The sequence below is a fragment of the Lampetra planeri genome, chromosome 30, assembly GCF_965212315.1.
Source record: "Lampetra planeri chromosome 30, kcLamPlan1.2.h2, whole genome shotgun sequence".
NCBI lineage: Eukaryota > Metazoa > Chordata > Hyperoartia > Petromyzontiformes > Petromyzontidae > Lampetra > Lampetra planeri.
Window position 1 is genome coordinate 12,723,184 of NC_136136.1, and position 72,089 is coordinate 12,795,272.

Below are 72,089 nucleotides of genomic sequence, written 5' to 3' on the forward strand. Positions count from 1 at the left end.
GCCGAAGCGTTGGCCGAGTCAGTGCATTTACTCTCCCCAATGCGCTTGCGCGCTTGTGGGTAGCGCTGCTACAAAGTCAGCTGCCTGCCACATCCAAATTAATATGTAGCTGCTGCAGCGCTTGTGTGTACGTCCAGCCATTAATATCTCTCGTGTACCCGAGGTTCCGGGCAAACGATTTCCACTACGGTATCCCTTGCCCGGTGAACACATACTTTACTGTTGTTCGGGGTGGGGCGCCTCTCTCCCTTGGAGGTGGAAGAAGTCGTATCACCTCTGACACCAATCTGTGGGGGCTGGCGTCCACCCCATCGTCCTTGCCGGGCAGGAGGGGCGCGACGTCCGCCTCTTCCACTCCCTCTTCCACTCCCTCCTCTACCACGCCGATCGGCCCCCGCCGGGCCCCCACCGACCGGGTGATCGGCCCCCCGGCGTTAGCATCCCCTCTGAGGGACTAGGCCTCGGCAAGGTAAGGTAAAAGTTAAAAGGTAAAAACAACGAGCCTACCTTTACCCTACCTTTTACCCTATCACAATACAATCACTCTACCCTTACCTTTTACCCTTTTGCAGGTAAGGTAAAAGGTAAAAGGTAAAAAGCAATGACCCTACCTTTACCCTACCTTTTACCCTTACCCCATACAAATTACCCGATTACAGGGTAATTACTGGGGTACTACACATGACAAAGGTTTATAATGGTAAATTCTGGGTAGAGCGCTTTATTCATATAGAATACTCTCGATGATTGTTGTTGTTGTCGTTGTTGTCGTTGTTGTTGTCGTTGTTGTCGTTATTGTTGTTGTCGTCGTTGTCGTATCCTCAAATCTTGTAACTCAATTTTAACCCACTTCCCAATGTGGTATCGACTGCAAACTTGGTATACTTATGTCACACTGATGAAAATACTATATTCTATCATAAAAAACATGTATATTTTTAAACCATCTTTTTTATATGTTATGTTTCGGCTTGGGTATAATTGTCCACGGTCAACTGACGTTGGCTGTAATTGGCCATGGTCCCTTACTTCATGGCAAGCTTCGGGGCCACTTCCTGGAGTCTTGGAGTTCTTACATTACTCGCACATTTCATAAAAGCATGTTTTTAAAAAAGTTTTTTTCAAATATTACTTATTAAATGGAGGCCACGGATTGCGCCACGGAGCTTTTAGCGGTAAACAAGGTACCGTATTTACCGGGTAATACTTCGCGCTTCCTTTACCCTACCGGGTAATTCTTCCGAGCTACCTTTACCCTACCTTTTACCTTACCCCTTGGCATGTCGACACCTTTACCTTTACCCTTTTACCCGGTAAAAAGGGTAAATTACCTTACCTTGCCGAGGCCTATGAGAGACATAGCTAAATCGCTGGCTCACCGCCGCACGGGGTTATTCCACACACGCACACACACCAACGCTAATTTTACAGTGGCGAGCACGCGCGCGCCCCTGCCGGCGATCAGATTCTAATATGCGCCTGCACTAAGACTGACGCGAAATGGCTGCACGAATACGCGCGCGCCGGCGGGTGGTTTATACGCTACCCCGCACCCGCACTAAGACTTGGTCTAAAGCAGCTGCGCGAACACGCGCGCTCCTGCGGGGGATTATATTCTAACACCCGCACGCCCCCACAGCTAACGCTACAGCAGCTGCGTGAGCGCGCACGCTCCTGTGGGTGATCCTATTCTAAACCGCGCACACACCACAGCTAACGCTACAGCAGCTGCGCGAACGCGCACGCACCTGCAGGCGATTATCTCAACGAGCGCTCGTGCTGCAGCTCTGCCCTCACTCTCGCCACGCGTCTGCCCACGCAGCCGCTCCACACATAAATCACTCACACCACACCAAGGCTCTGTGCTAACATTTATTCACGGCGCAAACCCTGCATGGCCCGGAGGGATATTCTGCGAGCAGTGCCTAGCCTACTGCTACCCAAGTCCCGAAACACTCACATGCCCTATCACGTACCTCGCAGCTGTACTCACGGCGTCGCACGGACGCTGTGAGAGTCGGAGGGAGGATGATGAAAAAACTTGCCTATCAGTCTCGTAGCAGCACTCGCTGGCATCCCATGGATGCTGTGAGCGGCTCGAGGAGGCAGGACGGCCGGGGGGGGGGTCACGGCGACCAAACTGTTGGAGGATCAGAAAACTGACTTGAACCATGTCGGGCTCATACTCTTAGGTTTTTCGGTAAAGTCACGTAGGTAAAAAAATATAAAAAATAGAAATAATATAAATAAAATAAGAAGTCACGACGTTTCGGAGGCAACACAAGTCTCCGTCATCAGGTGGGACCGTTACAGATAAATTTACTGTCTCAAGTGAGGAAAAATCCAAGAGACAAGCTCTTAAATACAAGTTAAGGGGGAGGGGGGGGGGCTTATCTGAATGTGGTAGCCAGGGAATGGAATGGTGGGGGGGGGGCTAAAAGAGAACAATGGTGCACATCGACTTGGGGTTGTGGCCGGTGTTAGCTGATAATCAAAATAAAAAGAAGAAAGCAGTACTGTTAAACGCTGGGGATGTCAACACTCGGTAAAGTAGAATAGTACCTGTCAAATAAGATGGTACAAATGTGTAGTTAAATCTGTTTTAGATGGTTAATAACATATTTCCAATGATTACTCAGTTTGTACCCATCATCACGGTTGAAGTTATGTCTGTGTTTGTATATCTGGATGGCTTCGTGTACAAACCTTTGATGGTAGCCAGAAGGTTTGCAGAGCACCTTGGTCTCGGATAAGACAATATCATGAGAGCCCACAGCGTTGTAGCAATGATCGGCAACGGCGGAAGACTCAATTTTGCCGTGTTTCAGATCTGACTTGTGCTCGCGGACACGATCGGAGACATGACGTTTCGTTTCCCCAATGTAACAATCACCACAGATGCAACTCATTTTATTGACTCCAGGGTATTGTAAGTCAGGAATGACATCTTTTACAGATGGGATTAGATCACGGATTTTATGTACTGTACTGAATCGGACTTGGATCTTATGTTTGTTTAGAATTTTGGAGAACTTTTTGGTCACGCCTGCTATATATGGCAACGTGATAGTTTTGATCAGAGTTTCAAGTGGTTGTTTCTGTATGGTGGGAGAAACAGCTTGGCGGATAGTGCGGTCAGAGTATCCGTTCATCGTTTCGGGCTACCCTTTTCATGCCCCTTGATAAAAAAAAAAACATCTGGGGTTACGTTATCCTGCGTAGCCAATCGTGAGCCTACCTGTGATTTTCAAACGTTTTTCTGCCCTTACACGTTACGTTTTTTTCCGGCCCATTGTCTCTGCACCCATACTCATTAATCCCTGACTCAGCCGGTTTAATCTGGGAGAGTGTCCGGCTGGCGTATACACACCCGGTCAGTGTGTACTTGGTCGGTGGCGCGGGGATCCCCCCGCGCTCATCGTCTACCCTGCTCGCTTAATATTTCTCCCCAGCCCTCTCCCCGATGTCGTGCGTGACTCATTGCGTTGTGCCAGGCGATCCCCCGCCGGGACACTACGTGTGCGTGTGCTCGGGGGTGGGGGGGAATCGCGGCGCTTGCGGAGTCGCTCCGCGGTCGAGGCACCACAATAGTACTCAGACAGCAACAGCTATGGTTCTAATTGATCTGCTAGCAAGAGACTAGAAGATCCATTCCATCATGCTGTTTGTAGATCTCTTGGCAGCGTGTGACATGGTGGAATATGGAGTGCTAATGACGTGCCTACGACTCATCTGTGGATTGTCCGAGTTTACCTGATTGTGCTGAACTAACCCTTTTATTTAAAAAAAACACAAACAGGTTAATTACATCATCGAAACTTTTAATAAAAGCGGGCTTGGGCAGGACACGCCGTTAGAAGGGATGATGAGCAAGATTAATAAGAAGTGGCGGCGAGAAGATGGAGTGATTAAATCAGTTTAGGTACTGGAAGAATTGTTACATTTCAAGATCGTCAGGTGGCAACGGCTTTTAGATGCCTTCATTCAGCAGTACGAAACGGTTTAGTGCCAGTAGGGGGGTAACACCACAGGCAAACGATTCAGAACGACTGCCCTTACCCAACGTCATAGAAAAAAATTCTAGTTTTAATACTCGTATGGGTATCAGTGATATATTTTTTACTACTCACCTGTTAGAGGGCGCTGTAGTTCAGTGCTTGATTCACAACTGGAGAAATTAGATGAACAAGTGCTACTTTGTTGAAAGTCACACATCCAGTAAAAGCACGATATAACGCGGGCGTATGGGGGCACGAATAACACCCGCATTATAATGGTAAACGCATGTCTCCATGTTCGTGTGAGCTAGTGAAACGTGGGCCCCTCTAATGGAACTGTGCTGGTTAGAAACATTCAGGCTGGCCTGCCTACGATCCATCCTGGGTTTAACCAGGCTGGATTGTGTGAGCTCACAAATCCTTGAAAGACCTCGACCTGGACACATTCCCATCAGTGAGCTTCTTCGGCAGGTAAGGCTGCATTGGCTGGGTCATGTAGCCTGCATTTCCAGCCATGGCATGCCCAAGCAGCCTCTATTTTGGCCGCATACAGGGGGATAAACGGGCATGACACGGGCTGTAAAAGAGATGGACTGATGCAATATAGGAGGATGTGGAGCTTCGTGGACTGTTACCAGCGGTGTAAATATCGGCCTCTAATGAAGGAGGCTCGTGAAGGGCGCTGCTGGGCAATTGGAGGCAGTCGCCCTCCAGCAACAAAGGAGTGCAGAGGAATGATGCTCAAAACGATAAGAGTGCTGGACGGCTAAAATGCAGAACGTTGGCACAGTAGGGGACACTGCTAGTGCATCTGCAAGTCATCTCAGTCAGTCAATCCATGGCTCCTGGGTCTGTCCCGTTGCCTCCTGTCAATGAGCCTTTGACACTTCACGTGGCCTCAAAGTGCACCTGGCCTGGCATAGGTGCCGTGAAGTTAACGCCACTAGTGGCGAATGGCAGGTGTTGTTGTTGTTGTGTCTCCGTATCTGTGTAGGACTTGAAATCACGCGCCACGCGTTATGTTGCTAGGCAAGCGAGCAGAGTACAGTGGGAGCATCTGAGGACACGGTTGTTGTGGAATTAAGGGGGGGGGGGGTCGTTAAGAGACACGACAGGTGTTAGGGGTGACGGAGGACGCAGGCCGGTGATTGGTCAGGAGGGTGAGTGGTTAATGACCGACGCCGGCCTGGCGGCAATAACATGGTCACGTGAGGCTGGGGGCCTGGGGGCGAGTAGCAAAGCGGGGGATGAGATAATTGATTGGGACTGATTGGTGCGGGGATATAGGGCACAGCGTAACGGAGAGACGGGAGTCTTGTTTGGGATTGGAGCTGGAGTGGTTGGTGCCCGGGAGAGAGACGGAGCAGCAGTGAGCAGGGATAGGTACGATAAGGATAGAGAGAACAGTGTACGGTAGAGTGGATAGAGAGAACAGTGTACGGTTAGCAGTGGAGAGAGAGAACACAGTGTACGGTAGCAGTGGATAGAGAGAACACCGTGTACGGTAGTAGTGGATAGAGGATACAGTGTACGGTAGAAACGGGGAGACATGGAGTGTTGTTAATGGCGAGTTGTGCATCGGAGCGAACGGAGAGACACGGAACGATGATGAGGTGTGAACTCTACGCGTGAATAAACGAGACGAGAAAGACAACGAGAGTACGAGTCCTACATCTGTATGAATTTGTCTCCGTATTTGCCCAACTGCGTGTCACCAAAGGAGTTGAGAGCGCTTGGGGTGGGGACTGATGTCTGGCTCTCTGCCGATCTGCAACCTGACCAATGGAGAGAGGACAGCTGAGGGTAGGGGGGCTGGATCAGACACTCAACACCTGGGACTTGGCCACGGCACACCGGCTGCGATACACTGATGTATATAATCAACAAAAGCAAATACGACATTCCCTCATTATTCACGAGGGATACATTCCAGAGATGCTCATGAATAGCACATTTCTAAGATATTCTCCTACGAAAACCTTTTTTATGAATTGCCTGAAATTCCAAAATAAGCTATTGATTACATAAAAATAGAATAACACATCTCTTTATCTCATCACTTTCTTTCTCTCTCGATGCAGTCATGTAGAGTTCCAGATGCGATTCACGGATCGCAAGTTCGTGAATAACGAGGGAATCAGTAAATTTGTCTTTTCATTCATTAGCACGGTTGGCTATGTATGGTGTCAAAGAAGTTCAACATACATCCACATTTTTTTTCACAGGTGATATAACTTGAACCGTAGTATATACGATTCGAATGCGACTGGCCTGTCATGGAAATGTGGAATTTCCACCACTAGTTCAGGCCCTCCAATTAATATGTTCAACTTCTTTTTCACCGTATGTAGCCAACTGTGCTAATCGGAGGTGGGGATGATGAGCATCATCCCACACTCACTGAAGCAGGAAGACAGACTTTTAATATTCATTCAAATGCAATTTAACTTTTGAATCTTTATTTACTCTTAAAATAACCACAAGTGACATGGTATCAATGCACGGGACTGACAAAACTGATTGAGCTACTGAGAATGTCAGCTTACATTTTGGCATCTCTGGTACCACCTAAACTCTTGCCATCACACCACTGCCATTTGGAATGGATATAAAACACCACTAGATGGCAGAATAATATTGTTAAGTTTTATTTCAATGTTATTTCACTTGAGCAGTCAATGCAGGCAAAGTCTGTATTGGTAATATTATGCAACATAATGTCTATTTATTTTTAATTTGTACTGCCTTTAAATTGTTGTGCATCACCTCTAGGTGAGCTGGTTGGTTGCTGCAAGGTCACTGAGAAGTGAGCACTACCCTCTCCATGCTTGTAGTGCCATCGACTGGCTGAAAGTTTATCTGCCTCTGGTAATGCTAAAATTACCTAGGCTCTGGCAGCTATGGGTGTCCTTGCCCAACCGTAGGGTATTCTGTATTTAGCAGTTTTACTACAAGAGGAGTTCCACAGCTCTGGTGCTGGGAGCTTAAGTGCAGCGCACATCCGATATTTGAGGGGCGCTGGGTCGATGCCGTCAAGATTCTGTTCAATGTGGGCGAGTGGCGCTGTGAAGCAACTGCGTTCCATCCTGCAGTCGCAGCAAGGCTCTTGCTGCCTCCTCCCGGAGCTGTGCCGACGAACTCAGCTGCATCCACTCCTCATTCTGAAAAAAAAAGTGGTACAGTCACAGACACGAGCAATATTATTCTGTTAACACCACCTGTAAAGAGCTGGCTTTCCATCACGAGTGAACGTGTTATTTACACAAGCCAATCGGCGTATGCACATTCAATGCAAATTTCTTTGTAAAACACGTGGTAAAAAATCTCCTGCAGAAACTACACAGACTGTTGGGGCAAATGTTAGAGTAGCAAGCATTTATTATGCAGGCCATCAAGGCACATGAAAGAGTGGTGTGGCTAGGACCACTCCTAGCCGCCTTTGTCTCCCCAGTGTGGATGTTTACATGCCACACTACTCATTTAGGGCCGAATTGACCATGGGGATATTACTCACCACTGGTGTTATCCGTGGAGGGAAATCGAACGCACGCTGCCAGATTTGAAGCTCGATGCATGAACCACTAGGCCACCGCTCCCCCCATGTGTTAAGAATATGGCCATAACATCACACGTATCAATCACCACTCTCCTCTCTCAGCCGGCAAAGTGAACTGTGCACAAGCACAGCACAGGAAAAGGAACACGGGTACAAAGCTGCACAAGGTCCCATGCTCAACCGTGGCAGGGACAGGAGTTCTCACCAGCTTCTTGTGCTGGATGTGAAAGGCATTGACCTCGTGCAAAAGGGACACGTTCCCCTCCAGATCGGCCAGGAGACGGCTCACAAGACTCAGGAGCTCCACTGCTTGCCTAATACCACCAGAGCACGCCAATAGCAATTGTCATTAGAATCATGGCTGCCCTGCCAATCCTGTCAAGAATGCTGCAATCCCAATATTGTTAGAACAATTGGTTTATGTCAGCAGTTAATTGTTTGTACACACAGTGGAACTGCTTTAACAACTGATCTTGTAAACATAAGTAAAGGTTCTTTGGTTCTTTTCGGTTAAGTCACGTCTAAAAATAAAATAATAAATCAAAATAAAACAACACATTACGACGTTTCGATTGCAACACAAGCAATCATCATCATGCATAAAAGAAATAGCAACAAAAATCTAACTAGAAAACTATAGACCGACATACAAGCAGACAGACATCACAACGGCACACAGAGAGAGGACACAAATCGGCACAAAGAGATGGTCGTTTCTGTGACGGTCCCTTAAATATAGAGAGGAGGGGGAGGGGACGGGGGGAGGGATAGGGCGGGGAGATCAATGGGTGCACGCCAACGTACTCCTATTGTAAGTGAGATGATAGACGCGGTAAGTAAAGGTACAACATTGATTTTAGAAACAATGATCATGTTAAATAATCATATTAAAATAACAAGATCTGGATTCTTGAGCGTTGTGCATCGCGATGTTCATAGAATGCTTGTTAACATTCGTCTTGGCCAATCAACACGCTCCCTACAACTATTCTTTGGGTCTTTCGGTAAAGTCACGTAGACAGGTTCAAAGAAAATAACAAAAACTACGACGTTTCGATCGCAACACAAGCTTGGATGACGACCGCTTGTGTTGCGATCGAAACATCATAGTTTTTGTTATTATATTTGAACCTATATATGTGACTTTACCAAAAGACCCAGTCACAAAAGCTTTAAGTCAAGATTTCCCTACAACTAACTCCACACCCCCTCTCCCACCAAAGCCATGTACGGAGCTATAGTGTTTGGTGGGCAATACAACCTTATGACTGCACCGAAGGCTATACTAGTGTGAATATATTTTACAGTATACTAAGTAAAAAATATTTAAATACTGTACAGTATAAATACTATTTTCAATAGAAATAGTTTTTGTTTCCAATATGAATCATAAGTTATGTGTTTACAGTATGAAATGGTAAGTTATAAAGGCTGTGAACGTATACTCCTAGTACTGTTAGAAGTTATTTAATATTCGAAGCTCCAGAAACGCATTTACTTTGTATATCGAGGTATTACTGTATCTTCCCTTCTGCATTCATGACTTTCGAACACAGCTATCACAAAATTATAATTCTGTGACATTGTTATCGTGGGCTGCAGGGGGTCCTCAGTCCAAAACAAGTTGAGAACCACTGCTGGTGAGCCTGTAATAAAGAATGACATTCAAACAACATCTATATATATATAAAAAAGGGAAATTTGTGAACATGTGTGTCTGTTCGAAATGTTTAGCATACTTCCCAACATGCAACAACCCTGAAATTTGGCATGTGGGTAGCTTCCAGACTGTACACAATGGAAAAAGTATAAAAATTACTTTTGTATTTGGGGGGGGGGGGGGCGCAATAATGGATATATTTTGCACAGCAAGTGAGCGGTGACGTCACCCGCATGCGGCAGTGTCACGCAGTGTGCCTACTGACGTCACGCATCCCCCCCCCACCCTCCGCGTAGGCCGTGTATTAATCCAAGACGAGAATCCTCTCGGGCGAAGCCGGGTAGTAAAGCTAGTACAACATATAATTGTCAAGCTAACATTCTCAACAGCCACATCCTCAAGCTGGCTCTTTTCCTCATTCCTGTGTGGACGTCGTGTGCTGCCCTCTCCCCATAAAACCATAGGCATCCTCACTCCAAACTCGTGGCCACCCCTCTTCTGTTGCACTCCCCGTGCAATCTCTGCCCAGGCACCTGTGGTAGTTTGCGTCCAAAGCGACGCTTGCCGTGGTGGTGGGCTCCAGCAGCCGCTGTGTTAGGGCACGCCGCTCTTTGAGCACCCCCTCCAGTTCCCCGTTGATTCGCTGCAGCTTCTTTGTCTTTTGCACTGCAATTGCACACGTTCACAAACAATGCTCTCTGCCTGCTGCTTCCGAAGAGCCATCATGCCTCTTTGCATCAGCTTACCATGCACAGAGTACTTGTTGAAAATGGGTAATTAGAATGTTGTTTTCCCCATTCTTTAAGTTAAATATATTTCAACAAATGTCCCACTTAACCATACAGTTTTATCAGCAACAACATATTCAGCAACAATGGGAATAGGGAACAAAACCTTTGCCATTGCAGCACCAACGTTTTGGAACATTGTTTCCTCCCTTAACATCATACATCTTAAATTTCGATTTAAAGCGTTCGTGACTGCAGGGATTCATCTTCTTGGTTCTTTCGGTAAAGTCACGTAGAAGGGAAATAATAAAATAATAAAAATATAACATAATAAAATAAGTTTAACACGTAGGCTTTCGCGACCAATATTATTCATAATCAACGTTTTTGGGTTTAGATCGCGTTATTTATAAATGTGTCGTAACCCTCCACCACCCGACACGGCCAATCAGTAAAAAAGTGTCACGTTGACAAAAGACAAATAGTTCACTGCTTTAGCCCACCGGTGTGTTGAAGCGTGAAACCACAACATTTACAATTTGAGTACGACGTTTCGCTGGTAATTGCGGTTTTTAAATTTTATTCAGTATCTCGGCGGTGACAACAAACCGAAAAACAAACCGAATCCCGAGGGGGCGCCCCCTCACTCGTGCCCTAAAGGTCCCGCTCAGTCACCGACCCATCCTCTGGGCCGGGATCACCCGTGCCACAGCATCGGAGGGGAAGCCTCCCCTTCCAGCCACGCACACCTTCACCCCCCGGATGCCGGCGAGGACCTCCCACCCCCCCCTGCCCTAGCCCACCCTGGGCAGCGGCCACTTCCATCGTTCCCTTGCGGCCTCGCGCCCCATTTTCCCTTGGTCCATCTCTACCACCCTTTCCAACAGTCTCCTCGCAGCATAGCATGTCTCCAACGGGGACGTCAGGGACCCCTCCAGCCCCTTCTTTCGCGCTTTCCACAGCGCCTCTTTCGTCGCTCCTATTACAGCCCACACCCGGTCCCTGTCCTCCCTCCCCACCCCCCGCAGCTCTCCCCACATGACGTCCCGTGCCGTCACCCTTGATAGAGCGAAACGGGCCAGCAACGGCTTACTCCTCCTCCAGACTTCCTGGGCGAAAGGGCACGCCACCATCACATGCGCCGCAGTTTCATCCGCGTTGCAGCCCCTCGGGCACTTGGGGGTATGCGCCATTTGGCGGCTGTACAAGAAACCCCGCGTCTCCAACCTGTCTCGGACAGCCAGCCATGACAGGTCCCGCTGCTCCTTCGTGAGCACTGCCGACGCCACATTCCTCCAAATCTTCCCGTGCGTCTCCCTCCTCGCACCGGCCACCTCGTCACAGGCCTCCTCCTTCTCCGCCGCAGCCCGCACCTCCCTGGGGGCCCACCGACCCCCCCACCGGCTCAGGCCGTGCTGCCCGACGTAGCTCCCCACCACGTCGCTAACCCAGCCCCCCGGCCAGTCCAAAGGGGTGCTCCTTCCTGCCTCAGTCATCCCGAGCCCCCGCAACCGCCACGTCAGTCGGTACCTCATATACCACGCTGCCTTGCCCCGCGGCTCCGCAGAGAAGAACAGCCGCAGCGCATTGCAGACAAAGGTCGATTGCAGGGTATACCCCACATTTGGGGCACCCCTCCCCCCATTCTGGACCTGCAGACACACCACGGCCCTCCTCACCCTCTCCATCCCTCCCCCCCAGATAAACCTGAAAATCGCCGTGGTCAAGGCCTTAGCCTCCCTCCCACCTGGCGGGAACACCTGCGCCAAGTAGTTTAGGGGTGGTAATATTTCTGTTTTAACCACCATAATTCTACCGGCCATCGTGAGCCGCCTCCCAGCCCACTTACCTAGGCAGCCCTTTGCCTTCCTCACCCCCTTCTCCCAGTTACCTTCCCCCATCCTATCCCCACAGAAAAACACCCCCAGTATCTTTATCCCCTCTGTTTGTAGACTCAGCTCCGGCGGCCGACCCTCGAAAAGCCTCGGGTCTCCAAAAACCATGAGCTGACTTTTCCCCACACTGACCTTCAATCCGGAGGCCGCGCAGAACCTCCCCATCCCCTCCATTGCCCTCCATACCGATACCACGTCCCTGCATAGCACGGCCACGTCGTCCATGTACAGGGTCACCTTTCCCTGCTCCTTGCTCCCCGGTATTACCACCCCCCCAATCCTCTGGTCATTCCTTATCATCTGCGCCAGCGGCTCCATGCACATGACAAATAGCACTGGGGACATCGGGCATCCCTGCCGCACCCCCGATCCCACTGGGATGATCCCGGAGCATTCCCCATTTATCAGGAGCCTGGCCCTGAGCCCCCCATAGAGTCGCTTCACCCACTCCACCAGGGGCCCGCACACCCCCATCCTCTCCATCACTGCCAGCATGAATTCATGAGAGAGGCGGTCGAAGGCCTTGTCCAGGTCCAGACTTAGGATCCCCAACGGACACCCCCTCTCTCTCTCGCCTTCAATCGCCTCCCTCAAGACCACCAAAGTGTCCGCGATCCTCCTCCCCGGGACCGCACACGTCTGGTCCGGCCCCACCACCTCACCCACCACCTTCCCCAGTCGCCCTGCCACCACCCTTGCCACGATCTTATAGTCCGCGTTCAGGAGGGTTATTGGCCTCCAACTTCCCAGGTCCCTACGCTCCCCCTTCCCTTTATAAATCAGTGTCACCAGGCCCTCCTGCATGTCGTCCGGTACCTGCCCCTCCTCCAACGTTTCCCTACAAATTTGCACAACATCCTCCTTCAGGAGTTCCCAGAATTTTATGTAAAAGTCCGCCGGGATCCCGTCCGGGCCTGGGGTCCTGTTCTTGTTCAGCCCCTTCACCGCCCCTTCCACTTCCTCCCATTGAATCCTCTCCCCTAGCGCCTCCGGGTTCTCAACCCTCTTCGCCAATGCTCCCAGCAGCTCCTCCCGCCGCCCCCCATCTATCCCTTTCCCTTTATACAACTCCCCATAAAAGTCCTCCGCTACACTAATCATCCCTTCCGTCGTCACCTGTCTACCCCTAGTAGGACTAACCAGCTCCCTCATTTCATTGTCTCCCTCCCTACCCGCCTTAAGGAAAAAACGTGTACACTGCTCCCTATCCTCTGTTGCCCTGACCCTCGCCCTATACACTAATTGCCTAGCCCTCTTTTCCAGGACTGAGGCTACCCTCCCCTTCATCTCCGCTATCCTTTCTCCCACCGGGAACCCTAGCCCTAGCAGCCCATACAGCCTTTCTAACCTAGCGTTCCATTGTCTCAAATCCCTACACACCCCCCCTTTCTTCTACTGTAACACTGAAAGAACGTTCTGATCCTACACTTTACATGCCCCCACCACTCCACCCTCGTGGGGAAGCACACCTGCAGCGTCCTCCAGCTGGCATACGCTCGCTTGAAATCCTCCACCAACTCCTGCTCCGCCAGCAAGCCCACATTCATCTTCCACACGCCCTTCCCCCTCTTCACCCCCCCCGGGATCACAAGCTCCGCCACCACCATTCTGTGATCCGAGAGGGGAAAAGGTTCCACCCCCGCGCTGCCCACATTTACCTTGTCGGAAACGAAGATAAAGTCAATGCGTGACTGTGCTCCCCCACTCTTGTCCGCCCACGTGAACTCTGGCCGCGTGCCGTGCATCCTCCTGAACGTATCCACCATCCCAAAGGTCCCCATCAGCTCCCTCAGTTCCCTGGAAGAGGAATCTAACTTCCTCCTCCCCTTCACCGACACCAGGTCCGCCAGGCCTAACGATCAAACGTTCCCCCCCTTCCCCCCACCTCCACCCCGACTCTCCCGAGTCCGGCGCGGATCCTGAAGGGCTCGTGTCTTCCTGGGGACTAGCTCCTATCAGGACTCTGTCCCGCTTCCTTTTCCTCCCCCCCACTTCCTCCCATGCTTCATCCGCCCCTTCCTCCACCCGCTGCCCCACCTCGCCCTCCTCTCCTGTCACCTCCGACCAGTTCCCCAGCGGCGTTCCCGAGTCCTCCATGCTGTCTCCCCTTCCCTCCTCCGCCCCCTCCAGTGGTGGTGGTGCTCCCTCCCCCGCCGATCCCCCTCCCTCCCCCTCCCTGCCGTCTCCCCTTCCCTCCTCCGCCCCCTCCAGTGGTGGTGGTGCTCCCTCCTCCGCCGATCCCCCTCCCTCACCTTCCTCGGGGGGCCGCGGTTCCTCCACCTCCCCTTTCCCTTCCCCTTCTCGCTCCCGGCCCGCTTCCCGTCCGGCAGCCTCCGTCGCCTCCTCCACCTGGCCACTCCGCCATGCCCGCGCCCTGTTAGCGTAGGATTCTGGGCAGGTCCTGTACAAATGCCCTCTGCTGCCGCACAGGTTGCAAAGGGCTGGCTCCCCGCACTCCTCCACCGTGTGGTCCAGCGCCCTGCACCTGTAGCAAACGCGCGCCACGCATGCTGCTGCCAGGTGCCCCCCCTCCCCCACACCTCCTGCACAGCTTGGGCTGTCCCGCGTACACCACATAGCCCGTTTCCGCCGATGTTCAGAGCACTCGGGACATGCTTCAGTGCCCCCCCCTCCGTCTTCAGACGCACCCTCCACTGCCTGGCCCCCGTCCATATCCCCGCCGCATCCAGCACCCTCTTGCAGCCCGACAGGACCACACAGTGCTGCCGCAGCCACACCTCCACGTCCTGATCATGCAACGCTTCATTATAAAGGAACACGGTCACGACCTTCGTCTCCAGGTCCGATAGCAACCGCGTCCTCATAGACGCCAGCGGCTTCTCCCCCGCCTTCTCCTCGAAACGGGCAAGGAATTTTTGCAGCAGGATGTTGGTGGTGAAGCTCACGTCGAATGCCCTCCCCCCCGGCAGGGCAATCAGGCAGTACAAGTCCTCCACCTCCACCTGCAGCATTCCCAGCACAACCGACCTCACAGAGGTCGTCCTGTCCAGGGTGACCCCCTCTTCCACATCTTCCTTAAACTCGACCCGCACGCAATTGTGCCTCTTGGCCTGCAACGGGGTCAGGCCCGCCCCAGCTCCACCGCGCCACCTCCCCGCTCCCCCGCCGGGCCTCCCCGCACCCACCGGGCCAACCCCCGCCGTCTTCTCTCTCCACTGCCCCCCTCCCGGCCCCTGGGCTGCGGGCGCCTCTCCTGCCCCTTCCTCCCCCTTCCGATCGGGGGTACTCCCACCCCCTCCTCCCGGCGCTCCCCCTCGTTCTCCTCCCCGCTCCTCCCTCCCCGCGCTCCCCAACCCCTCCACCCCCCCCACTCTCTTCCCTTGTTGCGCCTCACCCGACGTCACCCTCGCACCAGACGGGCCCGCCCCGCTCCTACGGTCTCTCGCAGCGCCCCGGGTGTCTTCCTCAGGCTGTGCCGTGCGCCGCGACTCCGTCTCCATCTCCATGTGCTCGCTGCAGCTGGGTCACTCCTCCCACAGCGCCCGCGGCTCCCCCACCCTCCGGCAGCAAGGCCACCCCAGACCACCCGGTCTGGGGCCCTCGCACACCCCGGGGTGGCTGGAGAACCCACGGGACACCGACGAGCCGCAGCAGTGTATCAGGGAGAACCGGTTCAGGAACGCGTTTCGCTGGTAATTGCGTTCAGCGTCATCGGGCAATTCGCCAGAATGGTGAGGCTCTGCTGTGTCTCCCGTTCTTATATAGAGCAGCAGCAGAGTGACGTCATCATTAACTCATTAACTCATCTGGTGCAAAGATTTGAGGGGGGGGGGGGTTATTGTAATGATATACTAGATTGGTAATCAGGCTATTGTTACGATGCGAGTTGTAGATTAGTAATCATTTGGAATGTGTTTTATTGTGATTATGCTACATTAGTAATCAGTTAGTGTTTGTTTCCCTTATAAGGAATTGTAATGCATCTTATTTAATAATACGCTTTCAGGCTGCACTAAGCCTGTAGCTGTCTGAGCGATTATAGTTATTTCTGTTTCTCTCAATTTCAATGGATTCTCTAATTAGTCTTTGCCAGTAGTAACTAGTTTTACACAACACTTCAACGTTGTCAAAATCAATTGAGTGTCCCTGTTGGCATGCATGTTCTGCCACTGCCGACAGTTGTGTTTGCGATAGTTTAATATTTCTCTGGTGTTCTTTTAGTCGTACACTAACGTTACGCCCTGTCTGTCCAATATAGCATCTGCCACATACACAATTAATCCGATATACACCTTCTGTTGATAATTTAGGTAATTCGTCTTTAGTGCACGTTACTAGTTGCTGAATTTTGTGTACTGTACCAAATCTTACTGTAATGTTTTGCTTTTGCAAAACACGGGCTAATTTGTCAGTTACTCCTGAGATAAATGGTATTTTTAATGTTTTAATAATCTGATCGCTTTCAGCAGTGTTGCTTTGCGATCGTGATTTGGCATTTAGTGCTCTGTTAATTTGAGCATTATTGTAGCCATTCTGTCTTAGTGCTTCTTTAACATGTTTAATCTCTATCACTAGACTTTCACCATCTGACACTGTTTTAGCCCGATGTATGAGCGTCTTGATAAGAGAGGATTTCTGAGCTGGGTGATGATGCGAATCTGCATTCAGATAGGCATCAGTGTGCGTTTGCTTTCTGTAAACGCTGTGTGTTATTTTACCATTTAGGCCATGCCCAAGTAAAATATCCAGGAACGGGAGTGTGTTATTCACCTCCATTTCCATGGTGAACTGAATGGCCGGGTTTTGTGCATTGAGATGATTTAGAAAATCGTTAAGTGTATCTTTACCATGTGGCCAGACAACCAAAGTGTCATCCACATATCTAAACCAAAAGGATGGTTTTAATGTGCTCGAGGCAAGTGCTCTGGTTTCAAAGTTTTCCATGTACAAATTTGCTATAGCAGGAGATAAAGGAGAGCCCATTGCTGCTCCCTCCCTTTGTTTAAAGAATTCGCCTCTCCATAAGAAGTAAGTGTTATTTAAACAATGGTCAGCGAGTTTCGGAATATCTTTTGGTAAACCTGTATTCTTTACCAGTGTATCAAGTAATTTAAGCGACTCGCTCACTGGAACCTTAGTGAATAGCGAAATCACATCAAAACTCACCAAAATATCGATACTATAACACAACAATCGGCTGATAATGTGTTTAATCTAACACATGCTAACCAAATTAACAAATTTTCTAGACTTTACAATAAACAAATCCCTATTTAAAACGAACAATTTAAAAACAAAACCGTAATGAACTTGACTAACACTGATTTAACCACTGACATGATTTCTGTCCTTTCTAAAGTCCTTAACTTTGATGCGATTTCGCTATTCACTAAGGTTCCAGTGAGCGAGTCGCTTAAATTACTTGATACACTGGTAAAGAATACAGGTTTACCAAAAGATATTCCGAAACTCGCTGACCATTGTTTAAATAACACTTACTTCTTATGGAGAGGCGAATTCTTTAAACAAAGGGAGGGAGCAGCAATGGGCTCTCCTTTATCTCCTGCTATAGCAAATTTGTACATGGAAAACTTTGAAACCAGAGCACTTGCCTCGAGCACATTAAAACCATCCTTTTGGTTTAGATATGTGGATGACACTTTGGTTGTCTGGCCACATGGTAAAGATACACTTAACGATTTTCTAAATCATCTCAATGCACAAAACCCGGCCATTCAGTTCACCATGGAAATGGAGGTGAATAACACACTCCCGTTCCTGGATATTTTACTTGGGCATGGCCTAAATGGTAAAATAACACACAGCGTTTACAGAAAGCAAACGCACACTGATGCCTATCTGAATGCAGATTCGCATCATCACCCAGCTCAGAAATCCTCTCTTATAAAGACGCTCATACATCGGGCTAAAACAGTGTCAGATGGTGAAAGTCTAGTGAGAGAGATTAAACATGTTAAAGAAGCACTAAGACAGAATGGCTACAATAATGCTCAAATTAACAGAGCACTAAATGCCAAATCACGATCGCAAAGCAACACTGCTGAAAGCGATCAGATTATTAAAACAATAAAAATACCATTTATCTCAGGAGTAACTGACAAATTAGCCCGTGTTTTGCAAAAGCAAAACATTACAGTAAGATTTGGTACAGTACACAAAATTCAGCAACTAGTAACGTGCACTAAAGACAAATTACCTAAATTATCAACAGAAGGTGTATATCGGATTAATTGTGTATGTGGCAGATGCTATATTGGACAGACATGGCGTAACGTTAGTGTAAGACTAAAAGAACACCAGAGAAATATTAAACTATCGCAAACACAACTGTTGGCAGTGGCAGAACATGCATGCCAACAGGGAGACTCAATTGATTTTGACAATGTTGAAGTGTTGTGTTAAACTAGTTACTACTGGCAAAGACTAATTAGAGAATCCATTGAAATTGAGAGAAACAGAAATAACTTTAATCGCTCAGACAGCTACAGGCTTAGTGCGGCCTGGAAACGTATTATTAAATAAGATGCATTACAATTCCTTATAAGGGAAACAAACACTAACTGATTACTAATGTAGCATAATCACAATAAAACACATTCCAAATGATTACTAATCTACAACTCGCATTCTAACAATAGCCTGATTACCAATCTAGTATATCATTACAATAACCCCCCCCCCCCTCAAATCTTTGCACCAGATGAGTTAATGAGTTAATGATGACGTCACCCTGCTGCTGCTCTATATAAGAACGGGAGACACAGCAGAGCCTCACCATTCTGGCGAATTGCCCGATGATGCTGGATGCAATTACCAACGAAACGTCGTACTCAAATTGTAAATGTTGTGGTTTCACGCTTCAACACACCGGTGGGCTAAAGCAGTGAAATATTTGTCTTTTGTCAACGTGACACTTTTTTACTGATTGGCCGTGTCGGGTGGTGGAGGGTTACGCCACATTTATAAATAACGCGATCTAAACCCAAAAACGTTGATTATGAATAATAAAATAATTCTCACGACATTTCGGCCACAACGCAAGCAGCCGTCCTCAGGTGAAGACCAGGTCTGTCGGGGAGACAGCGTCTGAATGAAACACCACCACGCTTGGAGCGTATATTTAAGCTGGGTTGGAAGAGGGGAGAGCGCCTTGACAAAATAATTTGCATATCAAGAGGAATTTAGCATATTTATGGGAAATGCAGATATGCGATTAGTACTACTTGTGAAATGCGTAGGTGGGCGGGGGGTTTCAAAGTCATATTATGCCTGTGCATTATGCAGCATTAGCAGCATCAAAGGGAGGGGATAAGGGTAGCATTAATAAATGGAAGCAAAGTTAATAGTATGTAGCTGCAGTAACTAAACAACCACGTAAAAAACTAAAGTATAAACTACATAGTATCATCAGTATACTAAATATACTCACCAATAAGCTGAGCTACTAACAGTAAGTAATACATTACAATTCTATGTCGCAAAAAATATAATATGCTTCCAGCTAAACTTTTTTCCCCTACATCACTCGGGTCTACCCCGTACAATATGCTGCCATAGACAAACCCAACATTAAATTATATACTGTATTACTATACACCACCCTATACCTTAGAATAATACATAGTGTAATATTACACTATGTATTATTCTATCCACCCTACTGTAAATCACACTGCTTTATATTCACTATACAATTACGATACTATATATTGCCTTATACATTGTATTAAACATTACAATTTTATACTGGTCTTCACCTGAGGACGGCTGCTTGCGTTGTGGCCGAAACGTCGTGAGAATTATTTTATAATGTTTTATTTTTATTATTTCCCTTCTACGTGACTTTACCGAAAGCACCAAGAAGATCATACATGATAATTGATAATTGTTTTTTTACCCTTCTATCTGGCAACAAAACTGACACCTTTTTACAAGGAGTCATGTTTGCATAGACCGCAATACCTGCAGTCATAATACAAACAAAATAACATAACTCTGATAATGTGCACTGTCCTTGAAGTTGATTGGTCCACACCCAAGACAGCTTTCCTTAGAGCCTGGTCTCACATGGGTTGGACCAGATGACGCCAAAAGGCGCACAACTCAAAGACAATGCACCATCAGAGTATGAGAGCTCGGGGCAAGCATCTACACTATGGGAACCTCATTTGCCAGTAAAAATATGATAATTGGTTTTTTACCCTTCTATCTGGCAACAAAACTGACACCTTTTTACAAGGAGTCATGTTTGCATAGACCGCAATACCTGCAGTCATAATACAAACAAAATAACATAACTCTGATAATGTGCACTGTCCTTGTATTATGACTGCAGGTATTGCGGTCTATGCAAACATGACTCCTTGTAAAAAGGTGTCAGTTTTGTTGCCAGATAGAAGGGTAAAAAACCAATTATCATATTTTTACTGGCAAATGAGGTTCCCATAGTGTAGATGCTTGCCCCGAGCTCTCATACTCTGATGGTGCATTGTCTTTGAGTTGTGCGCCTTTTGGCGTCATCTGGTCCAACCCATGTGAGACTAGGCTCTAAGGAAAGCTGTCTCGGGTGTGGACCAATCAACTTCAAGGACAGTGCACATTATCAGAGTTATGTTATTTTGTTTGTATTATGACTGCAGGTATTGCGGTCTTTGCAAACATGACTCCTTGTAAAAAGGTGTCAGTTTTGTTGCCAGATAGAAGGGTAAAAAAACAATTATCATATTTTTACTGGCAAATGAGGTTCCCATAGTGAAGATCATACATCTTCCTTAAAAAAAATCACTTGAAGCATAATAACACGTAGGCTTTCGCGACCAATATCATCCATAATAGAGTTTTTTTGGGTTAGATCGCGTAAATATATAACATATAAGTGAACTAAGTCACACTTCTAAATCACTAATGTCCTTACACGTGTAGCGAGTCCAACTGAGTCACAGACGTTATCTTGAACATAACACAACCTACGCTCGGGTCTCGAATACCCATCTAACCATGCTACGGCTGGCTCCGCCCTTAGCCCCGCCCACCTTCCAGGCTCCTCGAGTGCCTTCTCGAATGTTCCCGAGAGCTCTCCGGGACCACGTGACCGCTCCTCGGCCTCCAGTGGCCCCCCTCCAGTATCGTCCGGTCACGTGACAACAGGTCAGCCAGAGTATCATGCCCCAGAGTAACCCTGGCTGGCTGACGCTCGCTATCGCTCCCTCACTGGGAGCCGGCACCGCACACTGCTTGCGGTGCCCCCGTGCTAACCAGCGCTCACCCAACAACCGCTAGTGTTGGTACTGCAGCCTGCAACCCGGGCTGCCCGCAATGACATTACCGGCCGTGACTTCGCAAGTCCTGGCACCACACAGTGACAGGTACAGTCACTACACACGTAAAATATAGTAAGTGTCTCTACAGATCACTGGAATATAATCGACACAATTACACAGCAATCAGCTGATAATGCATTTAACAAAACTAACACTACCCAAATTAACAAATTTGCTAGACTGGCTAACAAACAACTCTCAATTAAAAATGAACATTTTATAAACAAAACAGTTATCAACATGACTAACGTTGAATTATCCAGCGATATGGTTTCAGTCCTGTCTAAAGGTCTTAACTTTTCTATTGCCCATTGTACAATCCTTGTCGATCATTGCTTAAGTGGAATCAGCAGTTAGACATCTCCCTATAATTAAGCTGAGATGACTAGGCATGAGGTTGCCAAAATGATTGAGAACAGCAAATTGCCAAAAGCAAATATTAACTTCAGTGAAGCAAAAGCCTTAAGAGAATTGAGAGAAAATAAAGATATTCAAATTCTTGCTGCTGATAAGGGCCGATCAACTGTTGTGATGCCCCGTGAGGACTATGATAATAAAATAAAAAATGTACTCGATGAACAAACCAACACCATGGAACATAAAACAACGGCAATCATTGCCAAGTCATAAATTCCCAAGGAAGAGCAATACCTAATCAAACCAAGGGCATCAAAACCACCAAGACTTTATGGGCTACCAAAAATTCACAAACCTGATGTCCCATTAAGACCCATAGAATACAATAAGCTCTGCCACGTACAAATTAGCACAATATGTAACGAAACAAATACAGCCCTATATCGGTAGGACCTCTTCGTTCATCAAAAACTCTAAACATCTCATAAATATAATCAAAGATATTAAGCTTAACCCTAATGATATTCTCGTAAGTTTTGATGTGACTTCTCTGTTCACGAGGGTTCCGGTCAACGAGCCAATTAAATTACTCGATACTCTGGTAACGAACAAAGGTTTAGCCAAAGATATCCCAAGACTAGCTGAACACTGTCTAAAGAACATTTCTCGTGGCAATGTGACTTCTATAAACAAAAGGAGCAGCAATGGGCTCTCCTTTGTCTCCTGTGATCGCTAATTTGTACATGGAAGATTTCGAAACAAAAGCAATATCTTCAAGCACACTAAAACCATCTGCTTGGTTTAGATATGTGGATGACACATTAGTGGTCTAGCCACATGGCAAAGATACACTGAACGCATTTCTAAATCATCTCAACTCGCAAAACCCATCCATCCAGTTCACCATGGAAGTGGAAGATGACATAACTCTAACATTTCTGGATATTCTGCTCGGACGGGATCGAAATGGTTGAAAAATGGCTCAAGAAACGCATGATTGTGACAACACCAAGGCAGCACTGATGAGCCAGAGTTGCTCCTTGCTCAAGATCTTCTTCTCTAATTGACTCCCTCCCTCTTCACGTTTCTATGATATGATTAATACAATCTTGATTTGAAGCTTTCGTGACTACAGGAATCCATACTCTCTGGTTCTTTCAGTAAAGTCACATAGATAGTAAAAATAATAATAGAACACGACGTTTCGGTCGCAACACAAGCGTCCGTCATCAGGTGAGAAAGAATGATATGCTGTTGTGGCTTTATGTAGGCATGGCAGAGGGGAGGAGGAGGGGAGGGGGTTTTGTTAAGTAAAATTAGCATGTCAATGAGATTTAAATCTTGAGTCTTGACTTATAGCTTTCGTGGCTGCAGGAGTTCACGGGGGGAGGGGGGAGTGTTTGTGGCGTGCAGGGATGGAGGGGGGGGCTGGAAAAATTACCATGTCAATGAGCTTGAATTAGTGAATGAAAACAGCAGGGGTGGGTGAGTGAAAATCACAGCAGTTAAAACTTGACGTGGTTTATCATGTCCTTCCAATGATTGAGATTTCGTGGTTGCAGGAGTTCACAAAGCGGATTTGAAACACGGTAGAACCAACACCTCGGCGGTGGCGGATCATTGTTTCAACGCTGTGGGCACACATGACATTGTTTTTTTCCGAAACCAAGGTGCTCTGCAAACTCTCGGGCTACCATCAGAGATTTGTTCATGAAGCCATCCAGATATACAAACACAGACAAAACTTTAATGGAGAAGATGGATTCAGATTGAGCAATCATTAGAAGGACGTGATAAACCACGTCAAGTTTTAACTGCTGTGATTTTCACTCACCCACCCGTGCTGTTTTCTAAAAAATACGCGTTTACTAATTCAAGACTCAAGATTTAAATCTCATTCACATGTAGAGGTGTTACGGAGGGCAAACAAACACACTGGGCGTGGTTATGCCCGTACGCCAAGAGGTGCTTACATCCACGTCCGCACCGTTTAGCCTGGGGGGCTAACACGGCGCTGGGATCTTCCACGGCCCCACCCCTCAGTGGGGGAGTTGCTATATAAGGCGGTGAGCCGGAGGGCTCGGGGTTCAGTGTTCAGCCTTAACTAGCGAAGCAAGAAGACCGGCTAGATAGGCCCTGGGTCTCCCCTGGATCGCTGTCCTTCTCAGGACCGACCAGGGCAAGCCAGTGGCGTGGCCCCAAGAGCCCAGAGCCAATGCTCTTGTAAGAGCCGGTCTGGGGACTCAGGGTGCCGTAATCCCAGCTTAACCAGAGCTGGTTTAGCTAGCCTCCCCTAGCAGTGTAGTGGAGGACCTAGGAGTAGGCTAGCCGTGACATAGATTGTGTGATCTCCCTGTTAGACGGGTGAAGGGGCCGATACCCCTTCGAGTGTTGTACATCTCGGCCTGTTATGTACATTGTGGTTAATAAATAAGTGTGCCTCCAACTACGTCGTCCAAGTCTCCTGGAACCTGCTACAACTGGCGTCAGAAGTGGTCTTCTAAGGATGGATACAAGACGGACGGCTCGTACCAGGGAACCGGGGGAGGAGGAAACCTCGGCCGACTCAAGAGCCCGAGATTGTGGAGGGCGAATCCGAGCAACCGGGGCCGAGTCCACCCACACCGCAACGGCAGGACGGGTGGGGACCGTCGGCTGACGGACTACGGCTGGCTCACTCCCGCCTGGCGGAGCTACTCTACACGGCAGCCGCCACGTTGGAGGAAATCACTTGCCTGGGGGCTGGAGAAGCTGCACGGGGCGACGATGGACGACACGTGACGCCGGTTCCCGCCATTTCTACGGGCCTGGAAGTTGGATTTGCCGCCATCAGTACAGTGGGTGCTGAGGGCGGGGCCGGGCTACGTCAGGTGACCGACATTCGCCAACCAGAAGCCGCCACGTCGTCAATAGCGGCCGGCGCATCACCAGAAGAGCGACCGCCAATGGCACCCGCCCTTCCCGCAGAAACTGTGCGGAGTGGCGGGAACGACGGGGCGCGATCTACGGCTGCGGACGCCGCGTTACAGCAGCGATAACCACCCCTCACAGAGTTTGTGGGGGAAGACGGTGACTGGGGAGCCTTCCGAAGACGCTTCCTCGCTCACCAAGAAATAGCACAATGGACGGATGACGAAGCACTACGCGCGCTACCGGCGATGCTCGACAGTGACGCCCTCGCTACCCTCACCTCGGCACCAAGAGCGAAGCGTGCCACACTGCAAATGGCACTTCAACTCCTGTCTGCAGTCTATGGACCACCTTTTGACTGCAGGCAGCTGTTCTACGATCGCCAGCGGGGCGCCAAGGAATCGCCTCTGGCATACCGCACAGCTCTCCTGGCCCTGGCGAAGGCGGCTTTCCCTCGGATGGACGAGGAAGGGGTGGACGCCATGGTGGCAGAGAATATACTGCTGTTGGCGGACGATTTGTACATTGTTGTCTTGGCGCAAGACGACACGGAGATGTGTTCCCTGCGGGCCGCGCGGCACATCCACGCTAACTTGCTGTCCCAGCGTCGCAAGGCCAGCAAGGCGGCGGCCAGGCATACCGTGGCTGCAACCACCCTCCCATCGGAAGAGGTCTGCGCTGTGGATCGCCCGATGGAGTGGAGATCCGGGGGACGACCAGCTCGGGACGGACCGAGCCGCCAGGATCAGCCCAAGCCGTCTGGGGCGCTCACGCGCTGCTACAACTGTGGCCTCCGGGGCCATGTGGCTTCGGGATGCCGGGCTTCTCGACAGCGCGGTGCGACGCCTCGGCTGAACGTCGCACCTTTACCCAAGCTTCACCAGCAAACTCCGGCGAGTCGTGGCACCCCACATGTTTGGCCTACGCACACACCTGTGACACACTCACGCACTGCAACGAACGGGGGTCAAAAATTGCCTGTCGTCGCGCCGAAACGTGCCACGCTGGGGAGTGCGTTCCAACCGGGCCAGTGGTCCGAATTGGCCCATCGCGTTGTTGCCGCGTCGTCGGGGTCGTCAGTCGTTGTGGGGCATATTGATGGGGTTGAGGTGCGGGTCTTAGTTGATATAGGAGCATCGGCAACTATTGTGTCCGATTTAATTCATAACATTCTCCCCGTTCAAAGCCGTCCTTTGCTCCCCGTTGATGTTCCATGCTACGCTGCTAACGGGGGCTCGCTGGGAATTATCGGACAGATCCGCGCGCAAATTTGTATTGGGGACATCAAATTATCCGGCCCGATATTGGTCTCCTCCTCGCTGGCGGTTCCGTGCCTGTTGGGGACGGATTTCTTGGCCAAAATGCCGATTCATATCTTGGTCGACCAGGGTTGCATCGATCTCCCGTCGGGCTGACGTATGATGTTTTTGTCCTCCCCCGCTACTGTCCGTACGGCATTTGCGACGGTACAGGCGCTGGTTGCGAGGACGGTACGCGTACCGCCGGGAGCTCAGATGCTCGTGCCTCTTAGGCTGCGGCGACCATTTGCTAAGGGCGTTGGGGATCGGGGGGTTCTGTTGGGACCATCTAGGGCCGGGGTCAACGGACCCGATTTGATAGCGGACCAGACGATTGTGAAAGGGGACGGGGACCCCTTAATCGCCGTCCTCAATGTGGGATCGCGAACGGCTGTGGTTCCTCAAGGGACCGTGCTTGCGCACGCGTCGCCGGTACCCTGTGAGGAACCGGTCATTGGTCAGGTGAGCGCCGCTCCTCCGTCGCGACCGCATTCGGACCGTGATGAGGGGTGGCTGGATGCGCTTTGTGAGGGATCATCGGACCTGTCCGACTCACAGCGTGAGAGGCTTCGAATCCTCCTGCGCGAGTTTTCCGACGTTTTTAGTCAAAACAAATACGATATTGGTTGTACTAAACTGCTGCGACACCATATTGACACGGGTGACAGCGCGCCAATCCGCCAAAATCCTTTTCGGTTGAGTCCCGCCGAAAAGGATCATGTCAAATCGGCCGTAGACGACATGCTAGCTGCGGATATTATATCCCCTTCTACCAGCCCTTGGGGTACGCCGATCGTCTTAGTTAAAAAACACGATGGCTCATTGCGGTTGTGTCGATTTTCGTCGGCTGAACAAGATTTCTGTAGCCGACGCATACCCGCTTCCTCGGATGGATGAATCGCTTGATGCCCTGGCGGGGGGCGCGGTTCTTCTCCACATTGGATTTATTGTCCGGGTTCTGGCAGCTCCCTCTGGATGATGAATCTAAACCGAACTGCTTTCCGTACGCGGCACGGCCCTTTCCAATTTAACCACTTGCCGATGGGGCTCCATTCAGCGCCGACAACTTTTCAGCGATTAATGGAATTGGTCCTGGCTGGGTTGCAATGGGATTCATGTTTGATTTACTTAGACGATGTCATCGTCTTTAGTAAAACATTCGATGAACACCTCCAGAGGTTGCGTGCCGTTTTTCTCAAAATGCGGGCTGCTAATTTGAAATTCAAGCCCCAGAAGTGTCATTTGCTCCGCGAATCGGTGCGGTATTTGGGTCACATTGTCGGACGCTCAGGTATTGCCACAGATCCCGCCAAAACGCAATGTGTCAGCTCCTGGCCGACTCCCACCTCGGTGGGGGAGGTCAGGAGTTTCATTGGATTCGTGTCATATTACCGACGGTTTGTCGCTAATTTCGCTACAATTGCGAAACCCTTACATGCCTTGACATCAAAGGGGGTCAAGTTTCATTGGGGTCAGGAGGAGGAGGCTGCTTTTCGCTCCCTCCGGGACGCCCTAGTGGGGGCTCCGCCATTGAGTTATCCTGACTTTACAAAACCCTTCTTGCTCGATACAGACGCAAGCAACACAGGCATTGGGGGCGTGCTTTCGCAGGTTGTTGGGGGCGTAGAGCATGTGGTTGCGTACGGCAGTCGGGTGTTGTCTCCGGCAGAACAAAGGTACTGTGTTACCCTTCGGGAACTATTGGCAATCGTTTACTTCATTCAGCAATATCGCCCATATCTGTACGGTCAACATTTCACCGTCCGCACAGATCATGCGGCGCTGCAGTACGCCTTGCGGGTTCAACAGCCATCGGGACAATTGTCTCGATGGTTGGAGATTCTCCAAGATTTCGATTTTGAAACTACTTATCGTAAGGGCGTTCGCCACACGAACGCAGACGCTCTGTCGCGTTTTCCGCCCATCTCCGAGTGCGCTTGCCTCCTGGGTTCGGGGCGTTGCAGACCTCCGAATGTGATCTCTGATTCGGTCCTTGCGGCCGCCGCTGATGCGCCTTCGATTGCGGGTCCTATTGAGCAAGAATGGAGGGATTATTTGCTGGGGTTGTCTGTTGCGGAGTGGGGGCGCCTCCAAATGGAGGACACCTCCCGCCTCGCTTTGCGCCGTCGCATCGGGGGAGTTGGTCGGGGGGCGGAAAATGTCGACTCGTGGGGGTTATTTCAGGGTCTTTTGATGCATTGGGACGGGAGATCCCGCCGCCACCAGCTGGTGGTGCCTTCCGCATTGAGGGGTAGAGTGGTGTGGGCTGCGCATGAGCGACTCCTTCACCTGGGGACTCACAAAACCCTTGCCATGCTCCAGCTGGATTTTTCTTGGCCGGGCATGGCAAGGGACGTGGATGATCTTTTAGGGTCGTGTACTCAGTGCGCGCAACGGAAGCCACCATCGCGGGGGTCCAACCCACCATTGCAGTCTATCAAAGTTTTCCGGGTTAACGAGCTCGTTGCGCTTGATATTCTGGGCCCATTCCCCGCTACACCTAGGGAAAATAGATACCTATTGACCGGGGTAGAATATTTTACGCGATGGCCTATGGCCTGGCCCCTCGCCAACCAGTCGGCAGCAGCCATCGCGGAGGCCTTTGTCCAGGGCTACGTCCTCGACAAAGGTGCTCCGGAGCGGCTGCTGACCGACCAGGGTAAAACATTTTCGGGTAAACTTCTACACGAGGTATGCGAGCTCCTGGAAACGAAAAAAATTCGTACCTCCCCATATCATTCGCAATCTGACGGGATGGTGGAGCGTCTGCATCGGACTATCACGTCCATGCTGTCCCAACAGGTCTCTGAATCCCAGACCGATTGGGACCTTCATATTCCGGGGGTTTTGGCGGCATACAGAATGGCTCCTCATGCGGCGACCGGATTTTCGCCCTTCTTCCTAATGTACGGCCGCGAGGCTAACCCACCTGTCGCGACTCAGCTGCAGATCTCCACGCCGCATGCTAAATCAAGATTGACCGACCATGTCAAATTCAACATCGCTAAATTGACAGAGGCGCGGGAGGCGGCCATCCAGAATTCAGAACTCCGCCAAAGGGCGAATGAGAGGCTCAGGCTGGGTCGGGCACATGTGCTCTAGTGGAAACCGGGTGACAAGGCGTGGTTGCACTGTCCCCAAATACCACTGGCGACCTCGTCTAAGCTGGTGCGGCCGTGGCGGCGGCCCGTGGAAGTGGTGCAGGTCTTGCGGCCACAATGTGTGCGTATCCAATGGGGGAAGCGTCGGTGGTTTGTGCACCCCTCCAGGTTGAAAGCGTTCGTTGCGCCCCATGTTCCTACCACACACACGCGTGGCCAAACATGTGAGGGGTCCACCGACTCCCGGAGTCCGACTTCGCTGCTTTCGCCTAACTTGCCACCGACTGTTCCACCTCCAGGTGCACCAGGATTGACGTGCTCACGACCGCCAACCCCTCCCGGGCGGGTCGGGGGTCGCTCAGCAGCGAAGCCAGACACTCTCGCACCCGGACTGTTGACACCCGCCACTGGGCCAAACGGGGTTGCCCCTTGTGACGGCCCCGCTGCAAGAATGCGCGCCAAAACGCGCAGACTTTTGTGAGATCGGCCGCTTGTGCGGCCCTTGCAGGGGTCGCGGGGTAGGGGGGGGGGGTCCTGGAAATTGTATATATGTTGGTTTTTTTTTACGGGATGGGGTATTTATTCGGGGGGGGGGGGGGGTGCGTCAGGTTATTTTTCTCTTTCTTGTTGTTGTTGATTGTTGTTGTTCTTGTTAATTACGCGAGGCACACACAGATTTGGGGGGATGCATCTTTATTGTGATTTTGTTACAGTCAGGGGGGGGGGGTGATGTAGAGGTGTTACAGAGGGCAAACACACTGGGCGTGGTTATGCCCGTACGCCAAGAGGTGCTTACATCCACGTCCGCACCGTTTAGCCTGGGGGGCTAACACGGCGCTGGGATCCCCCACGGCCCCACCCCTCAGTGGGGGAGTTGCTATATAAGGTGGTGAGCCGGAGGGCTCGGGGTTCAGTGTTCAGCCTTAACCAGCGAAGCAAGAAGACCGGCTAGATAGGCCCTGGGACTCCCCTGGATCGCTGTCCTTCTCAGGACCGACCAGGGCAAGCCAGTGGCGTGGCCCCAAGAGCCCAGAGCCGATGCTCTTGTATGAGCCGGTCTGGGGACTCAGGGTGCCGTAATCCCAGCTTAACCAGAGCTGGGTTAGCTAGCCTCCCCTAGCCCTGTAGTGGAGGACCTAGGAGTAGGCTAGCCGTGACATAGATTGTGTGATCTCCCTGTTAGACGGGTGAAGGGGCCGATACCCCTTCGAGTGTTGTACATCTCGGCCTGTTATGTACATTGTGGTTAATAAATAAGTGTGCCTCCAACTACGTCGTCCAAGTCTCCTGGAACCTACTACACACATACTAATTTCTCCAGCCCCCACCCGTCCCTGCACGCCACAAACCCTCCCCCCTCTGGGTAATGACGGCTCTAGCGAGGCATGGCGTGCGATGTATTTACATCGCGGACACCCCGTATATGTGGGTGTAGTACCAGCCCTAGAGGGGCTCGGTGAGCCCTGATAAAGAACGCTGAGTGACACCATGCTCGGCGTGCAGTGCTGTCCCATATAGGAGGGGGGTGTGAGAGTGCCGGCCATGAATGGGGTTAATGTAGGCCATGGCACTCTGGTTGACCCTAGAAGGCACGTGACGGTAAGATCTACACAGGGGCCCCAAGTGGGGGCTAGGGGTGGTCACATGTCGGAGCGATATCCTGCTAGAGGATTCTAGAAGGTGATCATGGCCAAGGGCGGAGCCAGCCACGACCAGGGAACATATAAACCGGGTCCCCAGAGGGACTGGGGTTCAGCATTGCTGTGTTATCCTGAAGATCTACGTTCTAAGTTCGACGTCCGAGAAGAGTTACCAACACGTGGACCTGGACCCAAGCCAGGGTCCTGTCCGTTGTAGCTACTCCTAGTGTAATTAGTGTAGTTAGCGTGGTGGTCCACCACCATAGGTTGTTATCTGGTAAAGGGGCAGTTACCCCTTTGTGTTGGTATCAATAAATGTGTTGCCTCCTAGGAGTACGTCTGGCTCTTATTTTGCCACCCGCTTCTTTATTATCTTTGTAATTTTCATGCACGGCGCCTTGAGACATTTTGAATTTCACCTGAAAAGATTCAATTATTATTAGTCCACAAGTGTCATCTACCAAAGTTCCAGCTCACATGTACACAAGGTCTTATGGCCAATGGTGCACGGTTCCTCTGGAAATATAATTGCAGGCATCCCTCGCGTAACGCGCGCCCCCCCCCCCCCCCCCTTTAGCGCGAATTCGCAAGTTCCACAATTCATCTTCGAGGGACATACTTCACACTGACGCTATGCGTTTCAAGATAAAACAAAAAATTTAAATATTTTTCTCAAAAATGTGTTCAATGATCAAAATTCAAAATAAACAATAATTCTGATTGCGTCACCGCGCCATGGCAGCGCTCAGTGTCACGGGCTGGGTGTGGCCATCGTAGATCTGCTGCCTTTGTTTGCATCATACATGATGCCGCAAGCAACCCACGTAAGCATTCAAGAAGCCTTGAAGTTACTGCATATTAAGTAATCTTTATAAGTAGTAATCTTTAGCATCTTATTATTTGTTATTAAACTCCTTATTAAGTCTAGATTTGTAATATCGATATTAAGCATTACATTTATACGGATTTTGTAAATCTATGGCTAAAATAATGAAATTAAACGACTTAATTTATCATTGCTAGCACACCCCCCCCCCCCCTTACAACATGTACGTCTGTGGGAAAATAAGCTTAAAACAGCGTGATTCGACTTACGCGCTGTCTTTCAGAAACGCATGTCACGCGTCATGCGAGGGACGACTGTGCTACATGTGTTTACCTAGGAGAGCCTCACTGAGTCTTGATATTCGTTTGAAAGAGGGTTCTGCCATGAGTGGGTGATGTTGCAATGTGTAATCCAAACTGGCTAATTTTCAGGTATTTCTTCTGCATGGAGATGTTTTGGCCAGATATATTTGATGGGGCTTTTTTCTCTCTGGGAGGAAACCCATGCGGTATAGGTGAAAAACATCCAAGCTCCACATACTCACATGGTGCCAATCGGGAATCGAACCCAATACGTTCTTGCTATAAGGCACAATCATTACCACTGTGCCACCTTGCAGCATGGAAGTCACTTACAGAGCAGGGACTGGTGGCTCACATCAGCTGTGTCCAGCACCAACTCCAGCTTCTGTCTCTCCAGCTTCGTCTGCGTTGCAACAGCACGACTTACATATCACTTGAATGATGAATAATATACATATATTACTATGTTAATGGCCAAAGCAAATTATCTCACAATACAGGATGTCATTGGTTTAACTGCTTAAAATAAGGAATATTTATTGGCCTACAAGTCATCCGGAATGCTTCCATTATGTATGTCTGAAAAAAATGAACCGGTTAACAATTTCAACTCTTTAATATAGTTTATGAACAAGTATAACCCGTAAAAACAAAGTTTTTCACTATAAATCCTTTATATGCGTGGCGGCTAGAGTCCTCTCGTCCTCTGGCTTGAGATGGCTGCCACCTATGGGTCAGATGATTGCATGGCACCATTAAGCAATTGGTAATTAAATATAATATTTATGTCCTAAAAAGTGTAAACTTTTTGAAAAAAATTTTCACGAACATTAATTGTCACGCACAACGAGTCTGTGTGGAAAATGTCAGCTCGATTGGATCACGGGAAGTGGGTTAAAAAACGACCAAAAGATTTTCATGGTCGTAAGCAAGCAAGCAAGCGCGCAAGTGAACTTAATATAAAGGATTTAAAAATAAAACACTCCAGAAAGTTTTCCATGGAATACGATATCACTTACAATCGTGTGGATTACTATATTACTCTGTTTGAATGTCCATTTATTACTTTGAGGATATAAATTGAAAATAACATTGAGTTCAGAGTGGTGTGTTTATAAATCAGTGTTACCAACAAGTTGTGGAAAATAAAAGAACATTAATGGATGCCCTGGTATGGGCAGAAGCCATCAAAGAATAATTTAGCACCACAAAATTATATCACCAGTTACTCACTCCTCCAGTCCTACCTTGTTGACCTCAGTCTGCAGTGCTGCAATTTCATTTTGAAGTTTTATTTGGTGGACAACAGCAGATTTCTTTTCCACTTGTTTCCTGTTGTCTTCCATCTCCTCCTAAAACGTGAGCAGGGTAGTAACATTTACCATCTGACCTCAACAGATTCAGTCAGTCTATTTATTAAAATGCAACTTATATTATAAAATCATGGGTCTGCATACATGAATAGTGCAGGGTGTTTCAAAATAGGAAAAGGGTGCTGTGTTTAAACTAAATATACAAATCAGGGGTGGGTTCAAATGCACACAGGTGTAAAATGAAGTTAAGAGAGAATGCGATTATCCGTATGCTGACTTTAGATTTAAACTGGGAAGATGAACATACCGTGGAAATGTACAAGGGGAGGCAGTTGCAAGGTGTGTGGGAAACAGTGGTGAAGGAGTGACCCGCCCACTGAGTGGAGGATGAAACACTAAAGGGAGGCTTGTGATTGCCAGGTGACTATATTTACAAGAGCATGATGCTGCTCACCAGTGTAGTGAGCAATATTTTACTGCAAGATGTTCTCATCCTCAAAAAGTATGAGAACAAGTGTTATAGCTCAAATATCTATTAGTTATGCGCATGTCAGGATTGTGGCTGCATAGCGACTTTGAGGATCATCCACGAGCTATGCTGATACATGCTGATGAGTGCAGAAATATTGTGATAAATCTTGACTAAAAGCTTTCGTGACTGCAGGAATTCATATTTGGGTCTTTCAGTAAAGCCACGTAGAAAAAAATAAATCACGTTTCGATCAACACAAGCAATCGTCATCATATTTTTTCTTGCCTCAGCAGCTCTCCTGCTATATTTTTTAACCTGATGACGATTGCTTGTGTTGCAATCGAAACGTCTAGATTTTTTTCTATTTGTGTCTTTACCGAAAAACCCAAAGAATAATATTGTGATAATTGTGAATGATGCGACTATGGTGGCATTAATGTTATTGTGGGGTAAAGTCTTACTTGGGTTATCATCCCATCAGCGACGGCTCTCGAAAGAAATAACGCCACACTAGAAGGACACTCCGCCTCCCAAGGGTTCCGCTCATTGCCCTGAAGATTTTTATCAACCATAGTCACGTAGATTCAGCAACTAGAATTCAAAAACAGAAAAAGCAGCATGTTGGACACTGGATAAGATGTAACACTGTACCTTGATCACCCTGACTTCACACCATATAATCATCATCACCAGCTAGGGTACCAACTGCTCGATGAGGCCAATCCCATTGCCCACGTGAAGCCCCCATAAGAGAGAACAGCACTACCCACATGGACATGCATCAACCGAATCAGCTGACATAAACATGCGGATGCACATAGGTGAATGAGCATTGACAACTCGTACCCTACACACGGTGTACATGGCTGGTTTAGTTGAACGGCTAAGGGTTTCCCCTTTTGTTGAAAAACACGTGTACTTACTGCAAGTTATGTGTACGTGTGTATACTGAGTATAGAGGTGTTTATCTGAGGGGTTAGCTGCAGGTAACCGTGAGTCTGGGGCAGAATCTCTCAGTGTGTGCAAAACAATTTGGTAATACTGCGTTAGCAGTGGTGTTAAGCACAAACAAATAAAAACGTTAGGCAATAATAGTCGATGTTTTGGGAAATTGCCCTTCTTCATATTGTGCAATGAAAGGCCACTGCATATGCACAGGCATCCCTCGATATACGAATATATATTCCTGAAAATGTATCCGTATAGTGAAGTTCCGTATATCGAATTGGCGATACGTTCCTATGGAAAATTGGCCCCAAGACATGATAAAATCAAACGTATGAACACAGCAAACCTGACCTTTAATAAGCACAGATTTAATGGAAAACAGATAAAACATTTAAATGTTTTTATCGTACTCAAAATAAGTCGTGAAATCATAATGAATCGTCATTTAGTCTGGAGGAATCCAATGAGCTATTATGATTTTTCAAACATGTCCAGAAATTTTTTTTTGTACAGTATTGTAGTTACCAGATACTGTGATTGCCATGTGAGGTGGTTGTGCTGTGGATTTGCAAGCCTGTCTACGGCGTTCATGATATAGTTTTGCCATCAAAAAGTATTCCTCAGGTAATAAGCCTTGAAGGTGTTGATCACGAATTGATCCATGGACTGGATCAAGCCAGTCGTGTTTTTGGGAAGTACTCCCACCCTCACATTATGAGACCAATCACCTAAATATACTGGGTGCCATGGGGTATTGTCTAGGATGAACAATGCCTTGCTGGCGACATTACTTTTGGCATGGAACCTTTCAAAAGCAGGCCATTTGGGAACAAATTTCTGTCGCCCAAACCTTCTTGTTCGATCGCCAGGCAAGGTAGTTAACATCTCGCCACGATGGCGAGATGTTAACTACCTTGCCAAAGTGGGCTTTACCTGGTATAATAAAATGTGTCTATTTCTAGTGACTCGCTTACCTTTCCTATACTTCATAACCCGCCCCTTCTGGACATCCGTGCAAAAGAGCTTCATAGCTCATCGGATTTCACCAGAATAAAAAACAATATTCTGATTCTGACCAGGCGTGATCAACGCCTGCACCAAAACAAGGCGAGGCCGGTAAACACGCAGCGCGGGAAGCAGTGCAGCGTGAAATGCACGCCGAGCATGAACCAAAGACCGAAGGATGGAAAGAGGTTGTGAAAACGAAAGGCCAGCGAGCATTGTTCGATTTCCTATACCTCCCCACCCCGTCTCCAAAAAACTTTGGATTAAACATTCCGTAAATGAGAATTTAACGTAAAGTACATCGACTTAGCCCCCGAGTTTATAAGTTAGGGTCTAGCGAAATTCCGTGTATTCAGTCGATGACTCTACTGTATATTGACGAATGTTTTTTTCATACAGAGACGTATGCACTATAATGACTTTTCGTCGGCTCAAGTGAATTATTATAGCAGCGTTCCCGTGTCTGACCCGCCCCGACTGGACACCTGGGGAAAAGAACTTCAAAGCTCATCGGATTCCTTCCCGTCCCCTCTACCGGTAATTCAAGGTCCCCATTCTGTCTCTCACCTCTCCGCGTTCCCGCGTTCCGCATTCAATCTGCGTCTCGAGCACCGCCACCCAATCGGAGGCCGCCTTACTCACGCACGGAGCCAATGGACGAACTTAACATTTAAGATACCTTTGTGCAGCCAATCAACGAGAACCTACGGTGGCTCGCATCGACGCGTTGACAAAACGCGTTTCGTAATTAGTGGCGGCTCCATTCATGTGACCTCTTCAGCATAACTGTCATAACGTTGTAACTTTTTTTGCCAGTTTCAGTTTTCATTTCATTTATTAGGTATAACCCTCAGAGCCATGCGGCTCTTGACTCGGGTGCAACCGCAACAAGCAAAAACATGAACAAAGAACATCTTAAAGTGACTACGTGCAATAGAAAAATCCAGGGAAAAAAAATCTAAATCTTCCAGAAAAATACACCGCAAATCAACGCTGTGTGCAAAAATGCCAGTGGGATGCAAGTCAAACAATAACAACCATAACACAATTTAGATTAAAGTTATCAGGCTAACTCTGTACTTCAACAAACAAACCTGGCTAAACCAAACGTTTTCGAAATCACCAAAATAAAGCTATAACAGCAATTTAATAGTGATCAGAGGAACTGTGATTCAAATTTAACAATAAAAATATACATAACATGTACGAGCAAACTTTGCAGCCATAGCTGACAGCATGAGTCACGCCATAACAGCAGGAGTATCAGTAGGAGTATCTAAATTTTTCAATGCACTTTTAAAGCTCATCACACTATAATCAAACCTCAAGATCATAGTTTGCAGCGGTCATCTGGAGCAATACATTTGATTTCAGGCCACTGAATAGCAGTGGCAGCTAGGGTTGTACAGTTCCTCGAGAGCAGTTTTGAGTGAACATCTCACAGATCGTGATCCAAGTTTCAGTTGATTGGCGATAGCATTCCAGACCCTGAGGGCATCAATAGCAAAGGCCCTTCCTTCAGAATTTGTACGGCAATAAGGAATGTGAAGCTGTTCTTCGAAACAGTGAGGAGATCCAGCAGCTAGTCTGCTGATTTTTTTGTAAGTACATCGTGAATAAATAAGATCTGATGCACGAGCCGTCGATCATTAAGAGATGTTAAGTTTGACCCAATGTAGAGAACCACAGTGATAGGTCTTATATGGGCAGTTAAATGCAAATCTTAAGGCCGAGTGATAAATTGAGTCAAGTTTCTTGAGTATAGTACTGAGGGCTGATTTATATACGATGCCACAGTAATCAAGTAGAGGCATACATTTTGATTTCAAGCTTTCGTGACTGCAGGGATTCATATTATTGGTTCTTTCGGTAAAGTCACGTAGAAGGGAAATCAAATAATATAAATCAATAAAAATTTTTTTTTAATATTATTTTATTTCCCTTCTACGTGACTTTACCGAAAGAACCAAGAATACAAGTAGAGGCAGTATGGTAGCTTTTATCAATTCAAAACGGAACATAGGGGGGAAGCAGTGCTTGTGTCGATACAGAAAACTTTTTTATTTTGTCTTTTTACCAATATAATCAATGTGATTTTGAAAATTCAGTTTTGAATCAAAGATGACCCCAAGATACATATCGATCTTGACTTGCTCTATTTTATAATTATTTAAGGAATGTAATTTGGAAAAATAACTTCCTGCTTTAGTCCTGGTGAGAAGCATAACACCTTGGTTTTGGAGGTATTCAGAACTAGTTTAAGAGCAACTAGCTGATGTAGTTTGTTGAAATCACCCTGGAGCTTAGCAATCACGTCATCCGGAGAGCGGCCAGCAGTAATCAGTATCGTGTCATCTGCAAACAGTTTTACCATGGAATGATCCAGGTCAGTTCCCAAGTAATTGACATTAAGAGAGAACAAGAGGGGGACGAGGATGGAACCCCGTGCAACCCCTTTTATTATCTTAACACTGTTTGACCTCCAACCATCTCTGTATCAAAGTATGAAAAATAAGAATAGGTTTTACCCTTTCTGGCAATAAAACAGGTATTAAGATGTTCAAACACCAAATAGATACCTTTTGCAAGGAATCAAGTCTGCATTAACTACACGTACGTATGGTGAACATGCAAACAAACATGCTCTGATAATATATGGCATAGCCTTTGAAACTGATTGGCCTGCACCATAGACAGCCTTCTTTGAAGGCTAATGAAGCCCTATAATGATCCATGGGCAGATATCCCGGAGGTGTCCACTGCCCATTTCGTAATTTGTTTCCACTTTTCTCTGTCTTGTGCCAATATGCTTAAGTAGTGCTATATCTTTCTGGCACCAATCTCTTAAGTCGTCGTCAAGCCATTCTCTGTTAGCTCTTCTCTTTTTCCGAACAACACACATTTAATTTCCCTGTTGTCCATCCTACATGTGCCCAAATAGTGCCAATTTCGATTTAAAGCTTTCGTGACTGCAGGGATTCATCTTCTTGGTTCTTTCGGTAAAGTCACGTAGAAGGAAACTAATAAAATAATAAAAAATAATAAAACATAATAAAATAATTATCACGACGTTTCGGCCACAACGCAAGCAGCCGTCTTCAGGTGGAGAACAGGTCTGCCAAGTAGACAGAGTCTGAATGGCACGCCCCAGGCTTCGAGCGACTATTTATGCTGGGATGAAGGGGCGAAGAGCGCTTTGACAAAATAATTTGCATATCAAGAGGAATTTAGCATATTTATGGGAAATGCAGATATGCGATTAGTACTACTTGTGAAATGCGTAGGAGGTTTGGCGAGGGGTTTAAAGTCATTATGCCCATGCATTATGCAGGATAGCAGTATCAAAGGGAGGGAGTAAGGTTAGAATTAATAAAGGGAAGGAATGTTAATAATATGGCGCCGCAGCAACTAATATGCTTATTGACTATACATTGTCATATTACACTACGTTTTATTCTACCCACTCAAATGTATACCACACTGCTATATATTCACTATAAAATTACGATACTATATATTACCTTATACATTGTATTAAACATTACACTTTAATACTATTTATTATTCTATAATATGCTATACACTATACCATTAACCGTCGCGTGAAAGGTACTAAGAGGAAGCAATTAAATATGTCAATGGGAGAGTGGTGGTAGGAAGCTTGCAGCGGAGCAAATAATCCATTCCCTGCGGAGTGCATATCAAGAGGAATTTAGCATATTTATGGGAAATGCAGGTATGCGATTAGTACTACTTGTGAAATGCGTAGGAGGATTGGCGAGGGGTTTAAAGTAATTATGCCCATGCATTATGCAGGATTAGCTGTATCAAAGGGAGGGAGTAAGGTTATAATTAATAAAGAGAAGGAATGTTAATAATATGGCGCCGCAGCAACTAATATGCTTTTAGACTATACATTGTAATATTACACTATGTATTATTCTACCCACCCAACTGTATACCAATGTTGTATGTGTTGGGTTATGAAATTTTGATAAAAATAATACAAATTAATAATTTTCCGAAAAATGCGCAAATCACATTAATTATGTTAATGTGTGTATTAACATGCATAAATTATGATAATGCGTGTAATGCTATGCATAAATTATGATAATCGCGGAGATAATCGTAGTAATTTATGCGGATGCTTGCGATTATGTTAATGTGAGCAGTTGTGATAATTAAGCTCAGCTTCGTTTATCCAGTGTTATATCAATCAGGATAACACGATTATCATTGATTAAACGTTTACCGATTATCCTAGTATGTGTTATGATATTTTAGGTCTCCATTTTCATATCTCATCACAGGATACAGTTATCAAGAATAAGATAGTTTTGCATGGATTTGGAAAGAAGCACTCGAACAGTTGGTGTTAAGCAATTTTATTCTAACAAGCATGTGACATTCTATCATGCAGGTCAAACATGCGTCAATAATTAATGAGCAAGATTATGCAATGAACTAATATGAATGACAAAAACTTATGCATTTACGAGATTATGCAATTACCTAATATGAATGACTAAAAACATTTATTCATTGGCGATATTATGCATTTAACGAAATTGAATGACTAAAAGCATTTATTCATTGGCAAGATTATGTATTTACGAAATTGAATGACTACAAGCACTTCTAACAACCGTAATTCTACTTTCCCACCAGACATCTCAGTAGTTCCCCCATGTATCGAGCACAACCGGCGACGGGCGGAGTTTTAAAACAGACATGCGACGATTTGTATGAAGGCAATAAAAGCAACTGATTATATCCCAGAGGCGAAAGTATATGTCAATAGATTCATCGGCAAGTATAATATCCTTTTAACGAAATGTTTGAGACAAGGGTCGGTGGATGCGTTTGTGAGAGAGAATATCGGCTCTGCTTTGATTAATTCCTCGGCGAGATTCTCTGACAAAGAAAACCGATTTGACAAGATATTCTCTCTCTATATATGGGCCGATTCGTAATGAGGATTCCGAGAGTTTGAGTTTGCCTCGACGAATATATTGATCGCCTATGCGATGAACGGGACAAAAAGAAAAAGGCAAGGAAAATAACCTCACTCTTATAACCGACGGACTCTTAATCACTCGATAGGCCACGATTCCTCATGGCCAGCTGATGGTTCATGTGGTTGATAATCAGTCTTCTGATAATTGACTAGGGTTGATACGATGGTAAGGGTGAACTAGATAGGATAGTCTCACAGGTGAGTGGGGCGTCGATGCGTGCGTGTGTGTGGGTCTATTGGTGGGGGAAGTTGTGGGTACGAACGACTTTCGGAGAAGGACCCTCTGGCTTGCGCGGCTGCGGTGAGCGGCTTGCTTTCCGACTCCTCCCTCGGCTGACCCCGTACGATGACTGACGGCGCGGCCAGGCGATGCACCTCGGCGTGGCGACACGGCAAGGGAGCTGGGCTCGTACACTCGTGTGTGGCAGGTGATGCACCTCGGCGTGGTGACACGGCAAGGGAGCTGGGCTCGTACACTCGTGTGCGGCAGGCGAGCACCTCGGCGTGGTGACACGGCAAGGGGGTTGAGTCTCGTGTACTCGTTTGCGGCAGGCGATGCGCCTCGGCACCCCGCGAACCTCGTCCTTCTGGATGACGAAAAGCTTCTTCGTTGGCGGCGACGAGAAGAGATGGAGCCGAAGCCCTGGAGATCTGTGGTGGGGGCCAGAGCCCCTGACGATCTGAGTTGAATGGATTTTTTCCCGGCTTATATTGGGAAAATCCACTCAGTCTTCCCGAGTTGTTTGAAGGCCGTCATATATCTTTCTGTGGGTTGAACACATCTGCGTCCGTGTGTTTCGTGTGTCGTGTGCGTGTTTATTAGTAAAGACACAGCTGTGTAACCATTCTGGAAGGAGGGGTGGGGAATGTTATTTGCTCGCGTGTGCAAATCTTGCTGTCCGTGCTGTGGGGAGACAAAAACGGCCGTGTTTAACTCAACGTGAGCACCCTCTCCTCTCTCCGCGTCTCTTGCGAGAGAAAACAAACAAAAACAGAGCGAGAAGAAGCAGACACCCCCGCGACCCCTCCTCGCGACCTTTCCTAACCCTCCAAGCATTCATGGGCCATCTGTTTGTGCTGCGGGGAGACAAAGACGGCCGTGTTTAACTCAAAACGTGAGCACCCTCTCCTCTCTCCGCGTCTCTTGCGAGAGAAAACAAACAATGTCAGCAACCCCCCCCCCCCCCCCCCTTGTGACCTTTATGCTCCCTCCTTGCTTGCCAGACCCCGCTGGAAGACAAAGGTGGCTGAGGAGATGTTTGTAATACATTTATGTGGTCCTGTGTGTTACATTTATTCTTGAATTATATTTTATGAGTTCCTTCGGTCTTAGTAGCGTGGTTATCATACGTCTATGTTTAATGAATATTCGTAATGATCCTCGTCACATTATTATTTTGGGGCTTCGCCAAGTTTAGTTCTCCAGAGATTGGTGTTTTATTCTGAGTTATATTTTAATGTCTTGAGGTTAAGTGTAACTATGTTTCCACTTAAGATTTCTGGAATTCGTACTCTTTAGTTTTTAGGAAGGTCGTGTAGGTAGGAAACATATACTAATAATAAAAATATTATTGTTTGTTGGTTAATTATCTTTGTTAAGTTTCTACTTTTCGGTAAGGAAAACGTTAAGAAAACGCGAAGTTTCAAGCGTTATTTACTCTGCACCTTATCTGTACATCTCCAGATGTCTTGGGAGGTTAGTCCATACATATTTTTGTCCATCTGGATGTCTATGACCTTTCTGTGACCGACTTCTTACCAGTTTAATGGCCGTTTCACAGATTCCTGGTGTGCTTGTAGTGGGTTGTTTTCATTATTTAATTAAAAAGTATATATAGATATAATAAAAAGAGAATTTTTTTTTATTCTTAATATTAATAACGGAAAACAGGGCATAGATACAACACTAAACTGCTGTATATTCACTATACAATTACGATACTATATATTACCTTATACATTGTATTAAACAGTACACTTTAATACTATTTATTATTATACAATATGCTATACACTATACCATTGACCGTCGCGTGATAGGTACTAAGAGGAAGCAACGAAATATGTCAATGGGAGAGTGGTGATAGGAAGCTTGCAGCGGAGCAAAGAATCCATTCCCTGCGGAGTGCATATCAATAGGAATTTAGCATATTTATGGGAAATGCAGGTATGCGATTAGTACTACTTGTGAAATGCGTAGGAGGATTGGCGAGGGGTTTAAAGTTATTATGCCCATGCATTATGCAGGATTAGCTGTATCAAAGGGAGGGAGTAAGGTTAGAATTAATAAAGGGAAGGAATGTTTATAATATGGCACTGCAGCAACTAATATTCTTTTAGACTATACATTGTAATATTAAACTATGTATTATTCTACCCACCCAACTGTATACCAAACTGCTGTATATTCACTATACAATTACGATACTATATATTACCTTATACATTGTATTAAACATTACACTTTAATACTATTTATTATTATTATACAATATGCTATACACTATACCATTGACCGTCGCGGGAAAGGTACTAAGAGGAAGCAACGAAATATGTCAATGGGAGAGTGGTGCTAGGAAGCTTGCAACGGAGCAAAGAATCCATTCCCTGCGGAGAATACAAGATATATAGTCAATGTCAGTGAGTGGACTGCGGTCTGAAAGTCACCGTAAACGTGAACACAATCAGTTAAGATCCGAAATGGTTTATTACGTCCTTCCAATGATTGCTGAGCCAGAATCCATCTTCTCGGTTGAAATTGTCTCTGTGTTTGTATATGTGGATCGCCTCATGGACGAATCTCTCATGGTAGCCGGATGGCTTGCAGAGAACCTTTGTCTTGGAGAAGTCAATATCATGTGAGCCCACTGAATTGTAACAGTGATCTGCCACGGCTGAGGTGTTTGTCCTACCGTGTTTCAAGTCTGCTTTATGTTCACGGATGCGGTCCGAGACATGTCGTTTGGTTTCTCCAATGTAACTGCTACCACAGAGGCAACTTAGTTTGTTAACGCCAGGGTACTGTATGTCTGGAACCACGTCTTTTAGTTCCTATTAGTTGCTGCGGCGCCATATTATTAACATTCCTTCCCTTTATTAATTATAACCTTACTCCCTCCCTTTGATACTGCTAATCCTGCATAATGCATGGGCATAATGACTTTAAACCCCTCGCCAAACCTCCTACGCATTTCACAAGTAGTACTAATCGCATATCTGCATTTCCCATAAATATGCAAAATTGCTCTTGATATGCAAATTATTTTGTCAAAGCGCTCTTCGCCCCTCCATCTCAGCATAAATAGTCGCTCCAAGCCTGGGGCGTGCCATTCAGACTCTGTCTACTTGGCAGACCTGTTCTCCACCTGAAGACGGCTGCTTGCGTTGTGACCGAAACGTCGTGAGAATTATTTTATTATGTTTTATTATGTTTTATTAAATTTCGATTTAAAGCTCCCACGTGGCCCCTTCCTCCGTTGTTTCCCGTTCTGACCACGTGTCGTTCGTCTCCACCCCTATTTAATACCTGGGTCACGTGGTATGTTCCGCCAATCCTCGTTAGCCTGCATGGAATGTTCCAGGCTCCCTAGTCATCTCCCGGGACCACGCCCCTGACTCATCTCCCCATTGGCTGTGGCCAAGGCCAGCAGAACCAATCCTCATAGCTGTCATCTTTCCATCACGTCAGGGCCACGCCCCCAGGCTTCCCCCCATTGGCTGTAAACCAGGACCGGCAGAGCCAATCCCCATGACGAGTTGTGTCAGTGAGCCGGATATATCCTCATATTACACAATGAAAGGTGGCCCCTCATGCCACATTTAATAGTCAATGCGTGCTTTCTCACAAAGTGTGTAAACCCACGAGGGCTTTTATAGAGCACAAGATAAACCCTACTGTGTATTTCAAAGAAAAAAGGAGTAATGGCAGGATTCAATAATAGCTGGAAAAGCAAGCAAATCAACTATACCACACAGAACATCTTAAGAACATGTGTGTTCAGTACAGCTTTGTATGCCTGCGAGACTTTGTCATTAAAAATACTGACAGAGATAAGATATTGACACTAGATATGTGGGAAGGCTAATGCATCTAACCTGGACCCAAAGAATGACCGTCGTAGAGGGTAGAAAAAGGTTGTACATAGCGGACCTGATGCAGGCAGTGATGAAAAGGAAATTGGCACTTTTTTTCTTCTTGGTTCTTTCGGTAAAGTCACGTAGAAGGAAAAAAATAAAATAATAAAACATATCTTCTTGGTTCTTTCGGTAAAGTCACGTAGAAGGGAAGTAATAAAATAATAAAAATAAAACATAATAAAATCAAATAATTCTCACGACGTTTCGGCTACAACGCAAGCAGCCGTCTTCAGGTGAAGAATGAGACACTGCCAAGCTAGGAGCTTATATATAAGCTGAGTTGGAGGTGGAAGAAGAAGAGAGCCTTAACAAAAGAATGTGCATTTCAAGAGGAATTTAGCATATTCATGGGAAATGCGTAGGAGGTGGGCGGGGGGGTTTCAAAGTCATATTATGCCCATGCATTATGCAGGATCAGCAGCACCAAAGGGTTGGGGGGTAGCATTAACAAAGGGAGGGCATGTTAATAGTATGTAGAAGCAATGAAACATGTGAATGGAAAAACGGTGGCAGGAGATCCGCAGCGGAGCAAATAATGCATTCCCTGTGGAGAACACAAGATACACAGTTAATGCCAGTGAGTGGACTGCGGTCTGAAAGTCACCATAAACGTGAACAACAATCAGTTAAGATCCGAAGTGGTTTATTACGTCCTTCCAATGATTGCTGAGCCAGAATTCATCTTCTCGGTTGAAATTGTCTCTGTGTTTGTATATGTGGATCGCCTCATGAACGAATCTCTCATGGTAGCCAGATGGCTTGCAGAGAACCTCTGTCTTGGAGAAGTCAATGTCATGTGAACCCACTGAATTGTAACAGTGATCTGCCACGGCTGAGGTGTTTGTCCTACCGTGTTTCAGGTCAGCTTTATGTTCACAGATGCGGTCCGAGACATGTCGTTTGGTTTCTCTAATGTAACTGCTACCACAGAGGCAACTTAGTTTGTAGACGCCAGGGTACTGTATGTCTGGAACCACGTCTTTTACAGACGGAACCAGATCACGGATTTTTTTGTACTGTGTTGAATCGTACCTGAGTCTTGTGTTTAATCAGGATTTTGGAGATCTTTTTTGTGACCCCAGCAATGTAGGGTAAGGTGATCGTTTTGAAAGGCTCCTCAGCAGGATCCTTCTTGACGGTTGGAGTGATGGCCTTGCGGACTGTGTAGTCGGAGTAACCATTAGCCTGAAGAGCTTGGCGTACGTGTTTGAGTTCACTGGCAATGTGTTCCTGGTCGGAGATGCATTGGGCTCTATGGTATAGAGTCTTGATGAGGGAGTTCTTCTGGGATGGATGGTGGTGGGAATCCGGTTTTAGGTAGGCATCCGTATGGGTGGCTTTCCTGTAGACAGAATGGCTCATTGAACCATCAGGTCTCCTTTTAATTAGGACATCCAAAAAGGGTAGCTTGCCATCTGTTTCGACTTCCATGGTGAATCTGATGGCTGGGTGTATGGAATTGATGTGGTCGAGAAATTGGTCTAGAGCAGGCCGGCCATGTGGCCAGATGACAAAAGTGTCATCTACGTACCTCTTCCATAAGGTCGGGTGTAGAGTGGCAGTCTGGATGGCGTCAGTCTCAAATTTCTCCATGAAAATGTTGGCTACAACCGGAGATAGGGGGGAGCCCATTGGGGTGCCCTCAGTTTGCTTGTAGAAGGTTCCATTCCAGGTGAAGTATGTATTGGTTTATGCAGTGGTCACCAGGGGGGTACCCCAGTATTCAGTCCTTGATGAACCAAGTCTTCAATGATTGCGATGGTGTCAGGCACAGGAACCTTGGTGAACAAGGAAACCACATCAAAACTGACAAGCAGGTCGTCTGGGGACAGGGAAATCCCCTTGATTGTCGATACCAGGTCAGTAGAGTTTTGTACCGCAGAGGTGGTTTTTCCAGTGAAAGGCCGTAGGATTTCAGACAAAAAACGAGCCAGTTTGTAAGTGGGGGAGTTGATAGTAGAGATTAAACACAAGATTCAGGTACGATTCAACACAGTACACAGTACACAAAATCCGTGATCTGGTTCCGTCTGTAAAAGACGTGGTTCCAGACATACAGTACCCTGGCGTCTACAAACTAAGTTGCCTCTGTGGTAGCAGTTACATTGGAGAAACCAAACGACATGTCTCGGACCGCATCCGTGAACATAAAGCTGACCTGAAACACGGTTGGACAAACACCTCAGCCGTGGCAGATCACTGTTACAATTCAGTGGGTTCACATGACATTGACTTCTCCAAGACAGAGGTTCTCTGCAAGCCATCTGGCTACCATGAGAGATTCGTTCATGAGGCGATCCACATATACAAACACAGAGACAATTTCAACCGAGAAGATGGATTCTGGCTCAGCAATCATTGGAAGGACGTAATAAACCACTTCGGATCTTAACTGATTGTTGTTCACGTTTATGGTGACTTTCAGACCGCAGTCCACTCACTGGCATTAACTGTGTATCTTGTGTTCTCCACAGGGAATGCATTATTTGCTCCGCTGCGGATCTCCTGCCACCGTTTTCCCATTCACATGTTTCATTGCTTCTACATACTATTAACATGCCCTCCCTTTGTTAATGCTACCCCCCTCCCTTTGGTGCTGCTGATCCTGCATAATGCATGGGCATAATATGACTTTGAAACCCCCCCGCCCACCCCCTATGCATTTCCCATGAATATGCTAAATTCCTCTTGATATGCACATTCTTTTGTTAAGGCTCTCTTCTTCTTCCACCTCCAACTCAGCTTATATATAAGCTCCTAGCTTGGCAGTGTCTCATTCTTCACCTGAAGACGGCTGCTTGCGTTGTAGCCGAAACGTCGTGAGAATTATTTGATTTTATTATGTTTTATTTTTATTATTTTATTACTTCCCTACTACGTGACTTTACCGAAAGAACCAAGAAGATATGTTTTATTATTTTTTTTTTTTCCTTCTACGTGACTTTACCGAAAGAACCAAGAAGAAAAAAGTGCCAATTTCCTTTTCATCACTGCCTGCATCAGGTCCGCTATATACAACCTTTTTCTACCCTCTACGACGGTCATTCTTTGGGTCCAGGTTAGATGCATTAGCCTTCCCACATATCAGGTGTCAATATCTTATCTCTGTCAGTCTTTTTAATGACAAAGTCTCGCAGGCATACAAAGCTGTACTGAACACGCATGTTCTTAAGATGTTCTGTGTGGTATAGTTGATTTCCTTGCTTTTCCAGCTATTATTGAATCCTGCCATTACTCCTTTTTCCTTTTGAATACACAGTAGGGTTTATCTTGTGCTCTATAAAAGCCCTCGTGGGTTTACACACTTTGTGAGAAAGCACGCATTGACTATTAAATGTGGCATGAGGGGCCACCTTTCATCGTGTAATATGAGGATATACCCGGCTCACTGACACAACTCGTCATGGGGATTGGCTCTGCCGGTCCTGGTTTACAGCCAATGGGGGGAAGCCTGGGGGCGTGGCCCTGACGTGATGGAAAGATGACAGCTATGAGGATTGGTTCTGCTGGCCTTGGCCACAGCCAATGGGGAGATGAGTCAGGGGCGTGGTCCCGGGAGATGACGAGGGAGCCTGGAACATTCCATGCAGGCTAACGAGGATTGGCGGAACATACCACGTGACCCAGGTATTAAATAGGGGTGGAGACGAACGACACGTGGTCAGAACGGGAAACAACGGAGGAGGGGGCCACGCGGGAGCGGGGCTCCGAGTTGCCACGTGGCAGTGCGTTTCTCTCGGTCTATATGTCCCTTCACGTTGCCTATCAGCAGCGTGAAGTAGCTGTAACCTAAAGTGAATAAAAGACGGATTTCAGAAGTCGTCTCAAAGAGCTTTATTACAATTTCTTGACATTCTCTGAGAGGCAGTCCTCTCCTACGTCTCCACGCACTCACTCCACCCAGGGCCGGATTAAGGTTCCTATCGGCCATCGGCACTTTTGTTTCGTAGGCCTTCAGTGACAACTTACTACAGTTAGTACTGCTGCTGCCCCATGCTATAACTGCCGCTGTCACTCCACTTGTTTCACACGTACTTCGTCCAGCCGCTGGACAGATGTCGTTACTACTAACAGATTCGTTATTTAGTCTGTGCCCTCATTCGATGGGAGCGCTCTATGTCCCGCAGAAAAGAAAATGTAATTGAAATAATTGGGGGGGGGGGGGGACAAGGTGAGCCAAACAATATTACATACAAAAATTTCTGCAACAATTTTTTACAATGATTAATTATTAGCATATCAGATGCAATATAAATACATTTATGAATATGAATAATATATATTTATCATAAGAACAAAAAACATGGCAAATGTTTTTCGTAGGCCCTTGGCTCAGTACCTACAGTGGCCTATTGGATAATACGGACCTGGGTCCACCCTGAGCCAGGGTGCAGGATCTCGAGAATTGGGAGCCGATCCCAAAGAACCGACTATGTCCACCCGGTGCCTGCCATAACGTATATCAATTTCATCCCCGAATTTATAACTTAAGATTTAGCGAAATTCTGTGCGTTCAGTCGCCGTATAACGACGGATGACTATACTGTAGCATGGGATCTCCCTTGCCAGTATCAAAATATAAGAATAGGTTTAACCTTTTCTGGTAATACAACAGGTGTTAAAATGTTAAAACACCAAACAGAAACCTTTTGCAAGGAATCATGTCTGCATTAAGCACATATACTTGTGGTGAACATGCAAACAAAACATGCTCTGGTAGTATATTATGCATTGTCTTTGAAACTGATTGGTCCACACCAGGCCGTGGCTGATCATTGTTTTAATGCGATGGGCTCACCTGAAATTGATTTCTCTAAGACGAAGGTACTTTTTGGGAGGCCATTGATGAATGGCAGGAAAATTAATTATTCAGTCTAGGAACTAAGCCTGTGGGACTAAAGCACACATGGATCTAAAATACGACCTTCAATTTTTACCATATGTGTCTAATCGAATGGGTTCTAATGCATAGGAAGCTGAAATAAAGTTTTGCACAATCTAACCAATTGATGGCATATAATCAATTTCTTCATCTAGTTAATGACATGAACAGTTTGGCCTGCAAGTCATCAAAAAGTAAAAAAAAAGTAAAATTACTGTTGTTAGAAGAGCCGAATGAGAATCATTTTCTGTTTTGAAAGGTCTATGTGGGGTGGTTTTTTTTGCCAGAAAGCAGCGGATACTTTTGAATTGCTGTGTACGTTCTGGGTTATGACACAGCTACGGCCAGACCCAATTGCACATTTGATGTGACAAGTTCCTGAGTACCCACAGCTTTAGTTATCATTCATTATTGATTTTTGGGTAAGATCGTGTCGATCAAATGCGTGTTGTAAACCCTCCTCCACTCGACACAGAATATGAATAAGGTTGTCACGTGATCAAAAGTGCCAATTTATTACTGCTTCAGCAGCACCGGTGTGTTGAGAGAGCAATATTTACCACCAGCATCATCAAGTAGTTGCCAGAATTGTGAAACTGTCCTCTAGTTTTCGACCTTAAATAGGGCGTGTAATGTCATAAATGTGTAATGAGCGACTTCCGCGACATGTCGTGTAGAGGGTACTTCATTTATTTCTCACACTGGCACAACACAGGCCAACCTTATTCTTCTCACTCTGAGATATTAACGTATCTGTAATGCGGGCGTAAACGACCTCCCGGAAGTGACGTCATGGGGGGAGGAGTTACGTCACGTGGGGGAGAGGGTAACGGTCTATAAGGGGGGTAACCGGAAGCAGTCGGGAGTGATCGGGGACTGGGAAAAGTGAGAGGCCACGCAGGGCGAAGGGTGAGAGAGAGTGGCGAGGTCGCCACACACCCGAGCCACGAGGATCGGCACCGTCGGCCAACGGTGACCGACCCCGGGGCAGGAAGAGCAGCGAGGAGGCTGCAGAGAGCAGCGGGTCTGCAAGGGAGGAGTCGGCAGCAGGGGTCTGCACGACGTGACAGTGGCGGGGCTGCTAGGAGGGAGTTTGGGCTACGTGAGCGACAGCAGCCTGGGGCTGCAGAGTGGAGAGTATATAGGGGAGTACCGTGAGGGAAAAGAGATCGAACCCAAATAAAGGACACAGGACAGAGAGAAGCGTCCGAGTCTTTTATTACACTGGTGTCAAAGTGTAACGGTATGGCTAAACAACTGAGAAAAAAGAATATTCCGTCTCCGGCATCGGCTTCATCTACCGACGACGATGACCTTCCTCCTGCGGTGGATCCGACTCTGGCAGAGGAGGAGATCCGTGCTGGGACGAGTGCGGGTCCAGGGGTCCAAGATGTCGCCGCGTCGGCGGACCAGTCTGCACCAAAGGACGCGGATTTGAGATGGAGTCAGATGGCGGAGCAACTTGAAACTCTCAAGAACGTGCTTGCACAGTTGTGTGCGCTTGTTACGCCGAGGACGGCGTCGGAAGGCGATGTTGGTGGTCCGCAGGAGCCCGGGTTGTCTTCAATGTCGACGCCATCAGCCACGCGGCATGAAGACGCCATCTTGGGCGTGGCGCACGACGAAAGGCGGGAAGCCGCCATTTTGGGCCCTCCGCGACGGAAGGCCGCCATCTTGTCGACACCACGCTGCGACGCCATGTTGAACATGCCACCGGAAGAGTCAGCGGCTGGAGGGAACGCACCAAGGCGTCGCAGTCGTCACCTAACGACTGTCAAGGAATTCTCCATCGGGGGCGATTGGAGTGCGTTCGCCTGCAGATTTTTGGCAGCGGTGCGCTCGGCGAGGTGGACTGACGCCGAGGCATTAGAAGTTCTTCCGACTCTCCTTGATGATGAGTCCGTTAGATTCTTTCGCTCTATAAAAGACGCGAAGAAGAAAACATTGCGTGGTGTGTTTGACGAAATGGCAGACGCTTACGAGCCGCCGGATGACGCTCATCGCCGGTTTGTGCAACGACAACGCGCACCCGAGGAGTCTCCGGTGGCGTATAGGGGTGCGGTACTGGAGCTGGCAATGGCCGCATACCCGGAGATGGAGCCTGACCTGTTGGAACCTCTCATCCTGGGGAAGATGTTGGAGTTGTCCCGGGATCTCGGCATTCCCATGCCGGTGTGCGGTCACGAGAAGCTCACATCCCGGGCTGCGGCTAAGTGTCTGGACGCCCAGTTCAACCTGCGCCGGTGGAAGCAGGTTACGGCGTGGACGGGTGGGCCCATCGTCGAAGGGGGAGCCGTGGGTTGGGACCCCAAGAAAGCTGTTTATGTGCCGGACGACAGGAGCCCGCAGGAGCTGTCGGCTGCCACTGCTCCGTGGCCGGAGCCGCGGGCTGCGCCGCCGACACGGCCGCGTCGGGACGGGGCGCCCGCAGCAAGGCGCAACAACATCGACTGCTTCCGCTGCGGGCGTAAGGGCCATTATGCCAGGGACTGCTGGGCCCGCGTCCCGGGTCCGCCCCAGCAGGAGGCCTCGACAGCGGCCGCTCCAAGGAAGGATTCGCCAGCACAGGCAAGTCGGTGCGCACCAGACACCCGGCAAGGCTTGACACCTCACTCATCACCGTTGTCATGCGATCCGGGTGTTTTTAATAACGGGAGACCATTGACTGTGCCTTGTCGTTCGGTAACGCAGTGGCGTAAGTTGGCTCGGCGGGTCGTCGCGGCCGCTACCGGTTCGTCCACCGTACCTGGGTCGATACAAGGGGTGGACGTACGGATTTTGGTAGATTCCGGAGCATCCGCGACCATTATTTCGGATGTAATATTCCATCTCTTGAACATCCCACCAGAGGCCGTGAGTCCGGCTTACGCTTCCTGCATCGCCGCGAACGGGGGTAGCATGGGCATTGTGGGCCAGGTGTACGCTACAATTGCTATCGGGGGAGTGTCGGCCTCGGGAATTGTGTTAATTTCGAGGTCTCTTGCGGTTCCTTGTTTATTAGGGACCGATTTTCTGGCCAAAATGCCCATTTTAATTAGAATTAATGAGAACTGCATTCAATTACCGGAAGGCCGTAAAATTGCCTTTTTGCAGTCGCCCTGGGGGCGACCTGCTCCTGTCGCCCAGGTGCAGGCGTTGTCCGAAGTGTCTGTTGATATTCCACCTGGCTCACAGATTCTCATTCCTTTGCGTTATCGGAAGCCTGTACCTGGTCGTCAAGGAGCGATTGGGGTTTTGTAGTCACCGTCCGCCACCATCACGGGTGGATCGGCGCTGGTTGGGGCACAAACTATTGTTAGGCCAGACCAGCAGCCGTTTTTGCAGGTGCTTAACGCGAGTGCCGAAAGCGTGTGTGTGCCGGCGGGTACCGTTGTGGCACATGCCACTACTGCGTTTACAGCTCATGATGATCTGTCCGGCCGGGGGGTTGTTGGAGGTGTTTCGGGGCCCGGAGCTGTGGATGACCGCTGGATTGCTGAATTGTGTGGGGAGAATTCAGCTCTTTCCGGGGAACAGCGTTGTGCGATTCGTAAATTGTTATCGAGCTATTCTGATGTGTTTAGTTCCGACGATTTGGACTTAGGACGCACCTCGTTGCTTTACCATCATATTGACACAGGGGACGCTGCCCCTATTCGGTTGAACTCGCATCGGATGAGTCCGGCTGAGTGAGAGCATGTTCGAGGGGCAGTGGATGACATGTTGGCTGCGGACATAATATCTCCGTCTAACAGCCCATGGGGCGCACCTGTTGTTTTGGTCAAGAAAAAAGATGGCAAATTGCGATTTTGTGTAGACTTTCGTAAATTAAATAAGGTGTCAGTGGCAGATGCGTATCCCCTGCCGCGTATGGACGACTCTCTCGATGCCTTGTCGGGGGCGAAGTTCTTTTCAACGCTAGATCTCTCTTCGGGTTTCTGGCAGCTTCCCCTCGACGAGTCCTCGCGAGAAAAGACTGCTTTCCGTACGCCGCAGGGGTTATTTCAATTTAACTGTCTTCCGATGGGGCTGAATGCGGCCCCTGCCACTTTTCAGAGGTTGATGGAGTTGGTATTAACGGGGTTGCAGTGGGAGACATGTCTTATATATTTGGACGATATTATCGTTTTCAGCCGCACATTTGACGAGCATTTATCGCGCTTGGAGGCCGTGTTCACCAGGATGCGTTCTGCTAATTTGAAATTTAAGCCCAAGAAATGTCAGCTGCTGCAACACTCCGTGCGTTATTTGGGGCACATCGTCAGTGCGGACGGGGTGGCCACGGATCCGGACAAAACTGCGTGCGTCCGTGACTGGCCAACCCCTGCCACGGTGGGGGATGTGCGTCGGTTTTTGGGGTTCGCCTCATATTATCGGAGGTTTGTTCCAAATTTTGCTACGATCGCGAGGCCTTTGCATCTCCTGACGGGTAAAGGACACAAATTTGCTTGGGGACCCCCAGAGGAGGCGGCGTTTCGAGGCCTACGCGATCTATTGGCTACGGCACCGACGTTGGATTATCCGGATTTTGCGCATCCCTTCATTCTGGATACGGACGCGAGTGACACGGGTATTGGGGCGGTGTTATCTCAGTCCAAAGATGGTGTAGAACGCGTGGTCGCGTATGGTAGCCGGGTTTTGTCTCCCGCTGAAACCCGCTACTGTGTCACTCGCAGGGAACTTTTGGCTATTGTTTTTTTTCTCCGCCAATTTCGACCGTATCTGTACGGTCGTTCGTTTATTGTTCGCACGGATCATGCGGCCTTGCAGTATGCTCTTAAAATGGACCAACCATCCGGCCAGCTGGCGCGATGGTTGGACACGCTGCAAGAATTTTCCTTCCAAATTCACCATCGGAAGGGAGTGCGTCACGCTAATGCGGACGCACTTTCCAGGCTGCCGCAGCGATCCCCTTGCGCATGTGCGTCGGGGACGCATAGGTGTGGCCCGATTCAGCACCCCCCTCCGCCTGTCGCGCTGGCAGTCGAAGTGCCGGAAGCTCCACTTGAGCCGGGGCCGGCTGATGCGGGGTCGGCTGATGGGGGACCGGTTGATGGCATTCTACATCTCCCGAGGTCTGTGTGGATTCGGGAACAGATGTTGGATGATTCCTTGGTAACGTTACGTAAGCGGCCTGTCAAGGGGAGTGGGCGACTCTGTGCGGGCGGCGTGCCGGAAACTGCTCTCCGTGATGGCTTGCTGATGTGGAGGGAAGGGATGCAGGAACACTGGCGTCTGGTTGTACCGGCATCATTGCGGTACGAATTGATTAGGACTCTGCATTGTGACACGCTTTTACATCTGGGGGTGCAGAAGACGCTATTGACGCTGCAGCGAGACTACTATTGGCACCACATGACGACGGATGTCGTCGGGCACGTTCGCGCGTGTCCCGATTGTGCCCGCCGTAAGCCGCCTAAACATCCATATGTACCGCAGATACAATCCATCCAGGTGTCTCGAGTTAATGAGTTGGTGGCGTTAGATATTTTGGGACCCTTTCCGCCATCCGCTAGGGGAAATAAATATTTGCTGGTAGGTGTGGAGTACCTCTCCCGCTGGCCGGTGGCCTGGCCTTTGCCTGACCAGTCAGCGGCGTCTATCACGGACGCCTTTCTTTTTGGGTATGTTATGGACAAAGGGGCGCCGGAGAGGCTCCTTACAGACCAAGGCCGGAATTTTTCCTCCAAATTGTTGGGGGAGGTGTGTGCGGCGCTGGGTACAAAAAAAATACGGACATCTCCCTACCACCCACAAACGGATGGTATGGTGGAACGGCTTAATCGGACCCTGTCCGCCATGTTGTGCCATACGGTTAGTGAAAAACAATCGGATTGGGATTTGCATATCCCTGGGGTGCTTTCAGCGTACCGGATGACGCCGCATGCGGCTACAGGATATTCGCCGTTTTTTCTAATGTACGGTCGTGAAAACGTACCGCCGATTAATGAACAGTTGGGAACCGAGGCGAGGGGACCTGTCAAGCCTCTTCCTGATTACATTCAGGACACCGTTCGCCGAGTCACTGAGGCGCGGGTGGAGGCTCGCATGGCTACGGCCAAAGCCCAGGCTCGGAACGAGCGGTGTGCGCGACGTTCAAAAGGGGAATGCTCTTGGAAAACGGGGGACCTGGCCTGGCTCCATTGTCCACAGGTGCGGCCAGGTACCTCTCCTAAATTACATAAGCCATGGCAAGGGCCGGTTCGCCTCATCGAGGTTCCCAACCCACAGTCGGCGCGTGTTCGGTTTGGTTCTCGGCGTTGGTTCGTCCATACATCTCGGTTGAAACCATACGTGGCCCCTCGACCGGATGCGTCATCTCCTGAGGTTGCCTTGCTGGGGTCTGTTGCTGCCGACTCGCCCTTGCATGTGCCTGCTGACTTTGCTAGAGCGCCTGTCGTGCCTTTCACAGACGAGCCGGCCGTGACGCGGCAGGGGAAAGCAGACCCAGCTCGGGGTGCACCTACCACGGCTGCGGAACCTTTGAGGCCCGCAGCCCTTCCTACCCCGCCGCGGACACGATCGCGGGACGCCTCTGATGCTGCGCCTTCGAAAATAGGGGACCGGGGCGTTGCCAGGCCTCCAATAGCGACAGACGAACTTCAGCCTGTCGCTCTTAAAACCCTGCCACGTTCCCGCTCGGCGGGAGGGCCACCGACCGTCCGGGACGGCCCGGCGACCCGCACCCGCTCGAAATCCCTCACATTTCGTTAATTATTGTGTTGTGTTCTTGTTCTTTCCGTATATTATCGTGTGTTCTGTGTCCTTTTTCGTATTCGGTCGTGTTCGCTCGCATTGCTTATTAGAGTTGTGTTCAGCCGAGGTCGGCTGGATTTACTCTACGGGGGAGGGTGGTGTAATGTGGGCGTAAACGACCTCCCGGAAGTGACGTCATGGGGGGAGGAGTTACGTCACGTGGGGGAGAGGGTAAGGGTCTATATGGGGGGTTACCGGAATCAGTCGGGAGTGATCGGGGACTGGGAAAAGTGAGAGGCCACGCAGGGCGAAAGGTGAGAGAGAGTGGCGAGGTCGCCACACACCCGAGCCACGAGGATCGGCACCGTCGGCCAACGGTGACCGACCCCGGGGCAGGAGGAGCAGCGAGGAGGCTGCAGAGAGCAGCGGGTCTGCAAGGGAGGAGTCGGCAGCAGGGGTCTGCACGACGTGACAGCGGCGGGGCTGCTAGGAGGGAGTTTGGGCTACGTGAGCGACAGCAGCCTGGGGCTGCAGAGTGGAGAGTATATAGGGGAGTACCGTGAGGGAAAAGAGATCGAACCCAAATAAAGGACACAGGACAGAGAGAAGCGTCCGAGTCTTTTATTACATATCTACTGGCTACACACACAGCACACAGCAGATCACTCGGCGTGGTCCCACCGCCCTCACTCGGCTACGCCGCTGTCTGGCGGTGTGACGAGGATGGCGATGGAATCCCCGAAGGAGATCTTCCACGTGGCCGGACGACGGAGAGAGATGATGGCGAGCAGTGATGCAGTCCGGACCCAAGAATACACACACAAACCCCGAGCCCCGGGTCCACTCGCCCTTATATCTCCCCAGGCGTGGCTAGGCCCCGCCTGGCTAGGCCCCGCCTCTGGCCACGCCCTTATGTGGAACTTTCGAGCAGGTTCCCAGAGCATCTCGGCCAACTCCATATTTCTTTTGCCACAGATACCTCTCCCTCTCCGATTGGATGTTATTTTAACTGTGCCCATACCCATGCTTCTTTTTCCCAGCCAGCAGGTGTCATCATGTCATTACAAATGTACACCCTGGTTATTCCTCACCGAAATGGCAGGGCAGATGTGCAATTCTAACAGCCATACTCTCTTATGTTGCTCTTAGTTAAGTGTACTAATTGTTATGATACGCAGCCAGACAAGTCATAATTCAGATTACATTGTATTACTTTGGTAATTTCATGGACACAGACTCTTGTAAAGCATTAAAAGATTTGTGTGTGCCTTTTTCTCATTGTTTCTTCATTGTGTATTGCACTTGGGAACAACGCTAATTAATATTTTATTCCACATGGCAGCCACATCTCACATTGTGGAACAAACTCATCAAGATATTTGTCGGCTTTCACCACAGATCTTTCTAACCATGCAGGCACACAAGTGATTTGCTCTGTGCGCAGTTACAGAAGCTCTGGCGTCACCATTGAATAGGTTTCTCCGTGATGACCTTCGGTATCATCACCACTTCACCACTGGAAATTAAGAGGTTGGAAAACGGCCAATGCTCTAGGTATCAGTACACCCATTAATCCTCGACTTTCTACTGCAAGACTGCAGCTGATGCAGTTGAAACCCAACTTCCAAGGTCTGTTTCCAATCCAGCGTTCAGTTTTCCCAGGGTCCGAGTAATCCTGAATTGGGCACTGACCCTTAGAGTTACGCTGGGGAAAATCAAGTGCAAAACTCTATAACAGCGGCAACATTACGCCGTATTCAAGTTCGCTTGTCACGTTGCTAAACCTCGCGCGTACAATAGGATGACAGGCTTCATAATAAATAAATGCTGCAAAGGCTGTTGATCGTGGCAAATGACAACGGTGACGGCTACTACAGCTTTAATTACATCACAGCAGTTGCACGACTGATGTGAACAGGAACGTCGCTCAAAAACAGAAGTGGAAAACGTCCTATTGTCCTTTTTTTACAGTGCTTGTTGATGAGGCTAAGGCCATCAACGTTTACTGTACACGAACATCTGGTTGTATCTTAGTTAGAAGCTCATGACGAATATCCAGCATTGCTGCATTGGTTCAAAGACCGCAGGCATAGCATTACCCATCTCTGAGCTGCGCAGCCACCTTCAAGTCCAGGGATCTTTGAAGTCTACGTGCCAATGGGATGACAGGCTTCGCATTTTCCCCAGGGGCAGAAGCGCTTGTAACGCCGTTCCCACAGCTATGAGCCAAATTCTGGGATTTTCCAGCTGAACCCATGACCTTTGGAACGTGGGTGTGCTGCTCAAGAAATGTGGAGGCTGCGAGGGATGCTGTCCCTCAGCCCTTCACCTCAGCCTTTGTGTAGTTGCAATATGCACACATCCCGACTGTACTTATTATGCATTCATTGGTGACGTTATGTATTTTAAACACAATCTGGGAATACGTGCCGTAATTAAAAATAGTACACAAGTACAACATATGCAACAAGTTAAACTCTTGGTACAGATTCTCTCCATCACAAGTTTTTTTTAAGTCCCCTATTAAAGCTTCCCTAAAGACTATTTCCAAAGGAATGTTTTAAGATTACACAGGATACGACTATGAAGGTTTCCCAGACTCTCCTAAAGAATGTTGTGTTTGTCAATGACCGTTTTCGCATTATTCTACAATAGCCCTACTTAAATTAATTACCGTAACGGCACCGAGTCCACGGTTGTTTGCATTCAAGTAGATGGGATTTCTGCAATGGCCAAATAAATTCCCATGAAATGGAATTGCCTACCGTGACATCTGCTAGCCTGAGCAGTCCCGCCAGCCTTCAGTCAGTATTCGTGCAAGTGTGTGAAGCATCCCTCGCAGCCTCCACATTTCTTGTGTGAAGCTACCGGGCTAAAGCCGTTACTTCGCAAATGTGCCAAGTTGGAGTTAACCGATATTAATGTCACATAAGAGCGTCCCTTTAGAACCAGCACTGGAGATTACAAGAGAACATTCATCACGTCATACATCTCAGAAGACGTCTGTTCTCATAATTGCCATGAATCTGGGTTATTTATTAATTTAAGGCAATATTTTAAAAAAATTGGCGTACAGTATTACATTTTTTTCTGCTCACAAAAAATCCTTTCCTGTAATTATATCCGAGGTTGTGCACATTGGTTTGCTTGGAAATGCAAACAATGGCTAATGTCACTATGCCATAAATTTGTGGCTTGGTCGAGCTTGGTAAAATGTGCGTCACAACAGGGTTTCTTTTTCATTTGTGATGGCAACAAACAATAGCCACAAGCTGCCGAGAAAGATGGGCACCATCTCATGTTCACTTGAGCAAGAGACGCTCAGACATTTTACACGTAAATGTTGGATAACGAAATGCTTCTATAGGGTAATGAAGACAACAACGTAAACTCCAGCTTCATCACAGTGATGGACATGTCCCTGTATATTTGGAGTTAGCATGTTTTCCCCGTAGTCGAATGGATATTTCTCTGGGTCATGCGGTTTTTCCCCTCCACATTTAGAAACACGCGTTGAGAATATTTGGCTGCTATAAATTTCCACGTAATAAGCCACTTTGTTGAGCTGTAATTTGTAGCCAGGTTCGCTTCTGAAAATGAGCTTTATAGCTCAGTGGGCTTTACCTGGTAAAAGAAAAATATATTTCTAATTTTAGAACCCAGTGAGTACTAAAGCCAGGCCAAAAGATGAGCATAAATGCTAACGACGATGGAGGTATTTAACAAAACGGGAGAGGCAGCTTTAATGTGGAATAAACTAGAATAGGGGTTGCATATTTACAAAATAATTAATGTCTAATTTCTACAGCTATCCATATTTACTTGATTTTTGTGTTCAGTTTGTTGTCCTTCCCCCGATTAGCACGGTTGGCTACGTCCGGTGGAAACAAATTCAATATATAGCCTTCATACATTACTTATCATATTTCCTGGCAACAGTCGCAGCTAAAATATACAAGAGCGAACGGGATTTAAATCCATTTGCAGTTTCTAAGAAATGCACTAACTGCACAGTTTCACGTGGTTGTTATCCGCTTCTATGCATTGCAAGGAATGTGTTTCTGCTGTTTACGATATCTGCATATTCCCAGAGATGCACATTCTTTAAGCTGGGTTGTCGAAGCCCCTGGTGTAATGTCTCCATCAGGAAAGTGAACCGTGTTGACGTGTATTTTCGCACATGTTAAAGCCCTGGTGTATGAACTCTGCTTGGTTGGTCTCTACGCAGGTGTTTATAAAGTGAGAGAGCAGCTTCTCGGGAGCTTCCTGCCAGCCGAATACTCAAAACAAGAACAGAGCATGCATTTACACTGGTTACACGTTCATAGTGTGCGAGTGTTTTACTTATACGACTAACATAACAAACGTTGACATCGATATGCAGTTGCATTGCTCTTAGCTGCACGGTATTATCAGTGGTGGTGGAAAGGTAGTGCAGCGGTTAGAAGACTTCCCTATGAACCCGGATACCTGAGTTCAAATCTTGGGCATGGTTGACATCTGTGGCAAACGAAACCTTCACCATTCCATCACGGCAAGCATGGTGAAGTATGGTCAAACAACCCCATTACTGATGCAGCATGGGGAGGCCTTCATCTAGCAGTGGATGGACAAAAAGTTAAGGGGTGCCGGGGTGGCAAGATGTTGTCTCCCTGGCCTGGTATACTGGAGATCGTGACGCCTGTATATTCGGAGTTTGCATGTTCTCGCCGTGGTAGTGTGGATTATTAGCCGGTCGTCGAGTTTTTTTCCTCCACAATTTAGAACCATGCGTTTAGAGTATTTGGCTGCTATACATTTCCACATGATAAGCCACTTTGTTGAGCTATAATTTGTGGCCAGTCGCTTCTGAAAAAGAGCAATATAGCTCAGTGGGTCTTGGCTATTAAAATAAAAAAAAGTTTTATATCTAGTGGTATTAATAATTATTGTGAGTGATGGCATACTTATGCGAAATAATCATCTCTAATCCCCGTTTCCTGCAAAAGAAAAACTACTTCCTACAATATGAAAACATTGTAGAGTTCCCACATATATTGGTTAGATTAATTGACACCCACAAGTCACCCTGTTTAACAAGTATCACAAAAAGGGCACCGGTGTGCATTTTATCACTGCATTTTTACATTTTATGGTTTTTCGTTGGGTCGAGTAAATTACGACACTGGCCCTTTTTTATTCCTGGAATTCCTCCTTCCTTGCTGCATAGCTGCAAAATTCCTGCCTCAAAAAACGGGCCAATCAGTTTAAGTGGAGGAGTCCCGGCTCACGGGTCGTGAAAATTGGACACGCGGGTTGGGTTCATGATCAACAGAAGCAACGGGAGGCGAGGTTGAGCGTGCTCTTTGCGCGTCACTCATCCCTCCTCCGAGGGAAGCGTCAAGCCTGGCTGGCAGAGCCTGTCCTCGCAGGAAGACAAGGGCCCAGTGTGCAAGCCATTTCCTCTCCATCTCACGCCAAGAGCGGCGGAGCCACGGAACGCGGCGCGCAGCTTCACCAGAGGGACGGCAACTTCCCTCCCGCCCCGTAGCGCCCGGCGCTCCCCCTTCTCCGCCAGCTCTGTGTTCTTTCACAGCAGCGGATGCTCTTTCATTCGAGCGTGCTGCGCAGGAAGAGATGCCGCGCTGAAAACGACCAGAAACTAAGATATCGAGGGATTCATTTGGCGGAGGTGAGGTTTTTTACATTATAATTACTGTATATGTTCTTTTGTCGAACACGCGTAGGAAATATGCAAAGAATGTGAGAGTTTGGCTCCTGTGATATCGGGGAAGTGGCTTCGAATAGTTTACACAGCTGGATTTGTTCCCATAAAAACATCCTTGATGGCTTGGAACGCTCCACTGGGTTCTTGCGGGTGACCTCTCGAGTAAGCGCATCCACGGCATTCGCCAGTCTGCGTAAACATGGACGCAGCGTTGGGTGATTCGTATTGCCGGTGGCATACATGCTGCTTGCCTTCAGGGTTTGTAGTAAAAAAAAACTTCGTCTTGTTACTTAAACAACTAAACCGATGATCACACTTTTACGCATTGGCTGTTTTATTTATGATGTTTAAAAAGCTTTACGTGCTCTCCAATACAGAATTTGAAATGCGTAGCTCATGTTGAGGATGTCCGACTCGTTCCGTTTGAGTAAATATTTAATACGCATCTGCATTGCGCGCACGCACTTAGCAAGCAGTCTCGCTTTATTTCTTACTTTAATGACTTTATAGTTCATAAAGACAACTTGTTTTAAATAGTTTACACATTTTATACGGCCGTTTCAGTTGATGACTTCTCTATAAAACGTTATGCTAGTAGTGTATAGTTGCATTAGCTTGTACACTGGACTCTCAGTCAACATTCGTTTAATTTTCGTTGTTCCATGATAACACTGCTACAAAGCCAGCTGTTGATCCACTTATGGTAAGGTGCAATGTGGGTACCTCCACCTAACAATCTGTCCGGCTAGCACTGGGGTCGGCAACCTGCGGCTGCTTCATATTCAGGGGGCATCTGAGAAAAAGAGCCTTATAGCTCATAGGATTCCTCCAGTATAAAGACATATTCATTGCAGCTCTTTAAATATTGAGTTTATTTGACCGAATTCTAACAAAATGGCTCGACTTGTTATGTTGGTTGCCGACTCCTGGACTCGCACATAAGTTGAGAAAAACTCTCCCTGAATAAATATAGTGGTCTCATTCTGTATGTTTACATTAGCTTTATTAAGGGGTTATTTTGCGGAGGCAGGCATTGGAGTGGTTTTATGTCGGTCCGGCGACCAAGGTGAAGACCTCAGGCCAGATGGTGGGAGACTGTTAGGGCAGATCTTAGGGGGCCACGGTGGCAAGATGTTAACTGCCTTGCCTGGTATACAGGAGGCCGTGAGTTCGATTCCAACCCTGACGCCTGCTGTATATTTGGAGTTTGAATGTTATTCCCCGTGGTCGCGTGGATTTTTCTTCGGGGGTCCTCCGGTTTTTCCCTCTAAATTTAGAATGCGAGGTGTGGTGGCATCTACAGCGTTGGCCGTGACGACATCGCGACATTGATCTGTTGCTGCAACATAACAACACACACTGGTGCTGGACATGCTTTTCAAGTAATTACGTTTTTGAATCTAATTCTGTTCGTGCAGAATTTGGGGATGTAAAAAAAAACAATATTGAGGAGCAGAGGGAGGGAGGCGGTGGTGGTAGTGCGAGGAGAAGAGGAGTGGCTCATCCTCAATAGCTCTTCCACGTGTATGTGTGCGCCAACTGGCCTCTGCCTCGGATAGCTTTATCACGCTGAAAGGTCCAACGAAGCCCATTTTTCAAAGCCCCTATCGCTGTCAGGTGATTCTGACTCATGACGTTTCCCAACTCCGGTCATCGTCGTCAGCCATGATAAATCCACTGCTGTGTGAAATCGTACCCAAGCTTGTCGCCATCTTTCACGGTCTTGTGAAGTTACGATCCATCTCGTAAACTGCACATGAGCTGGTTGTATAAGGAGAACATCAACTGTGGTTGTGATGGTGGAATATATGTTATTCTTCAGGAGTGATTGAGGAGGAACACAGTTTTCACTCAGAAGAATAGAATACGTCTAATAAACAACATGGGAGGATGCAGGCTAAGTTGAAATAGCCAAAGCAAGAGGTTCGAGTTAGACTGGCTAACTATCGCATTGAATATAGGCAGAGCCAGGCAGAGGAAATTGAAGATTCTAGCATAAAGAGGGACATAAATAGATATATTTTTACAGTCAGTTCACTTCGTGGTAAGAGGGATTGTAATAATACAGTGTATGTGTTTCGAGCAAATTAATGCCCTCAGATCCCATGGTGGAAATTCCATATTTCCATGGCAGAGGCCAGCCTCTCCATACGAGCAAATTTGCCCTCCCACAAACACACATAAATCGACATTGAACTTAAACATAGAAACGTATTCTCAGCATTAACATACGTCACTGTACTACTCAATTACTAGGGTGCACCTTATTGTTGGTCAGAGTCAAGATGCACAATATTCCTTTTTTGTTCGTCTCCCTACATTGAGCTGAGAGCCTTTTCAGAGATCAGGGCCCCGAATGTGGCGGCAGCAGCAGCAGGAGGAGCAGCTGCAACAGGATTAAGGGGAAAATTTTTTGTTACAGACTGGTGACCACAGTTTTTGCAAACAAATCTCCAGACGTTCACTGCTCCTTGTTGCAATATCGTGTACAGCGTTTATGAATTGCAGTCTTTATTCGCGTCCTATTTGGTGGGTTTTAAAACGAAAATTTCCTTAGGTGTCCAAAAATCGTGTGGTTTTGCTGCCTTCATTTAATGAGGTACGTCTTAGTTTGAGCTTCGTATCATTGTATTTCCCATGAAAGCCAGATAATATTTAATAATTAAAAAATATATAAAATGTTTTTTCTTTTTTGGATAGATTGTGGTCTTTTCTATCACTATCGTCATCAGTCATGATCCATCCACTTTTGGATGAAGGCTTCCACAGGCTGTTGTCATCCCTCATGGTCTCATAATCCAACAACCCATCCGGCTCCTGCAAATGAGCTGAGCTCATATCTCCATCTGGGTCGTGGTCTTTTTCTTGTGGGCGTGTTCCATGTTTTGGCGGTGATTTCACCACCAGTCTCGGCCTTCAAGGACAGTGCATATATTATCAGAATTATGTTTTTTGTTTGCATTATGGCTGCAGGTATTGTGGTCTATGCAAACATGACTCCTTGTAAAAATGGTGTCAGTTTTATTGCCAGATAGAAGGGTAAAAAAACAAATATCATATTTTTTACTGGCAAATGAGGTTCCAATGATGTAAATGCTTACCCGAGCTCTCATACTCTGATGGTGCATTGTCTTTGAGTTGTGCGCCTTTTGACGTCATTTGATCCAACCCATGTGAGACTAGGCTCTAAGGAAAGCTGTCTCGGGTGTGGACCAATCAACTTCAAGGACAGTGCATATATTATCAGAGTTATGTTTTTTGTTTGCATTATGGCTGCAGATATTGTGGTCTATGCAAACATGACTCCTTGTAAAAAAGGTGTCAGTTTTGTTGCCAGATAGAAGGGTAAAAAAACAATTATCAACGTTGATCGAGTTTACTGATTACACATCTTCATACTACCTTATGCATAAAAAAGCATCCATGGTGAAATTAGAAAATGCGTTGCCATAACACCATGAGATCTCATCCAGTCAATCAGAACCCTTGTTGCATGTGCAACTAAACGCATCTCACAGTGCATTTATGGTTTCTCTCTGTTGCAGAGCCACGTTCAACTTTATTCTGTCGCAGCCGGTATTAAACACAACTTTCTTTCAGGAAACATTACCGCATTAAAGTTAGGGCAAAACTTCAGCATTAGGCGCAACGACGAACTGGCATTGTAAACAGCTATTGAAAGGAGACACAGTAGGGTAGTGAAGATATGGATTATTGCCTTCCCTGCATGAGATAATGCTCATTTTAAGATTTTAGTGCTATTGGGATATATGTTTTATTATCACACACACGGTAATTTGCTGTCCTCATGCACTTCCGTAAGTCTCCAAACAATCATAAAAAAATCCTCGCAAGTCTTCATTATTTTATGCAATTGCACTGTTTAACATTTTTCTGCTTAATTAACAAAGAAAGGCAACATGTGAACAATCTGCATGCTCCTGAGGTGAAACAGATATGTTGTTAATGTTATTCGTTTATATTGTTATCATGTACATTGCATTACTGTAGAGTGGTCTCAGACCACAAATATGGAATTACTGTTTATAGCTGCATGTTCCTGGATTTCCATCTAAAGCATGATTAGGGAGCACAACTGGAGATACATATGCAATTGTAGTGTTAATGATTGTACCGTAAATCTAAGTTGTATTATTGTACTGAAGCCCCCTTTTAATGGCTTGCCACGTTACGTTGAGATATACATTATTATTATACCGTGTCACTTTATTTGCTCACAGTTGCTGGACCTGAAATGGAAAACGGCAATAACAGCAAACAAAGTCTCAAGGATTATGAATTCGAGGCTTCTCAGCTCGGCTACCTGCTGGAGAATCTCTCCAATATGACGCAAAGTGCTGGTAAGTATGAGTTTTTCTTAAATGATAGCTTTGTGCAATGAATCGTACCCAAGCCCATATACTTTTCTTCACAGTGAAGATGATGCATCTAATTTGCATTTGTTCTCTGATCCACATATTCCTCTTTTGTCTCGCAATATGATTCTCTTCATTAATGTCTCCATGCTTCCTTGTATACTGTACATTTCAGCTTTCATCTCGTGCTCTATCTCAGAGTCTATGTTTGTGATTCAGATATCAGGCGGATTCGAGGACCACGTAAATAACGATATCACTATATGCTTATTTTTTATTCATAGGTTAACGATTCATTGTATTTGCTTTATGTTGCATCCTGCCAACCCGAACATGGGGTGGACCTCAGAGAGAGACTCTCCTGCTTTTGTGTAAGACAAAGTTTGGATGTAATTGCAATTGAAAACTAATTTCTTGAGAACTGCTTCTTGTGCTTAGTTTGTTGTCCTTCCCCCACACCTTCGATCAGCATGGTTGGCTACGTACGGTGCGAAGGAAGTTCAACATACACATATAAACCCCGAGGGTGTAGCGTGTTCTAATGGTGATGGGGTGTGGCGTCGTGCCTAGGTCTGGATGGAACATGGAAATCGAGACATCAGTAGTTTCATGAAACGTTACCATCACCGGGGACACCAGAATTGGGAAGAATATGTTCCTAAGCTGGGGTGATCTTTGCGCAACATGCAAAAGGCTCCCGCTGAAGGCAATAGCTTGCTCAGAAAACTATGGACTCTTAGACCCACTGGTCTACCAGGAAGGTAGGAAGGACATCTTGGTTTGGGCCTTTTGGAGTTTCTCCAATTATGCATTTTAGAGGTGATATCCCCAAAATTCAAACCCTAGCCTCACACGTTATGTTCGAATTTTTTTTTCTGACCTCGAGGGCCCAGGGTAAACTCCCAGCAGATTCACATGTGCTTTTTTCAAGAAATGTGTTCTTGGTTAGACGACCATAACATCGTATATTCAAGAATATACAAATGCTAAATTCTGAATCATTACGATGAAGGTTAAATCACAGCATTTAACCTTCAACTGTGTCAAGGTTATAGGAGCAGACATTTCCGCTTCCTTCATGCAAATACTTGGTTCTGTCATTATTTTTATGGCAACAGAAAAACCTTAACAGCCCACATCCTGTTCACAGTGATGGAGTCAGAGCAGAGGCTCCCTGAGCCATGCTGGGACTTCAGGAAACCAGAGAGCCAAATACACAGGCAGGCCGAGCAAGCAAACCTGGAAAAACAAAAGGCTGAGTCAACGACACGGCTGTGGCCTACTCAGCTGGGCTCTCCGTGGGATGCGCCCTCTGCCTCAGCTCTGCATACCTTCCCCAGGTAAGATGTCTGTGCACGACGGGGTACAGGAAACAATACCATCCCCTCTGAAACCACAACACCGTGCAGGAGGCATGTAGGGCAAGTTACCAATAAAGGCTTTGTAATGGTCACCCAGATGTCAGTGAAAAAGAGAGCAACCTAAACCCACATGGTGGAATACTGCAAGAGTGGACCTTGAGGGTCGGGCAACAACCATAAAACAGTTTTAGAACCTCGTAGAAGGTGTAGGGGTGTTAGAGAGAGAGCCCGTTATGCATGGCAGCTTATGGCAAACAAACACAGTGGGCGGGGCTACGTGAGTGCACGGGGAGGTGCTCTCTATGACGTCCGCGCCAGGCACCCCGGGGGGGGCCCCACCCCTCAGCGGGGGGTTGGGTATAAAAGGGGATGTATCGGAGGGCTCGGGGTTCTTGTTAAGCTAACCAGTGAAGACTGAAGACGTCTTAGCTAGAGCCCTGGACTCCCCTGGTTCGCCGTCCTTATCAGGGCCGAACAGGACCGAGCCAGCGGCGTGGTCCCGAGATCCAGAGCCGGTGATCTTGTCAGCGCTGGTCTGGGACTCAGGGTACCGGGCCCGACTTACCAGTGTCGGGCCAGATAGCCTCCCCTAGCCCGTTAGAGGAGGACTAGGAGGCAGGCTAGGAAGTAGCTAGCGCGTGTATCCCCAGCTAGCCGGGTGAGGGGGCCGACACCCCCTCTAGTGTTGTATGCCAGAACCGTGCTGTGTGAATAAAACCCGTGTGCCTCCAACTCCGGCGTCCAAGAGTCGTGAACTCTATTACAAAGGTATGAAATGTTGGATAAGTGCGTTGACATCGGAAGCTTTGGATCTCTTGACATTTTTCTCAACGTGGTGGCTCACTCTCCCCACTAACGTGCTTTTTCCGCACAGATCGCGACCTCTGCTGTGCGAATCGAGCATGGGGCGGCCCCGGGCAGCCAGCTGTGGCTGCTCGCTCAACCGTAGGGCCGCCCCACCGACCCGGCCGGGGCCCGTGCCGCACGGCACCCTGCGCAGGGCCCTCCAGGCCGAGGAGGTGACCACCACTGCTCATTTTAAAGTGCCCTGGAAAGGGCGCTATATAAATCCGAATTAGAATAGAATGATTGCGGCCGCACAGAGGTCAGCTCACTTCAGGAAACATGAGTATGTGGGGGCCGACGTCCACCCAACCGCCCTCGCCGGGCAGGTGGGGTGCGACGTCCGCCCTTTCCACTCCCTCCTCCACTCACTCCTCCACCGCGTCGATTGGCTCCTGCCGGGCCCCCGCCGACCGGGTGATTGGTCCCCCCGCGCTAATGCCCTCTCTGAGAGACATGAAAAAACTACTGGCCTGCCGCCGTACAGAGTTAGTCCTCACTCGCACACACACCAACACTCACGCCAATGCGGCACACAGCTGTACGACCACACCCACACCTGCGAACGGTTTCCTCTTAACACACACTACAGCTAACGCTAGCGTCTACGTGAACACGCGTGCGCGCCTGCGGGTGGTTATATCCAAATCCGCGTCCGCACAAAGACTAGCACTACGGCGGTGGCGCGAACACGCGCGTGCCGGTGGGTAGTTATACGCTACCCCGCACCCACACTAAGACTCACACCTACACACACAACAGTTAACGCTACAGCAGCTGCGTGAACGCGCACGCACCTCCAGGCGATTATCTCAACGAGCGCTCGTGCTGCGGCTCTGCCCTTACTCTTGCCACGTGTCCGCCCACGCAGCAGCTCTACACATAAATCACTCACACCACACTGAGGCTCTGTGCTAACGTTTATTCACGGCGCAAATCCCTACACTGCCCGGAGGTCATTTTCTGCGAGCAGAGCCTATCCTACTACTATCCAATTCCTCAAACACTCACACACTCTATCACGTACCTCGCAGCTGTATTCACGGCATCGCATGGACGCTGTGATAGTTGGAGGGAGGATGACGAAAAAACCTTGCTTATCACTGCCTCGTAGCAGCACTCGCTGGCATCGCACGGATGCTGTGAGCAGCTTGAGGCAGGCCGCAGGGAGTCGGTCTTAGCGGCCGAGCGGTTGGAGAGGAGAACTGACTTGAACTGTTTCGGGTTCCTTTTTTTATGCCCCTTGATTTCTAAAAAACCCATCCGGGGTTACATTATCCTGCGCAGCCAATCGTGCGCCTACCTGTGATTTTCAAAGTTTTTCTGTTCTTACATGGAGCATTACATTATATTCTTTTTCGTCCCATTGTCTCTGCGCCCATACCCATTAATTCCTGACTTAGCCGGTTTAATCTGGGAGGGCGTGCTGACTGGCGTATACACACCCGGTCAGTGTGTACTTGGTCGGAGACGCTAGATTCCCCCCCCACCCTCATTGTCTGGTCTGCTCGCTTAATATTTCACCCCAGCCCTTTCCCCAATGTCGTGCGTGACTCATTGTGGCTGGCCCAGTGAACCTTGGTGCGCCCATACAATTTTAAGCCAATTTAGGGGCGCCACAATCTGATTTGTCCTGGGAGGGTTGGCCAATTTTCTGGCACAGGGAAAGCACGGGACTTCCCACCTAGGGGCTCTTCGGATGAAAACCCGTTGTGTCAGGCGATCCCCCACTGGGACACTACGTGTGTGTGTGCTGCGTGCGTGCGTGTGCTCAGGCGGAGGGGTAGGGGAGAATCGCAGCACTTGCGGAGTTGCTCCGTGGTCGGGGCACCACAAGTATATGTGCCGCTCATGTCAGTCCAACTCCACTGCTATATGGGGATCTCTCCGTACCAACAATCTTGGTACGGTACCAACAACTCATGCTTGTTGGTGCCTTTGAAATCTTATGATGTGTCTCTTGTCAAATAAAATTTGGTCAGGTGGCTAAGAGGTCAGAGCACTTAGTTGGAAATCCTGGGTTTGAATCCAGGCAGTTGTCAGTAATTAAACATGCTTCTAACATGTAATTGCAGCGAATTGAAGGTCTCAGCCCAATTACTAATGACTGTACTCATACTCTTAGATTTTTTCGGTAAAGTCACGTAGGTAAAAAATAAATGACTGCATACTAATACTAATGACTGCATACTAACGACTGCACATGAAAACCCATACATTGATTTGGTTTGTACTAAATTTGGTTAAATTCCAGCTCTTAGAATAACAAAATGTCAGTTATCCTGTCATGCAATATTTATTGCTCTCTCGGGTAGTTTTGGGTGGGAAATTGCTGTCCCCTACTTTTTGGACCAGAGGTCATGTGAAGAAATCTCAGAGGTATCTCTGTGATATCTGCTTGGGTGGGCCGTTCTTTAGCACGGACGATCGCGCTGCTGTGCGAGAGTTCCGAATGGATTCATCACCTCGTGAGGTGACTCCAATAGTACAATTGGGACAAATCTCTTGATGAAGTAAAAACAAAACCAAGTGCAAAGTTTCACCGGGAATGCAGATTCTAGGAGGCTCTCCTGTAATTTAGCACGGTCGGCCACATACGGTGCTAAAGAAGTTCAACACACATACGCACATTCACGTAGGGTTGTGTGCGTAACGCGACGCCGATCCTTCTGACCTCTGCTGTGCTGCCGTTGGTCGTGTGTAGCGGTGCAACGACTTTGAGGCGGAGAACGCCACGCTGCATGCGGAGAACTCGCGGCTACAGCTGGAGCTGGCCACAGCGCACATCCAGCTGTCGGCGCTGCAGGCACACCTCGAGTCGCTGTGCGACCACACGCGTGAATTCCTGCTCGCCCAGATGGAGACGCTGCACGTGCCTAGGGACGCTCTGGGACGTTGACGCTGATGCGATTCTTCGCTCATCTCCTTTTCCTATCAGGAGGTCGACTGGTGAATATTTCCCAGCTGAAACACACGTGGTTTAAGGCTCACCGAGAAGAGTCCTGATGGGCACTGTGACGAGGGTAACGGGATATGACGTGAAAAATGTCGTGTAATGTAATGTTAAAAATAAGCTAGTCCTCATAGTAATCCTAGTCCTATTGGTAGTTTACTATTTTTATTCTTTTTATTTTAACAGTTAAGGCCCACTGAGGTATTAGTTCTTTTTCAGAAGCGACTTGGCCGTAAATAATAGCTCAACGAAGTGGCTTATCATGTGCAAATGTATAGCAGCCAAATACTGTAAAGTCATGTTTCTAAATGTGGAGAGAAAAACCAGAAGACCGGGAGAAAAATCCACATGACCACGGGTAACCTTGTTATCCATAGCCCTCACCTTAGCAATAACTTTCACCCATGGTCATGACAATGGTTGATTGCACTAATGCTGTGAAACTCCCCGTCGGCGTCGAGCAGGAGCCATCCCCTGACTTGCCAGGAGATGGCGGTACAGCAATTGGAATAATCATCATTTTCTTGGTTCTTTCGGTAAAGTCAATAAAAATAAAACATAATAAAATTATGTTTTATTTGTATTATTTTATTACTTCCCTTCTACGTGACTTTACCGAAAGAACCAAGAAGACGAATCCCTGCAGTCACGAAAGCTTTAAATCGAAATTTAATCACCATTTATTTCCATAGATACAGGGATAATGTTTCCCCCTCACGTGCGTGGGTTTTCTCCAGGTACCCGGGTTCATGGCTCTTGTATAAACACTCACAAATTGTATGACATTTTTTTTATTGGATCCATTGCATATCCGATGGTTACAG

General features: G+C 47.8%; 2 protein-coding genes across 3 annotated transcripts in view; one reads left to right on the forward strand and one right to left on the reverse strand.

The window, feature by feature from the left end:
* Positions 1-6,440: 6,440 nt before the first annotated feature.
* Positions 6,441-35,994, reverse strand: HAUS2 (HAUS augmin like complex subunit 2). 2 transcript variants are annotated; one of them, XM_078608828.1, is made up of 7 exons: positions 35,879-35,994; positions 33,820-33,949; positions 32,821-32,925; positions 31,907-31,976; positions 9,748-9,880; positions 7,760-7,868; positions 6,441-7,159 (listed from the first exon to the last, which is right to left on the reverse strand). In XM_078608828.1, the coding sequence occupies exons 2-7, from the start codon at positions 33,928-33,930 to the stop codon at positions 7,043-7,045; spliced, it is 645 nt and encodes a 214-aa protein (XP_078464954.1). In that variant the 5' UTR covers positions 33,931-33,949; positions 35,879-35,994; the 3' UTR covers positions 6,441-7,042. The 2 variants fall into 2 exon arrangements, with proteins under 2 accessions (XP_078464954.1, XP_078464953.1); XM_078608827.1 differs by having other exon boundaries at positions 35,797-35,892.
* Positions 35,995-61,392: 25,398 nt separating this feature from the next.
* The window catches only part of LOC144728992 (uncharacterized), a 13,671-nt gene continuing 2,974 nt past the window's right edge, over positions 61,393-72,089 (forward strand). Inside the window, exons 1-5 of the mRNA XM_078608829.1 lie at positions 61,393-61,696; positions 65,974-66,093; positions 67,259-67,448; positions 68,344-68,488; positions 71,017-72,089. The exon at positions 71,017-72,089 is cut by the window's right edge and continues 2,974 nt beyond it. Coding sequence (XP_078464955.1) covers positions 65,988-66,093; positions 67,259-67,448; positions 68,344-68,488; positions 71,017-71,211 — 636 coding nt within the window. The 5' untranslated portion in view covers positions 61,393-61,696; positions 65,974-65,987 and the 3' untranslated portion in view covers positions 71,212-72,089. The remainder of the gene's footprint in view (positions 61,697-65,973; positions 66,094-67,258; positions 67,449-68,343; positions 68,489-71,016) is intronic.

Bases quoted from the DNA above. Each gene is read 5' to 3' on its own strand.
- HAUS2 (XM_078608828.1), bottom strand. From the start codon at position 33,930: ATGGTTGATAAAAATCTTCAGGGCAATGAGCGGAACCCTTGGGAGGCG. The intron at 32,926-33,819 runs GTAAGACTTTAC...CTCACGTTTTAG, and splicing joins CTGATGGGATGATAACCCAA to GAGGAGATGGAAGACAACAG. The intron at 7,160-7,759 runs GTGAGAACTCCT...TTTTTTTTTCAG, and splicing joins ACATCCAGCACAAGAAGCTG to AATGAGGAGTGGATGCAGCT.